Source organism: Ruditapes philippinarum, unplaced genomic scaffold (assembly GCF_026571515.1).
Source record: "Ruditapes philippinarum isolate M1 unplaced genomic scaffold, ASM2657151v2 ctg227_1_1_1_1, whole genome shotgun sequence".
Classification (NCBI taxonomy): Eukaryota; Metazoa; Mollusca; class Bivalvia; order Venerida; family Veneridae; genus Ruditapes; species Ruditapes philippinarum.
In genome coordinates, this window is record NW_026863206.1 from 16,883 (window position 1) to 68,397 (window position 51,515).

Here is a 51,515-nt window from a genome sequence, read left to right on the forward strand (position 1 = left end):
TAATGTTTCCGAGGGATCACTTTGTTTCCAGATTTGAATACATTTTATACTTGCTTATACAGTTGGTACAAGACGTTCCGATAGTTATAATTTTTCTTTTAGTTTTCTCGAAAAAAGAAAAAAAATCAATAAAACACAAAAAGCAAAATTGAAGACTCGAATTTTTCGCCATGCTTCTAGAAAAGGTAAAAAAAAATAATTAACGAAAATAAGAGAAAGACTTTTCATAAACTTAAAATCAAAAGTTTAACTAACTTGTGCGGTGAAATGTATACAAAATGTATGAAAGGTCTGTAATCAATCGTATGATAACCAGTGGTAAACCAAGACATAAAACTGTTTGATTAACTTCTTGTGCATCAATAAACAGATGAGTCAAAGACATATACCATACCAAATATCACCACAAAAATACATAAACCCCCAAATAGACCACCCATAAAGTGATGTAAATAAAACATTGTTTATATATAGATAAGAAAAGCAAAAAGGAGAACACATGTTTAAGACAATAAGAAAACACACACAATTAGTCTGTTACAAAGAAGAAATAGGATCACGGCTTTAAATAAATGTTTTTAAATAATAAAAAAAAATCTAATAGTGATAATTCTAACATCTGTTATATTAGTCAGCAAACGATATATCATTAATAGAAGTGGTATTTATTCAACCCGGACTTATCACTTTATCAATTGACTTGATCCGTAGGTCTCCGATCATTACTGTTTTTTATACATTTGTATATACATACATGTATAATATATGCAAGATTTTTCCTTAAAAATGACCGAGATGATAGTCGGGCTCACCTTGCTTCAACTTCTTAACTTTGCATCTTCTTGAAATGTTCTTGTAATGATTCCAATGTTCTTAATCTCCTTGTGACCAATTTCTTTTTGAAATATGGGACAATCTATCATTTAATGTATGCAAGCTTTTGTTTGAAAAATGATCTTTCATCATCTTTTCAACCTAGCGTTTTCTTGAAATGTTCCGATATGAACTCTGTCTTATTCAACACCACTATAAATCATTAAACAGTTAATACCGGTAATGACTAAATTGGGCAACTGTCTTTGTTTTATAGGGCAGTTTAGCCTTTGATATGAACTGTATTGACCGGTGACTTAACAGTTTTACCTGCAAAGGACACAGAATTTGTGTCAATATCCTATATATGTGTACATTTGTCTACGTCAGAATGATAATGCTATAATATCAAGATATGAAAACGTCGAGACAATATGAAATATAGCACAAGAAACGTGATAAAATACCTTTCGAAAAATGCTAGATGACCCTTAAGCCTGTGAGTGTACAACACTTTATTCGTTTTAATTCTTACTGAACAATTTGGCAATGCATTAGGTCATGCCAGATAACCCTAAAGCCAGTGAGTGTAATAGAACTTTGTTCACTTAAATTTGTAACTGAACAGTTGGGCAATGCATTTGACAATGCTGCATGTCCTTAAAGCCGGTGATTGTAAACGAACATTGTTCACATTGCCGCAGAACTATTGGGCAATGCATTTGGTAATGCTAGATGTCTCTAAAGCCAGTGAGTGTGTAAACACTTTGTACCCTTTTCTGTTAAACAATTGGACATTACATTTCATAATCGATAACAAAATTATATGAGATACTTTGTTATTGATAAATTGATGATGCTATTTAGCACTAAAAAAGACATTCCCAATATATATCGGAGTAGTTATTGATACAATTATTAATTATTTTCTTTATTTTTACAAAGTTTATCAACCTCAACTGGATGTTTAACACACTGTACCAAACATCATCACAAAAATATATAACCTTGAACAGACCACCAATAATGTGATGTTAATAAAACAGTGTTTATATATAGGAAGGAAATAAGTAAAGGAAAACAGGACAAAACATATTCAGTCGATTTCCACCGGAGGCTGTTAAACTTTGCGAAATAGATAGTGGAGGTTGATAAACTTTGTAAAATAGATAGTTTTTCATTAATTGTTTCCAAAGTGGTTGATAAAATAATCACACTTAGCATTGATTAACCACTGCACACTGAGCACATAAACGCACTTATGTAACCAAAGTCGGACGAACTGTAGTCTTTAGAACATTAACTTGCATATGAATGAAAAGTTAAATGAAAATTTACTCAGGTGAATGAACATATTATTGTAAATAACCACACAGACACGAATAGCGCAGGCGCAAACTATCTTTAAACGACAGAGAAAAGATATAAAAAGATCTAAAGCGTGACAACAGGATGAATAGAAGACCAAACGGTCTCATGTTTGTCACATTATTGTTAAATCTGTACACTTTTGGTGTTGGCAAATGATCCATAAAATCGATGAAAGTCGTGTTTTTATGACCTGCTGCACAAGAAGACCAGTCCAGAGACTCGGAAAACGGTGAATATTCTAAAGCTTTCCATTACATAAAAGACGTATTGTTACTTACTTGCATGTAGCAGTTGGGTCACCGGGACATTTCATTCCTAGTTTACATCTGTCTATCAGGCAACTTATCATATTTTTTGCTGGAAGGCATGGTTTCTTTGCATCAGCTGAAAGAAAAAAACAAACAAACGGTAAAGGTAGACATAACAACAAATTAAGATTTGTTCACCTGTTTAAAATCAAATTCTCCCAACAAATAATAACATAGTAACTGAACGCTTCAGCATATGATTACAGAACAATTAGAAATGTTAAAAGGCAGCATTGCCAGAAAGATATACTATGGTCTAATTTGATATTAGAAACTATTGAAAATTTCTTCACAATCTCTTTGTAGATATAAAATAAACATGTTTTGACTTTACACAAAGTAGATATGTTATTTTTAGAACTCTACACACTATAGGTAGTCACAATATTAATATATAGTGTCATTAAAAAACTGGCATTTTTTAAGAAAAGACTAACTTTACTTCACCTAATATAGGAAACACAGCTTCCAATACATAGTTTATTCATTTCTTTATTCAAATTATAAATATTCAGTAAGAATTTCATAGATTTCTATAAATTTGTTTGATAAAAATATTTTACTCAAGAATGATCATAGTATATCTTTGAAATAAAAGTTTTCATACAAAAACGTGTGGGTAAATAACTTCTATAAATGAAGTCTTCTCAAATATTTTCAAACCTACCGCCTAGCTTAGCGTGTCGGCATGGCCGAGCTATTAACGAGTCTGACTAGTAATCTAAGGATTGCTATCCTCGTGGGTTCAAACCCCGTCAGGGACAAGTCGTTGTTTTCGTGAGCGAGGAACTTTACACTCATTACATTGTACTGACTGGTTCTAGGAACAGTTTCAAGAGTGTTTTAATAAGCTTATAACTTCACACTAAATTAAACCAAGAGTTTGATTATTTCTGAATAAAATTGGGCAATGCTCGTGAAAATTGTTTTTTTTCTTCCTTGGTTTGAATGTTTGCGTTTTTTTGTTAAATTAAATATCGCGCATTTTAAGAATTGAGATTTGCAGCTTTACTTTAAAATGCATGTTTGGTATTTGAAAATGTCAAACATAATATTGCGCTTGGTTCTGTGTATTTTGAATGTGCATGATTGCCCGTACATTTTATTGCCACCAACCGAAATTGGACGGAAAAACATACGCTCTACAAACAAATAGACTTAGGATCATTTCTTTTGTTTATTAGTATTGGAGTTTTTATGGGGTTTTTATCTGTTGTTGAACCTGAGGTGCATTTAATTATATTGTTGCAGAATGAGTATTTTTGTCATTCTACCCTAATCTCTAATCTCGTTGCTAGGACAGACGATGGAACAACGCAAAAAGAAAATACCCCTATCCGAATATTTTGCCAGGGATAACATAAAGCATGAAACATTACTATATGCTTGTCTTTACCCTATGGACTTTATTTAGTCTTTCTTGCTTTCATTTTCACACTAGTTTATTGTTGTTTGATATGGATACAAATACACCAAATATGCAATATAGCAAAGAATCAATTCCTCACCCAATTTTATAATTATGTCATGACATTTTGTATTCTCCCCATACAGATTTTTTTAATTTCACAGTGTGACGCACTTAGGTCTGTGTCACTTTCTTATTATTGTTTTATGACCGCATTTTATCAATTGACGTACATGTAAAAATGATAAATTAGCCTGGGTTTTACTAGTACCTCTTATGCGTTCATTGATTGTTTCAATGTATTTGTTAAATGTCATTCTTAATGATAAAAAAAACGCATTTCGTGGATTGACGTCAATGTAGGAAAACCGAAACAATGCATCAGAGCTGGGTAACTGATACGCAGATCAGATATATTATATAAACACAGAATCCCTTAAGAAAGCCCAACACGACAACACTGAAAATCTTGCAGGCTCGGTTTGATTTGAGCCTGTTCATGGACATTACCGGAATGTTCAAGTTACCGTCCACGCCCCCTAGCACCGGCGTAAACAGAATTCAACATTTAATAAAATTTGTAGATGTGTTCTTACGACGGTTAACATGGAACCTTCAATGTGACAAAGTGTCATGAAAAGTGGCGTATGGTCCCGAAGTAAAAGAATGCATGTGCCCTAAACGAGAAAACAATGGGCTGAACTTGTAAACCTAAAGGATAAGTCATGCGTTTGTCTAAAAAGGATGATAAAAACAAGTTATCACCAAAAATGCAAAAATGTACCAAATATTGCGGCCATGTATGTTAAAAAGCAAACCTGTATTCGCTAAATAAAAACAGTTGTTTCATAAAAAGTGATAACGTTTCATCTAATTTGTTAAAGCCAACAACATCCTTGAATCTGAGACGAACAAAATGTTTAACATGCCATTCGATCATTTTTTTATTGCTCAATGTTGTAAAAGTCTGTCAAAAAGCTGTTAAAACAAATTAGATTATCACGATAGGATACGAAGGAACAATAACTTTTGATAGTAAAGGAAATGTTAAAATGTTAACATAATTTATATGAAACGCATAAAACTATGATAATATAAATAAACCAATGAAGAACAGTCATTTTGTGGTCGATTTTTTTTCCTTTGATGTTTATTTATTTATTTGTTTGTTACGTAATCAAATACGCACTTTTATGTTAGTAAATTGTATTTTGTCATTAATAGGAAGGTTATGCTTCTAACAATAAAAATGTCAGTGATCCCCACCTTCACACCGCCTGTACATTTTTTTTATTTCTAACCTATGCCCTGAATAAGATTAAAGGCATCTTATTAAGTTTGTTTTATCGTTTCCATTTCACAAGTTTATATTTTTACATTTTCGAGCTCAACAAAGTATTCTAGAGGAAATTTGATAAAGTAATAAAATGTAGTAAAAATGAACCAAATTTTCTTAAAATATTGTATCTATAACCCGATTGTTCGAATGATGTTTTCAATTTCTTTAACCATCATTACACCGTCTGAAAGTATAACGATTGCTATTACATGTACTTAGCACGATATTAACCGATATATTTAAAAGCCAGGCTAATATAAAAGTTTATAATACTACAATCATGAAGTTATAAGAAATCAATGGAATATTAAAACATTATTACTTTACTTTGTTATTGAGATTTAAAAATTATTTTAAAGGAAGCTAAGGGATACCGTGTTAATACCTTATCGTCGCATAATTTATTTCTAGAATCTCTTAGAGATGGGCGTTATCGAAAACCAAGAAATGAAAGATTATATTATTTCTGCGGTAATGACATAGAAGATGAATTTCATTTTATAATCACATACAAAAAATATTCTGACCTGAGAAACAAATTCATACCAAAATATTATGTGAAAAATCCAAGCATGTACAAATTTGTTGATTTATTAAGTTCTAAAAAGAAAAAGGTCTTGTTAAATTTGGTAAATTTTATAGCACAAACATTTAAACGCAGGGAATTAAATCAACCGAATCTTCAGGCATAATTATACAAATGTTATCTTGTTAGTAATATTACTTTTTTTCATTCTCCATGTTTTGTTTATACAGTCCAAAGATGTATTTGTATCATTGTATGACACTTTGCTACTAAATAATGTTAACTTTGATGATTACGTGATGTTTAATATATATTTGAATGTATATTTTTTCTGACCATGTGCATTCTGTACACGTCTTATATGAATCAACTATCTATCTCTCTATCCTTATCTCAGATTATGATTCAAGTATGCGGAATGATGAAACAAATAATGTGTTTTCATTTAATATATCAGGACACTTATACAAGCAAAACGAACAAAAATAATCTTCATTACAAAAATAGAACAGTTTTATTGTATGAAAAAAGTATTTCGGTATCGCATTCGCATAAATGACAAACAGCTTTATGTATTTTTATGTTTGTCTAACACTTTTGGCTATGGAAAAACAAGTTTTGTTTGTTTGTTTGTTTGTTTCATTTTACGCCTTTTCCCAACAGTATTTCAGTCATATAGGCGGGTAGTTTCCTAACCAGCGTTCCTGGAGGGAAAAACAAGTAAGGTATGAATTTGTTCATACACATTTTAATTGTAAACGCCAGAGGCAAACGTTGTTTTGTAAACAACGTATTTCAGACGCCGGTATTTCAAGAAAAACCTTGCAGCTCAACAAAAAATGTTCAATCTAAAACACTAAATTTTTTGTTTTGTTTGTTTTGGGTTTAACGTCACATCGACACAGTGACCTTACAACTTTACTGGTGGAGGAAGACCTCAGGTGCCCTTCCGTGCATTCTTTCAGGCACGAACGGGCACCTGAGTAGAACCACCGACGTTCCGTAAGCTAGCTGGATAGCTTCCTCACATGAAAGAATCCAAAGTCCCTGTCGGCATTCGAACCCAAAGCGGTGAGGGGCAAGTGATTTGAAGTCAACGACCTTAACCACTCGGCCACGGACGCCCCTCGATTATTTGAGAAGGTACGAAAGTTAAACAAAAATGAGATATGAAGTAAGGAGAAATATTGTTGCTACATTTACAGTTGCCGACACACGTCATATGACTAATACACTCGTTGTTGCAGATGCACAAATAATGCGTTGGCTGACCTACGAATGATCCCCATAGTATTCGGCGTCTGTGGTCAAAAGTTTAAGGGTCGATGTCATCAAATAATTTGCCCCTCACTACTGTGGGCTCGAATAGGGCCAGATAATGTGCATTCTTACATGTGAGGAAACTATCCAGCTAGCTTACGGAACGTCAGTGCTTCTACTCTGGTGTCCGCTTGTATCTCAAATAATGCACGGAGGGGCATCTATGATTTTCCACCAACAGTAATACTAGAACGTCGTTATATGACCATTACCGTTTCGGAGTGACTTTAAACCATAACAAACATTATTCAGTTTACCACTTTCGCAGATGGCTGGGACCTCACAAATTCTAGCAGTCTTAAGCAAAGCTTGAACGTAACAATTCGTTTAGAATATAACAAATTTGAAAAACTAAGATTTCACGTACCTGTTCGAGATATCCACAAAACAGCAATAGTTAATAAGATTATCACTTTACCAAATGTATTGTGAATCATGATTATAGATCCTTATGGTAAATTTGTGTGTAAAATAAAAGTCACACAATATAGTTTTATGAAATGTAAAATAAATAAACAACCACACTTAAAATAAATAACAAATTTCCGAAGTAACTCTAGAACACTGTAAATCTTTTTTAACTGTATTAGTGCATATATAAATTCTAAAATCCTTTCCTTTCTGTTTTCATTAAAACTATCTGAATAACCTTGATGATTGGTTTAATCTATTATCCGTTTACAAAATTGTGTTTTCATGCACATTTATCAAAGTTCCGTCCAACTATCTCGTTTATTATCTTATTAATTGTGGTTCAGTTCCCTTATATAAAACCCATTCAAATCTATACCCCCCAAAACCTCAAAACGAAAAAGAGCACTTTAACTGACTTTATTTTAAGAAATCTTGTCACAATGTCAGGTTAATGTAAAATAAAGAACGCTTGTGCTAACATTCGACCTAAATAGTTTAAGAATTTGCCCGGTTGCAAAATGTGATTAATTGTTTTGTATTCGAACGAGCAAGTTTTTGGCAATTTGCGTTAGCGTTACGTATTAACGTCTGTAAACCGACGTAAAGGATACGAAGGCCGTTTAACGTTGTAAATTGTGATGTACATTCACCGTTATGTATCTTTTGTTTATGATTAATGAACAACATGAGGTGTTAAACAAGGAGCGAACATCTCACGTGTTATGTTCAATACGCACAATTCTTTCATGTGTTTTTGTTTTAATTTTTTTGTTAACAAGACTTGTATACGTTTAAGCAAGTACATGTACCTACAAGACTGTCTAGCGTCCCCCTACTCTAAGTGTAACTGATCGATTAAACTGTTATAGTTTGAGTAAATAATTCGGTAAGGAAAACTTTCCCTATATGATTATGAAAATGCAACATTTAATTGTGTTTTTCATATCATTCTTTTTCATATCTTTCTTTTATAGCATTTTCAAATTTTAAAATTTTCTAGTTTTTATTAATCTAATAAATTGTTTTCTCATATTTCATGAGCCATTTAACGGATATGTATATATGAAAAGTACGCTTAATTAATAGAATATATAGAATAACACATGATGTTTTCGTAAATTCTATTTACGATGATAAGAATGATGATAATGATGAATATGAGGACAATGATAATGGGTGTGAATATCATGATAACGACGATGATGATGATTATGACAATGATCATAATGAGGATGATAATGATGATGATGATGATTATCATGATAATGATTATATTGTTGTTAATGATTATGATAATGTTGACGATTATATGGCGTTGTTATTGATGATAATAATGATGATGATGATGATGATAGTGATGATGATGATGATGATGATGATGATGATGATGATGATGATGATTATGATGATGATGATGACGATAATGATGATGATGATGACGCCGGCGATGGTTTCGCTGCTGCTGATGATGAAACAGACGACAGCGATGATGATGATGATGATAACGATGATGATATTTGAATTTTTATAGAAAACATGTTTAAAAGTTATGTTTCTTTACAAAAATCAAGTCGTAAATAATAGGTGATTATTTACATTGCACTATCTATTTTTGTGAATCGTTTTCAATGCATGAGTGTAATTTACCTGTTGTGCTAAATATAGATATTGTAAGTACATGCTATGATTGTAATAAAGTTTGCTCATGCATAAAAAGAGTCGCTTTATTTATCACCAATTAATGTTCACTAATTTATTATTCGACCAAAGTGTGGGCGATCTTAAAAGTCCACCAAAATACAAAATTTTAATACTATTTGCATACATGTAGGAGTTAAAATAATATATACAGTTTTATATCGGTTGAAGTATGAAGGTTTAAATGATCAAGGCCAAGCAAAGAACCAATTATGTGAGGCAAGATACAGGAAGTCGAAATAAAGATGGTAAATAAATCCTCAATATTTTTTCTGGGTATTGAATGGCCCTATAAGAAAGCGAAAACATGTGTCGTATAATATGAAAATATCTACCTTTTGAGTTTGACCATTTAAGGTAGAAACCCATTTATTTAATAACACTATATTTGTGTTTCCATTACTATCTATCATACCTAAAACAGAAAGAAATTGAGATTCCGTTTATCAACTTTATTGCTTAATTTTTGCTTTTTCAGCATAGCCCTTCATCATATCAGAGCGTCACTGATTGTTTTACAATTTATGATATGGCAGCTGAAATATGTAAACCTTACAAAACTGTAGAAAAAGAAGTCGAGATTACTTTTTTTACTAGATGTAGGCCACTTGCCGGAAAAAGTGACTATCGCGAAAGTATTTATTGTGTGTGTTTTATATTATATGATAATGAAATACTCATAAAAATCAATCACTAACAAATACTTGTCTTCCGGCCGACCCGTAACCTTGTGACTTTAACGTGTTTACAGGTAAAGGCGTATATAAGACTGACAAATATTAATGTTTTATCTAAATAGTGGTGTTAGTCAGAGAAGACCATTCTATCCATTCTTGTTTTGTAGTTTTGTTAAAAGACAGTGCCATTTTTAGATCTTATGCCATACACTTTTTATTTATAATTTTTATCCAAAATTTAAACTTGGATTAAAGATATTACCATAGAATTAAAGTGATTTACATGATTATTGAACACTGCTTTATAGAATAAAAAGCATCATAACACAAATATATGATGAAGGCGCTCTCAGGATATATAACGTTGTTACTGATTGGTAAGTATTGTTTGATTTGGATAAGAACGCCGGCATGGTAGGTAAAAAAGTTTATAAAGCTGCACGCATCAAGATGAGCCACTATATTTTAAAAAAAATCAAATTTCAGAAAAATTTACTGAGACATTAAAACAAGAACGATTCAAGTAACATTTTGCACGGTGTATGCGAATAATGACCGCAGTATTTATCACAATATTTCTGTTGCCCGACTTATGATCTTGTTGATCTTGTTAATCATATTTTATGCATATTGGGTTATTTTTGAGACAAAAGAAATATCGTATTAATTGGCACCAACCTAGTATATAGTTTATATTTATGTTTCATTTATCCAATAAAAAGTGTCTTAACAAACTTGCAATATTATAAAACAAATTATAATAGAGGATCTACTGCACTTTTGTTACGTTGCTTTTTATTGATTAATCATAATTGTTATACAATCTTTATACACAACTGTTGTCAGTTTATGAAATAAATTTCGTTTTCCTCAAATAAAGTAATTCTGCTGCATAATTAATTTGTTAAAAAGATGTCTGATTGATTAAGTCTTTTATCTGTGCAAATAAGGTCCATTGATAATTATTGCAGAACATGTAGGAGGAACATATGATTTGTACGAGTTATATGGGCGTGTATGAACGGTTGTTTGCAATAAGTATAACCGCTTCGCGACTAAGGTTATATAATTTTACAACCGTCTTTTTCTCAGCCATATAATCTTATATATAAAACAAGCATAAAAATACATGTTCTCTATGGCATAATTTTAAATTATTCCCTGAAACAGTTAAACGTAACACTGCAATGCTGCCTATACACTTAGATTACTAATCGCAGCGTTCGCGTTATCTTTGTCACGCTAGACTGTTTCTAGCGCTTTTATCATTCGTGCACTTTAACAAGGCTCTTTTTGTTGTAAACTTACATGTTTTGTATTTATATATTGAAATCCTATAACGTGTATCTTTTACAAATATGTTAATTTGGATTTAATTCAATTTCAGTTACAGTTGTACAGTCCAGACAGTGTTCTATACTTATATTGGCAATAAGTGTTCTAATACAATCAGAATGAATCAACATAGAAATAATATATTAATACAATCTTATACATTATATCGAATATTAGATTAATTCATTTTATATGACAAAAGCAATAAATGTAGCTATCATGACAGTATTTCTATATTAGGTACATATACAATAGAAAGAAACATCAATAAAGTATACTTTATAAATTGATTTATGAAAATTTTGTTTGCCTTAAATGTTAATGTTTTATAAGAACCATCTGATAAATCATACTGGAAAAGAAATGTTGGAATTATTCTTGGACGCAGGTAAAAGTTAATTTAGCGGCCCGAGAACATAGGGATTTGCGTAGGACATAAACAGCTGATTTTTTCACACGTCATATCCGGATATTTTTATGCAAATATGGTCATGACTAAGAAACCTCGTTAAAACAATCAGACAGGGATATGCTTTGTGTCCTTACTCATTCATTAATTACATTGATTTATAAATAGCTTATTGTTCCTGTTAAATTTGCCAGCCCATATTATAGTCCCTTAGAAGTGTCACACAATTTTATAGTACACGTTTAAGGCAAAAGGTGTCCCGCGTTAGATTCGAGATATGACTTCGGCCAAACTCGACACAAGTCGGAAATTCAGCATTTATGAGATGAAAGACTAACGATTTATCATTTTGGCGGTAAAAAATATATTTGTCTCTGCCGTATCGCCAACAAAAAGGTTAATTATGAAGTGCCTAAGGTAACAATTTTGTCATTATTGATCGAGATAATGTTAAGGTAAATATGTCACGTGATTGTGATGGATTGTTGGTAATTTGCAATTAACGTTAAATAACGACTCGTATAAATAATATGCGTTCCGCTGTATAAGTAAACGGAAATTTAATATAGATATTCTACGAAGTTAAACATCGTTTCGTTAAATACGTTTAGTACGTTTCACCAGATTTATTAATTGTTATTGAAGTTTTAAATGAAAAAGTAAAATTTTCTACATGTAGTTACATAGGATACAAATTATTCATATGCCTTCATTTGATTGTAAGATTTTGTTTTAATATGACTCCCTTCAACAACCTTTATGACTCATTAATCAGTCTTGCGTAATAACAACTTTTAAGCAAATCAGTTGTTTGAGCCGAACGTCGAATTCAAAAACCGTTTATTTAACTCATTACAGGTTAAAACTTAGCATTATAATGTACAATAGTTCATAATGTAATGTACCATATATATAGTGAAACAGAGAACTGGCAGAATGTGAAAATAAGAACGCACCAATACTTATGAATGATTTCCCCCACAGTTCTCTTAATCAGCAAACTTTCCATATTTTAAGTCTTTATGTCAAAACAATAACAAAGAAAAAAAAATTTTATCATTTGATTTTTGATTTTATATTAACGAGACATTCATATCTTCCAATAAATCTACATGTTTAAACAAAGGATATTTTATCATACAGATTGATAAATGTCATTTGATCCCGTTTGTTTCATAATTATATTTTATTTTGTTTTGTTATAATAAATAATTTCTTACACTTTTATTGGTTTTATTGGTTTTTACAATTCTTTTATTGGTTTTTACAATTAAAATTGATAACACGATCAAATATGTTTTTATTCACATTTAATGTCATTATAAACTTTGAAATGAATTTTAAATAATGTGTGGGAGGGTAGAATATGAAAGGCTTAATTAATTCTGAAACGTTTGACTTTTTGACATCTTTGACAACGTCCGCTAAGCATTATGTTTGGATATGACATTTGCCCGAGTTAAATCATGAATAATTACTTTCTATTCGGCATTTTTTTACATTGACTCGACATGACCTGAAAACTGGATGCATATGTTTATGAATATATGGCAATTATCGACACGCCTACGAAGTTGTCCCTCTTTAGCTTCGCTACATCAAAAGTTTTTTTATCAATTTTTGTCATAATAAAATGTCAAACATTGTAGTACAGAATATCATTTCGATTTTCGTATATTTTTCTTTCTGTCGGATAGTAAATCTTGAAGGTCACCTTTTGGCATTGTCACCTTATCGCATTTAAAAAATTGGTGTAACTTTAAAAATCAACACAAAAAGAACATAATTAGACCACTTATTAGTAAGCCATTCGTTATTAAAACATAGAATTTATTTTCAATTATATACGTTGTGCGTGTTTAACCATTATCACATACCATGTAACTATACATTTGTAGCAATGAATGTCATTCAGAAATAAACACATTGTCGGCTCTTGTATTTTCGGGTTCTAAAACTTATAAAACAATGTCACCAACTTACCAATAAAAAGCAAATTAATATTTTGATTTGCTTGACCACAACTGTCATTACAACATTACTATTCGTGGTTTGTTGTTGTTTTGTTTTGTTTTTTTTAATAAGGGGGTCTTTTTGTTTTGTTTTGTTTGGATTTTTGTTGTAGTTTTGTATTTTTTCATGGTTTTTTTCCTGTCTTATTGTTAAAACATTAAAAGGCCTGTGTGTCATAGTATTGTGGCTGATTTACGTCATATATTTTCCCTCCTTTGTCACGAAACTTTGTCCCTCCATCGACACGAGTCGTATCTTTGTGTTCCGTTTTTTTATGTTTTTTTTTTCAGGAAATAATGCGAAAACATGTAGATATATATGACAAAAGCAAAATATTTTCCTGATTTTGCTTTTTCGACTTTGAATGCAAATAAAGTTATAATCATTTGTTTTATTCTTATTTCAGGTTTAGTGACGTCACAAGGCGGTATTTCAGACAGTCGTAAGTTTCTTTGTTTTGTTTTTTTTCTTTTACCGGTAAAATTTAATAAAAGTATGCCATTTAAGTGACATGGTCTACAATAGTCATGTTTTATATAAGTACTTCAAATATTGATGAAAACTATACAAATGTATCATTTGGATATTTGTATGAAATATTTCTGGAAAGCAAAACGTTGATATGGTCCTTAAGTGATTTTGTATGAACAAATTTATGAATACTAATGATAGATAAATAATAATAATAATAGTAATAATAGTAATTTTTTGTTCTAGAACGCTTATTCATTTACCATATATTGATATTCCATATCGGATCATAACCGAGTATCAAACATTTACCAACAACATCCATATAATATTTATATTATTTCTTATTTTGATTTTCACATATGATACTAAATGCAATCAACATAATTATTTACGGAATAACAGATCTTCTATGTTTAAAATATAATTTATTTACCTTACTAAAAACGTTAGCAGGAACGCCAATAAGTTAAATCTAAAAAAAGCAAGTCATAAGCAAATGCTGTTTGTTATTCTTTCTATCATTATAAATGATTATAAATGTATCGCTGTTCTTCATTTGAACCCTAAAGATATGAAACTTGAAGCATCTATTTTTAGATTACCATTACCATACCATCATTTACATGTCATTGTGAGATTTAACAACGCTGTGGAACAAAATGTAATTTGTGACAATGGTACAAGCTTGCACTTTTAAACCTGAGGCACTGAATTTATCATGGAACGAGACGCTGAATTAATCTGATTGTTAGCGGAATAAACTTGTAAAATGAATTTGGAAATATTTGTTTCAGACTTACTATCTGTTGTTTCAATGTTATTTCTTATTGGTTCTTTAGGAATGGTTTTATTTTCTATTTGGCCGAGTGGTTAAGGTCGTTGACTTCAAACCACTTGCCCCTCAACGCTGTGCGTCCGAATCCCGACAGGGACTTTGGATTCTTTCATGTGAGGAAGCTATCCAGCTAACTTACGGAACGTCGTTGGTTCTACTCAGGTGCCCGTTCGTGCCTGAAAAAATGCACGGAAGGGCACATGAGGTCTTCCTTCACCAGTAAAGCTGGAACGTTGCCAAATGACCTATACTGTGTCGGTGTGATGTAATACGCAAAACAAACAAACAAAATTTTCTATTTGTAGTGTTGCAGCAACTTATGCATGGTACACCAACACGAAGACTCCAACTTCGACGAAGCCGTATGTTTTTCTTTTCCATTTTGTTTATCAATCTTTTCTTTTATCATTTGTTTTTATTCATTATGTTTGTCTTATAATGAAGCGAACTTTAGGGGGATGTATTGTAAGAAAGCCTCAGAATTGTGACAAAATCATGCTATGTCTTTCTATTTTCCAAAGAATTCGTGATGATTTTACTTATGTTTTACGTATAAACTACCGCCGCTTTTTGTTCTATTATTTATTATGGTTTTTATTTTTTCATTTGAAGGCGTGTTCGACTCCCCAAGAATTAGCCAGCGATATAATTTAGGTGCGTACATCATGTTTGATTTTTATATTCAAATTATTCTTGACCATTAGCGTTTAGAATGTATATTCAAAAATAGTTTCAATGAATGTTAAACTAGTGTTCCTAAGTTCTAATCCACTTACACATATAATGTAGTATTGTTTTAAATGTAGTAATGTATTACATTTATTCGTCTTGTCTTACTTGTGTGACAAGAGCCTAAGGTTATAGTGCTAATAAATGTTAAAACATCTAAATGAACTAACGATTTAATATCTTTAAATCATTTAATGACCAAGCTCAATTGATAATTCATAAGTTTATTATCAAGAGCTCCAGTTTTAATATTTGCGATAATTTCTTTGTTTGTGCTGCTTCACGTCGGCGCTAATTTGCATGCCTTTATATATTCACTTGCAGTTAAACCTAAAATCATTTATTTATCATTTTGTTTTTATTTAATTAAACAGACTTTCGTGATGCGGATCACATCAACATAGGTCAGTTTAGGAATGCAGTTTTATTTTTTAATTTTATTTTTATTTAGCCTTTGCAAATAGTTAGCTGCGTTTGCTATTTAGCACTTTGATGAATCCAATTTTATATGAGGGTTTGGTGGTTTGTTAAGCCTAGATTAAATATCAATTGTTCCCCTTTCGCTTTCCAACAAGAATAACTGCTTCACTCTTTGGATAAAGTATGGAAGCAGAATCTGACACATTGTGTCACATTTTTATATTTGGGTCATGTCATTGCATTGTAAAAATATAATCTGGGACTTATATTAAATAAATCTTTAACACTTTGGTTCTAAACTCTAAACAAATGCCTGGCAACCAGAAGTTCTTTTCTGTATTGAAATCCATTTAATTCAGATATGTTTTATAATATGTTCAATGACAAAAATAGATATTGACTTACTTGTCTATCAAAGCCAAATTGACACTGATCGCGGGAGGGGGAACAAAGATATCTTAGGGCTTGCTTTACTGAATACACTTTGTTATTTGCTTACTACATGCTATGGCAGAAAATAGGCAATTAGGCTAGCCTTACTTAATTTTTTTTTACTGCAAATATTGCTAAGCCTTGCATATTTTATCCTTACTAGTAAATAAAATGCAAAATGCCTATGACGATAAAAAACCCATTTTTTATATAAATGTTCAATTGATATATATTAAATTAAAGATCATGAAACACAAATTTTAATGGTTTTATATCATGAATATGATGCTCAAATTAAGATATATCAATATTGTATGTTCCAAAAAACATTATTTATAAAGATACCAAATTTAACATTTCATGTAAATAAAGGGAGGTGAAATGTATTTTCTATAAAGTCTAAGTCAAATTTTTCAATAAGAAATGAATGCATATATTTTAATGATTACATATAATGTGCAAAAATATTTGCAAAACATATTTGACATATACTTCGATGTTTGAAAATTGTTCTATAAGAATTATTAAATACACATATAAAATTTCACTTAAGTGTGGTAATAACCTCAATTATAACACACGAGATCTTTAAGAGCCATTGATATATAAAATGTTCCTAAGTAGTTTACATTACACCATTATCTCCTAAACGATTGTGCATCTAATCAAAGAACATCCGTGAGTTCATCTTTTATAGTTATACATCGATAATGTTTTTATGCCCTGTGCATTTCTTTTATTTGGGTTTTAAAACATGTTTTGACGCATTCCATCGCTTCTTCTTAAAAAAAAAGATATGGACGTTATCATAAAACGCAGTCCTAGAATTTTAAATTTTACACCTGCTTTAACATTAAACAACTTGTATACACTTGTTCATTTTCAATTTGTTTCATTCTCTTGTATTTATTCTCCCTGTTTTCTATCCTTCAATGCATTATCTTTTCTCACTTTCCCTTGCAATACATATATGTATAACAACTATGATAACGGTTCATTCGTTACCTGCTTGTTTTTATATTCTTACTACCCTTTTTCTTTGTAATAGTATGTTTCTTACAATGCTTTTATTAGCATGTTTGATTATTCAGGGCGGCGGTGTGACCGAGTGGTTTGTAATCAAAAGATTGCTGGTTTTTGGATTCAAACATCGTCAGGAACAAGTTGTTTGTTGTTTGCAAACATTGTTTTTTCCTTGAACAAGAATATTTTCATTCATTGTTCAGTACTGGTTAGTTCCAGGAACGGATTCGAAAGTTTTTCGAATAGCTTAAAGCATCCTACACAATCGATCAAAAATAAATTGGTATAAACAAAACTAAACTAACGTGTCTGACCTTCTGGCAACATATTTTCTTTCACTTGCTTGTTGTATAATAATCGCTATTTAAGCAGCTAGTTGTCTTGAAGTTATGCTTTGTTATGTTTTAAATGGGAGTAAGGTTGAACACATGCATGCGCTTGTAACGTTTACATGTCTTCCTGACGTTGTGCAGCTTGTAGCAGTTTCTCGTTTCACAGACCAGGGAAAGTTAAATGTTAAGAAAGCTACAATGTCTTCAATTTCCGTTACTGTTAATCTTATTCGCTAAATATTACCGTTTTCCTTTTGTATTATATAAAATAAATGAATCGGGAAAGAAAAAAACGTATGGACATCATCAAATAGATATAATAACATGTTTATGACAATAATCATAGTTTTAATATATCAATAAAAACAATAGTTATATAGGTACTTAAAGGAGTTTGTTACAAAGGAAATAACCATAGAGTGTAAAAAAGAAAGAGATACAAACATTTGTTATTGATTATCGACTGTGTTTAATTTTGATTGATATCATGATATATCCCCAAAGTATAATACTATGTTTAAAGAAATTTACGGAATTTCTACTGAAAGCTTAAAGTGACAAACTTGAAAATGTTGCTGGCTCGATTTGAGATTGTTCAAGACGTTAATGGTATGTGCTTGCTTCGGGCCGCGTCACTAGCACCGGCTTAAGAAAACTCCATATATATGATTAATTAAGATTGTGATTTAAATGGCAAAGACAATAATACTCATGAGTCATTTCTGTAACACAAAAATACGTGATACATGTGGGCATTAAGGACTATTATATAAGTTCTGAAGGCGAACATTTTATTCCTTGCATTATTTACGTACGGAATAATAACACTACATAGTCTATGATAGATGGCATTTTTTCTATTTGGAAAGTTTAAAGCATAAACATATTAAAAGAAACATTCATTCTATAACAAAGAGCAAGTCAAGAAGATGCCCCAATGTAATATCAAAAAGACTATTTTACGGGGAAAAAATTAAGTGTCGGTTAATTTCTTTGTTGTCACTTGCGCTTTAGTTTTCAAAACATCTTTTTCAAATTTGTCATTTTCATTATTAGTTCAACCTCCAAGTGCATCTGCACATGCGAGTGCGAGTGCAAGCTCCTCCGTTGGAATAGGAAGAGGTTTGGGTGGTCTTGCAGGAATAAATCTAAACGACCTCCTAGGTAATGGTATATTTGCTGGACACGTTGGAGTGCAGCCACAGATAGCCGTTAGACGAGCCCCTACTATTGCCAGGTAAATATTTAATCCAAACATAATCCATACTAGTGTGTTTTTTTACATAAATAGGGTAATGCCATTTATTGCTTGAAACAATGTTAAATCAAAACATAACATAAATTTTCAATATATCAATATCATAACTATCTTTATTCATATAGCTCTTTTTTCCTGGATTACCGATGCCCAAACGGGTGACTAAGGATGGGTTGTATGCGCGTTACTCTTCCTTGATTATCTAAAGTCACATATTATAACTAAAATTTGAACTAAAGCGTTTTCAATATACATATACGTTTACATAAATTTCTTGCTTTTTTGTAGCTGTATCACTCCTTCATTATTACTTTCATGGTGGTTCTTTGTTATTTAAAAAAAATACTTGTGATGGAACAATAAGTCAAGTAACATTTAAAAAAAAAGTTTTCTATGTGATTTCAATCATATCATAAATGATTCGTATCATTATATATCTTTCCTCATTAATTTAACAATTGCTGTATATTTAAGACCAAGGCGGACCTTTATTTTGGGACAAGGTCTACCCAGGGGTCATTTTGCACAACAGGCTCCGGTATCTGTACCGGGTCTACCTGCTGGTCTTCCAGCTGGATCATCAACAATGATGTTTGATACGCCAGGTAATGGTCATGTTAATTTCATATCTAACAAACTCTTAATTGCTAATTAATAGGTAAACCCCTTCTATATTCTTACTTTTGGTGACATGATATCGCACGATTAAATGATATATTGCTTAACTCATTTGTTAATGATAATTTCATGCAATTGTTACAGTAACTGTTCTTTAGAATATTTAACGCTTCATTTAAAACAGAATTATGTATAAAATTAACAAAAATAATTTAAACAGGTTTTCAATATTCTAAATTTCATGAATCCTTTATCTTGTTTAGATAACGTTTATGGAAATGACTTTCAGTTTAATTACTTTGAATAATTTGCATAGCATTTTCGATAGCACTAACCACATAAATTATGGTTTGTTTAAGAAAACACGTTTGTTGCCATAGTTAGGCTTGAACCAATTATCATTGAACGTACTTGTGTCTATTATTTTGTTGTTTCCTTTTTTCAGACCCACAAACACCCGATACGCCAGATCTTGGTAAGATATGTTTATCGTAATCTCCCTAAGACTAAATATGAATTAAAGATTACAAAAACTTGCATGCGTATTGGTACAAACGTTGATAATATAGTAATTATTATAATTATATAACCTCGTCTTATCTTAGTTCTTGAAACCAAGTCGTAAAGACAACGTGCCCACAAAGAATAAATCAAAGACAAGCGTGAACTTTCTTAGATCTATTAATCAAGCAGAAAATATTATCCCTATTTATCAAGCTGAAAATGACTGATTGATAGACAAATTAGTTGACACTTGCAGAATGCAGTGGTTTCTTTTTTAATATTTTCCTATCAGAATTTCTTTGTCTTTTATAAATATGATGATCACAAAATCTAATTAAAATTTTATATTGACGTCAGATGTTGCAATTAATTGTTGAATACCTTTCACTTTATTTTCGTGTAAAACAGAATATCACGATTCAAAAGTTTATATCGAAACTATTGAACATTGTGTCAAATGAAGTCATGGTGGTGCTAAAATCACCTGAACTTAATACTGAAGGAAAACGCCTCAAAGTACATATATCCGATTCATTTCATACTCAAATGTCAATATTTTTGTGGTTTGCCTTCATAGGTCCGTCTTAAATGTCAAATGGTTTGTGTCAGTTTTGGTAATTCCGTTGAAACATAACATATGACTGTAGATGGATCATTTGTCATATTCAGTGACATTAATAGAGGAAAACTTTGTATAACAAACACAATATACACATAATAACACTTTTATGATTTCAGTTTACGCACCACGAAGTATTATGGGCGATATGAATCAAAGTAAGTTTTTATTGGATGTTTCTGTCACGTGATACTAAATGAAAGACAACTCTTACAAAGAAAAGAGAAAAGAGAAAATATGAGTAGTGAATGACTTCCATTTCCTCTTTTAGAGCCGATTATATCTTTAATTGGTTTATAATAAATACAGTCATTACTTTCCAATAACTGACATTAAATACCAACTTTTTTCTGTATAAACTAAAATATACTCATTTGTTCAATTAAACAAAGAAATATTATATTTAGTTGAAAGAACAACGAAAACATCTATGATTGTTTTGCAACAGATAGCATTGGAAAAGAAAATGGAAAAAATGAGTCCTGTTAAATTGGAAACACTATGCCTCTATTTCGGGAATGTTAGAGAGACTTTTTCTGATCACCGCCGTATGAACACATTTTGGATGATTCTCAGTCGCAAATTTGTATGCCTATTTTTCAAACTGTGCATTTGCCACAGCTTAAAGACATAGCTTGCACTAACCACTATAATAAACAATTTACTGTTCCAAACGATCAAGGATTCATTATAAATTTTGCCCTGTTTTGCCGTTTTTTGATGGTCTCATATATTATATTCGATTTTACTCGCTTTACCGTAGCGTAGATATATACTTTATTAAAGGAAATCATAAATGTTTCTTTTGATGATTATGATCATAATAGAGTAACATAAAAAATGTCCATGTCTATTTTATAGTTGAAGCTTTACGGAACAGGCACGAAGCTGACGGTGGTATGTATAAGTTATTATAATGTTTTGTGGGTCCTTAAAGGATCTTTGAATTCCAATTCTTAAATAATTTTATTTAGCGTTGAAAATTTAATAGAACTTAAGCCGGTGTAGTGAGGCATAAAATATAACGCACCTTTTAGTATCCCTCGTGAACATTCCTAAGTAATTAGAGTCTGAAATTTTCATCTTCCAAGTATTGTTTTATTTTTGTAATTTACAATTGTCGCTGCCTGCTTGCTGCTCGAAGGTTCCCCCTTTTCTGTTGAATCTATAAACAAATGAATAATGCAGAGGCAATCATGAGCCTGTATGATCAAAATTAGCAAACCTTGGCTTCCCTACATCTTTCTTTCGAATTTCATTATTTCCGATAAAATCTGTATATGTTTTTGCTAGTTTAGTTAAACGCTTCAAAATGTTATTAATTTTGCAATGGACAAATGAGTAAAATTACATTATCTTGTGAATTATATAAAGTAACTGAGAAATTAAAATTAGATTATATAGATCTTTAGTTCTTAATATACCAGGTCCAAACGTCCTCATGTGAGACACTATGTGACCTTTCCCGTGTATGCAGTTTTATGCATATTGACTGACTGGCTATTCATATTGTATTAATACGTGGCCACTAATTTAGTTAGATAACACAAAGGGACACATTGTTATTACTTTTTGTAATTAGAATATTTGAATTGCTCTCTGTATATTGTAAATTGTAACATGTATATATTATTCTGAGAAATAAAATAAGTTTAAACTAAACATTCAAAGTCTGCCAAAACCACCACATCTAATTTTCTCTTTACATAACAAAAGCCGCCCTTAAACAACACTTCAATGCTTAGCAGAACAGAAGATCCTCTTGATAAGGAACTCTTGTCTATAAAGAACATGTTTTTTTCTTCTTTGAAGGGAGACATAAATTGTGATGCTATTTGTAAATAATTGACCCAGCATTTATGAGGACAAGTGTAGCTAATTTTTGTACTGCTAAAAGCTCGAAAAGTATATTCTATTTAATCTTGAAAGCGACTTAACTCCAAAGAAATGTGAAAAGGATTCACTGTATTTATTACTGTATTCATCGCATGTTCAAACATCGCTCTATTCAAATAAAGAATTACGTTTTCTTTTTTTTATTTCAGTTGTCTTTATATAAGAAGCGGAAGTGGCGTATAGCAAGAGGTTTTATTCAGTTGACGTTATGTTTCAAATTGACTGATACAACGTTACCCGTTTTACTCTTTTTGTTCTTATCAATTCTCTTCAAATTGACTTTATGGATGGGTTGAGTTCCTGGATCTAACCTCCAACTTAACTCCTCAACGTAGATATATTTATATATAATACATATATTATTTTTAGAATTCATTTTATTTTTATATGATGTACGCTTATTACCAAAACAACTTAACCATGTCACAACCATTGCAAATGACAAAGGTGCAAAAAAACAACTAAATTTTTCTGATGGAAGTAATTGTTATAGTAAAAGAACATGCTATGTCAGCGACGTAAAAGACATTTTATGTGAAGTTACGGACACTGATAAATGTGTTTCTGCAAAGGTAAAAGCTTTGTTAGTGAATATCAGCTAATTTCCTTTGTTATGAACGATAGTGTCACACAGATTGCCTTAAAGAATTCCGTATTGCGTAAATAACATCTTATTGTTAAGTACAAGGAACTTTAGTAGGGTATTAGCATCTGGAAACAGGATACACATGTTGTAGTTTTCATATAAATACTGTCGCTCAAGATACATTTGTAACGAATGGACCAAGAATGAATCAACACTCTAACAAATTAAGGACTTGCAATGAGGCATCGCTCGAGAACTTGCTGAACCATATTATTATTTGTAAGGAATGAACCAGAAAGGAAACATGACATTTTAAGAAGCTTGAAATGAGACACTATACCGATATCGTTCGGAAACTCACTGATACAATACATCAAGTTTAAACGTGCTTGTACAATATCAAATCTTAATACACAAACAACGGTGGAGCTTTTCCTGTTTCGTCGAGTTCTTTAGGTAAATTGTTTGGCGTTGAGGCAATGTGGAGGACCATAAGGTGTTTGACATAACAGATCTTTCTCGTGGACGTTGTTTCAATGAAACCTTTTTTTTGCTCATAAACACTTGCATACAATCTTCAATTCGACAAAGAAACGAGAGAATGTTGAAATATTTCTATGTATTTGCTTGTCTTGTCTTTATCTTTCGTTCGCACATAATCTGCTTTAACCCTTTTCGGAAATTCTATAAAAACACTAGAATTATTATATATATTTTTTTATCTTGTTTAAATTAAATACAAAAAGAAGCTGTCTTGTTGTTTAAAATTTGTTTTCATATGCACAAAAAAGAATGAGAGTATGAGGAGGTGTAGAGGACAAAAATAATTTTTTTTTAATTATTAGATTCGTTAATTTTGTATTATACCTATAAATACATTCCCCATAATTAGGAGAGTTTAAATTGTGCAATCGTCTGAAGCGGCTTTTTGTTCCGAAATAAGTTCACTTTACATCACCTGAGAAAGCAATTATAATGTATATGAAAAGACATTATAAGCGATGTTATCTCAGCATTGTGTTGCTCGAAGATATTGATCCAAATAATTATACATAAAGCAATCCTGGATGGCTAAAACAGTTTGGGTAAGATATAAAGCTACCAGCATATTGAGGGAAATTATCATTTAGTTTGGAGAATCATATAAATTTTATTTATGGATATGAGAAACTATATTTTGTAATGTTTAGAGTGTACAATTTAACTTGTTTCACGTGTGTATATATGCAGCACGGTCTCCTTTTCAAATACATGTAAAGTAAAGAAATAAATTATTCTCATATATGTGTTCCGTGTTTAAATATGCTCAAATGTAGAAGTTCGTAAAGCAAATCAGTCGTTAAGAAGTTGTCGAAATGCACGACAGTGTTGTATTAACGTCGGGTATCAAATCACGTTGACAGTATTATGATCATATGGCGATTTGCCAGTTTTTACTGTTACAGAAAGCCTTCAATGGCAAACAAGCGGGCATCCGAGTAGAACCATGGACCGTCCATGACTTAGATTGATAGCTTCTTCACATAAAAATCGAAACGCCAACACACAGTGATGAGAAACAAGTGGTATAAAATCAGTGATATTAACACCTAGAGCACAGACGTCCCTCAATATTCCCTGCAACGCCTTTTAAAAATATCCAACTAGCGGAAATGTCATTTTTGGTTTATCTTTCATAAAAGTAACAAGGTCATCGATCGCCACCTCAATCTGCGATGTTGCGAGTTTCTATGTGTCCAATTTCACAATAAGTATTTATTTAAATATTTATATAAGTTTAAACAATTCACAAACTAGAAAAACAACTTGCAAATGTGCTGATACCGCGATAGATTGCCATTGACCCCATATTTTAACAATATCCTATGCGTGCAGTTCGTTTCAAATATCAATTAATTCCTATAAAGGGAATGTGAGTTTACTAGACAACTGAATAAGCAGTCTTATTTCCATGCTATTGAATTTTTAAATTAATAAAGTTTGTATGTTTATTTCTCTTTTTAGGAAAGAGATATCTCATTTAAGTGCCTTTGAGTGCGCTATTTATTATCAATGTAATTATAATAATGTTATGATTATATACGGCTCAATTTTAAATAGGCAGGAATATTATCAAGGGAGCATGAAGTCCTGAGGGTCAATTACAAAGAATTTGAACGATGAACCGAGCACGATTATACTACTAAATTACTATATTTTTCAATGCTTAAATGCTTGTCAGAGTAAGCTATTGTTTTCTATTATTGTTAAATGTTTCGCAATTAAGTTATTTCAAAATTGCATTTGATGTGTGTTTAATTAAGGTAATTGGCGCATTTTGTTTCAATATTCATATACGATATATTTGCCAACCTAAGATTCTTTCTTATCCATCCAAAACGTGATTAAGTTATGTATTTTGTGTGTGTGAAGAAATTTGGAATGGCATTTATTCTGAAAATAAAACGAAAACATCTTTTCTAGTGCATAATATTATATGGTGATGTTTGTCGCATTCTTGTATGTGGGTCCATTCATAAATCATCCTCCGTGGTCTCTCTTTAACAGAATAAATTGGTTACAGCAAGATTGAATATTGTGTGGCGGAAGTAAACAATCGCCTTCCGTTGTAAAGTTTTTTTGTTTAAATGTTTATAACTTGTGGATTGAATAAAGTTTAAACCAGTGCTGCTACTGCATGTATGGGTTATAATGATACAACGGTAATTCGTAACTTGCCTTTACAGATTGTTGAGATTCAACACTAGAATGCTTTACGATTCGTCCGGAAATACTTTAAAATTGTAAAAGTGTTCACCTGTTTTCTTGTGCGATATGAAGTATTTGTATTGTTAAAATGAACACTGGTGGAATTTATGAAGGCTACTTATTAGTGAAACAATGTTTGCATTATTTGCACAAAATGAAAATTAGTTTGCAAAGTAAAAACCCAAAATATATTTATTAATTATAGTTGACTACAAAACAGAGTAAGGGTTTCGCATGTAACTTACACGGTGGCATGAACAGCAAATCAAAGGAATGGGATTCAGAAATACAAAAATATAACAACAACAGTTCAACAGTTTATTTAAGAATACAAGAAATGTCTTACTACCACAACAGGTTAGCTCAATGGGGTGGTCAGAGTTGCTTTAAATTACGGTATATTATTACTTTGACAAAAAAATTAATCTTCTGAGGACGGATTTCATATTAAAATGCAAATGTAAATTTTGAATTTGTTTCAATAAATGTTATTTTAGAATCATTCAGTAATCAGTCATTGTTTCTATCAGGAAGAATTCCTCAAGCGACATTTTACTGATGTCATTTATTTCATTAACGAATGTTTTGTCCCTTATTGTATTCCATATTTCTGTGTGTCCCTTATTGTATTCCATAATTTATACGTCTGTCTTGTCTTGTTTATCACACCTCAAGAGTCTGTTGTCAATAATGACAAAATAATTTATGCTGATCTTTGCAAAAATCAAAGTCCTCTGATAATTTTACACATGGCCTGAAAATTAGAAAGGCACAGATGATAAAGAATACATATAAGATATCCACCGAATTTACAGTAAAGTCTTGTAGCAATCTACCAAAACTGCGAACCAAAATTCCTTTTAATTTTATATTTCAATTCATATAAACAATAAATAAACCATATAACACAAAATTTCTCAAATGATAGGAATCTCTGTCAATTTATAAAAAGAAGATTAATTTTAAATAACATATTTATATATAAACAATTCCTAAATATAACTGTTGGTCAATCACCATTATGATAGCTAATGTTTTGAAATATACAGTCAAATCAAATCAACTTTACAAAGAAAAAATGAGTGAGCATTATGTCACTTTATTGTAAAAGAAAAATGCAAGGGACCAAAAATAATGAGAATATCTTATAGTTTATTTTCTCTTTTCAATGGAATTAAATGTTATTGATTTAAAAACTAAATATAAGGAGTAAGATTTAAGTTTCTCTTTTTTTATAAATGGTATGCAATTGCTTATATTTAAAACAATGCTATAAACAATTAATATGTGATAATTTGTACCTCCATGACCACCAATTACGTTTGTACTGTGGCCGCCCATTGAGGCTTTGCCATGACCGCCCGAAGAACCGCCGTGACCCCCTATTGAACCGCCGTGACCTCCAATTGAACCCCCGTGACCACCTATTGAACCACCGTGACCTCCCATTTTCCCTCCGTGACCGCCAACAGAGCCATGGTCAAAGCCAGCCTGACCCCCTCCGTGACCACCACCTGTGGCCCCTCCGTGTCCACCGCTAGAATGTCCACCACCAAATTGATCCCCCATTGTTACAAGTGCCACTGTAAGAGAAAATGTAGATAATTGTTTATTTGTTTATTTTATATTGATACATTTTCATGTAGATAATTTTTTCTACGAGTATTTTAGATAGAAGTATACATTTTACTTATATTTCCGAACTACAAATCTCATGATTTTGTTCCGCCATACCTCTGGACTTGTTTTCTTTCTTCGTAGGTGACTTTGATCATCATGAACATAATGTAGTCGTACACAAAGATCAAATCATTACTGACATTACCAAAAGGGACATATACAAAATCTTGAAAGGAGAGTACAACATCGGCCCGTAATCAACACCACCAACCAAATGCTCTATACATTTGCCTAAAGTATTTCTTATATATGAAAATGACTCAGAAACTATGACGACAATTCCAAATATGGGAAGGATAGGCAACATTCATTGAAAGCAGTATCCAACATATTTATAGACACAGCGCAACAGGCAACGAAGCCAGTAAGGAACCCGACAAAATTAGAAGCACTGAGTAAGGGCAGGGCTTATAAATTTAGCACTATACAGAGGCGTGGCTTATAAATATTAGCATACCTGGTTCGCCAATCATAACGCCTTGTTGGCCTTGATGGGTTGCCGCGGTGGCCACATGATCGGTGCCGCCGCCTGATCCGAGCCCGGCAAGTATACTTGCTAGCTGATTATCAGTAGGATTAGATACTCCTCCGTGACCTTTACGATATAAACGTATCAAACAAATCTTTGTCAGTTATATATCAATAAAAGGCTTAGACAGGATAACTGTTTAAAATAAACTTTTGACATTAATAGGTTTGTTAAAGTTAAAGAAAATACTTAAAAGATAATAAACTAGATAATAAACAAATAAGCTGAGTCACAAAACAACGCTTAATTTAAAAAAAATTTCTGTGTAATTTTTGTTGAATGAAAGACGTTATGAAATAAATGTCAAAATAATGGTAATACACAAACTTTGAAAACACAGCTTTCAAGAATTTATAATATTTTCTTCAATATTGAAAGAAAAACAGTTTTAAATGAACACAATCTTAACTATATAAATATTGTGTTACTAAACACCAATGAGTGAAATACGACAATATGACATGCAAAATGTTCTGCATGATAATGTTATACTGTTATACAAGTAAGATACTAATAATGGGGGAACTTTCTTTAATTATAATTTCTCTTTTTTATTTTCTATTCATTTATTACTTCTTTTTTTTTCTTTTTTATTCAGTATTTACCTCCACTTCCTGCTCCACCTAACGCGTCAACACCACCAAATCCTGATGCCCCACCTACTCCTCCTGTGCCTACTCCACCCATAGCTCCGCCTCCAAATCCAAGATCGTGCCCTCCTCCTAATGACAAACCAGCGTCCATTCCCAAACCGACACCACCTCCTGAAGCCCCGCCTCCTGCTCCTCCAGCGACGAATGGATCGATACCTCCAGCAGAATGTCCAGCCCCTGCGCCTCCCACTAAACCACCTGCTGCGGAATCCATGATAGAACTTCCTAACAAACTAGCCAAATCCAAAGCTGAGGCGGCGTTAGCGCCAAGAGCTCCTGCGTCAAGTCCAAATGCTAATTCGCCTGTATTTATATATTTAAAAAATCAATTATAAAATATTTCCATAATAATATGAATAATTTATCTGTGTTATAATTATATACTTCTTATCGTCAATTATGCCATTAACGATCAGCCAGTCTTGGAAATAGGACACTCAGTTGTTTTTCTGACAAAATTATGGGATATTAAATGCCGTTGTATTTGCTGCTAGGGATACTCGGTTTGTGATTTATGATTCGCCAAAAATTAACATAAAATGTAGAAAAAGGGATTCAAAATGTGACATTTTTTTTGTAATTTTTAATATATATATAGAGAGTGTATCGAAAGCTTACCGCCACCGGCTCCAAGGCCGTGTCCGATCCCGGCTCCATGACCAATACCCACTTCATGACCAATTCCAGGACCTCCACTGTTTACAGTAACTATATAAATATATCACATTGTTAAGTCTCACCAATTAAAAGAACCCTCATATCCGAAATAATACATTATCCGAATCTCATTAATATTGATGAATGTATATATACATTACAATATAAATTGAAATATGAATGGTAACATTCTATTTTAACTAGTCAGTTATATTGATACTTTTCACAGATAGTACAATTTTGGCCTATATCATCGATGTGCTAAAATCAACGTTAAAACACGGAAATGAGAAAAAAAACGTCAAAACACGAAAATGATCAAATTTACGCCAAAAATATGGAAATGAAAAATAGCATCTATGTCAAACGCATGTATTGAAGAAATAAACTCTATATGTATGATAAGTAAAGAAAACTAAAACATAATTACTGGAGTCGGCATCGTGTACACCAATGTTATTGTGTATAGATGCGCTGGCACTATTGCTGTGGCTGCTGGCAGAGTTGGTATTGGTGTTTGTGACGACTGGAGGACAACAAAAGAGGTCATTGGTGAAACAGATAGACTAAAAGGTATAAATATATATATTGACTTATATCAAAATGTAACAAATCCTTTGCCGATGGTTAAGTTTATGTTTAACCAAGTTGTAACAATGGAATTTCAGTTTTTTGTGATGACTGGAGGACAACAAAAGAGGTAATTGGTAAAACAGATAGACCAAAGGCATATATAAATATACTGACTTATATCAAAATGCAACAATTCCTTAGCCAACGATAAATTTTATGTTTAACCAAGTTGCAACTATGAAATTTCAGTTTGGTAAACAGATAGACCAAAACGGATATAAAAATAATGACTTATATCCTAAGCCAAAGATTACGTTTATGTTAAACCAAATTGTAACTATGGAGTTTCAGATATGTAACCTCAATTTTAGCATGACCATGGCTGAATAAAGAAATCAGCTTGGTTGAATATCAAGATGCAAATATGATAATTTTATAGATGAAATAATAATAAATGTATAAGTTCAATTTGTTTATGAATTTTTGTTACATTATGATATGAAGGTGCTGGGTTATATATCACCGAAGTACTTTGATGACCAGGTTAGGATTAGGATCATTGATTGAATCATCGTTCAAATTCTTTTCTATTTTTTCAAGTATGTCTTCATTTCAATTTCCTTTCATATTCAATTTCTTAAATTTTACATAAGTATGCAATACGTTAAAGAAACAGAGTTTCTATTATGGGTATTAATTATCTATTTAACACGCATTTCTGACATTTTAGTTAAGACTTCGTGACTTTTATTTAAAAAAAAAAAGAAAACAAAACAAAACGTCTTTACCGTGGTCTGTATCCGCTGAAAAAAGATACAAAGCTCATATTAAGGATTTATTTGAATGTGCCATTTTTATAGAAACAAAAGGTGGTATTTGTCTTACAATGTTTTGTAAATCGAAGCATAACAATTCTAAAAAAAAATCAAAAGGAATTCCATATATATTGTACTTATATATTGTATATGCTTTAAGACAACACAGATCTTTAATATGAAATTGAAAAAAAAAATGATATAAGAAAAATTCATAATCATTCTTACGTGTTAATATCGAAAAGCAAACATTATGATATCGAAACAGGTTCGGGTCAATTTTATATTTATACATTTTTCTTTGAATTCAATCAGTTGGGGAAAAATAAGCTAAATGAAATAAAACATAAACTAAACAAAAAAACAGAATGACGTATATTTTTTAAAGATATAAACAATACTCACTTATATGGATTTGGTTAGCTGAAAGTGACAAAAATAATATAGTTTAAGCACCATGATAGGTAAAATAGTTGTGAATTGTATATAATTGAAAAAAATTTAATCATAACTGTTTTACAGCTGTATAAAAGACAGCGAATCCATGCTTTAAAAACGCTTAAAGTAACGAAATTTAAAATCAAACAAAAGCACAGAACCTAACGCTACGAAGATTTTTTGCCAAAAAATGATCTTTGCTATAATTGAAAGTTGACAATTTTTTCTTCTCTTGCATAGTACGGTATAATTTAAGAATAAATGACAGAGACAACTAAGTTAAACATGGTATGTGTGTGGTACATATACAAAAAATATTCTACCCTTTCGATATCATTTAATTCGATTTTAATATTTTTTAGAAGATTCCTCCAATAAGAGGAGTAGGCAAACTTGTATTTAAATTCCTGGCCTATCAAATTCTTTTTATCAGATAAATGGATACAATTACAAGTTCATCACAACATATTTGTTAACAAAAAAGCGCATGTCAATGTTTGTGGTTAAATATATTTTTATTCAAATAAAAGTTCAGAGTAGGGATCCATCAATTACTGTTTCAGTTTCACTAATTGGCAATCAGCAATATAACATTGTTTGGTTTTTTCCCAGTTTATCCGGGGAACAAACAAACTTTAACAGTTACAACTTCAAGAATAAGCTCGCCACGCTTACAAATCTATTGCGTACGGCAGGGCACCGTAAAGCCAAAAATCTATTGCGTACGGCAGGGCACCGTAAAACCAAAATTCTATTGCGTACGGCAGGCACCGTAAAGCCAAAAATCTATTGCGTACGGCAGGGCACCGTAAAGCCAAAAATCTATTGCGTACGACAGGGCACCGTAAAGCCAAAACTCTATTGAGTACTGCAGGGGCCCCAAGGCACCGTAAAACCAAAATTCTATTGCGTACGGCAGGCACCGTAAAGCCAAAAATCTATTGCGTACGGCAGGGCACCGTAAAGCCAAAAATCTATTGCGTACGACAGGGCACCGTAAAGCCAAAACTCTATTGAGTACTGCAGGGGCCCAAGGCACCGTAAAGCCAAAAATCTATTGCGTACGACTTGGCACTGTAAAGCCATAACGGTAATACACTTTAGTTTGTTTGTACCGAGGAATAAGCTTGGAAATCCCTTTTTTGTTGAGTTTCAGATAGCAATTATAGACCATTAACCCGGTCTGCTTATCCAAAATTTGTGATTTGATGAGACAAATATATGTAATTTTACTTACTGACTATTGTTTCGGAAGGCGCCTGTTGGAAACTGGCAAGTCCTGGAGCACTGAACTCTACAATAGATATACCAATAAGATATTTGTTTTTTATGTCTCTCTATTTTCCATTCATTATTAAAAAAAAGATTTTGGGTATCAGAAAACTCTCAAATGTATGTTAAAAACAAGGATGAATATCAACCCCGAAATTATGAACGCGTGTTTTTTACATTGTATATTTGTTAATGTATATAATACAAGGAATACCGAGATTTATTTCAGTGCTGATATATTTTTCTGGCTCTTTGGGATCATTGATTCCAACACTCTGAAGTGTTGAACACTGAGTACGCTCAAGCCCGGTGCTAAGGAGCGTTGGGCAAGTTGCATTTCTTTCATTACACCTCATGTAAAAACACATTCAAACCGAGTCTGCAAGTTCCTTGTTACTTTGTTGTAATTAATGCTTCCGATGATTCACACTTTGCCCAGATTTTGATTTATGATTGTATGTGTAAATGATTTATTAAATACATGCATTATTGTGTAGTTTTAATTTCATCAATGTGGCAACCGAAATGACCAATTTCATGTAGTATCATATGTAAAGTTATCTTTCAAAACTCATAGCCATTAATACTTTTCATTTTGATCTATGTAATTATGGTATTATTAACATACCCCTAAGACCAGGCACTCCTGCCATTCCAAGTCCAGCCCCATCACCAAATCCGAGACCGGCACCGCCACCAAGATCGAGACCTCCACCGCCACCAAATCCAAGATCTCCTCCGACGCCAAGGTCGAGCCCTCCTCCACCTCCTCCCAGACCAAGATCACCAAACCCGCCACCACCAAGGTCCATACCGAGTCCAAGGTCACCCATACCTGGGAGACCACCATCTAATCCGCCACCAATACCGCCTCCAATGTCTAAACCCAAGTCTATTCCTCCACCCCCTGAAATATTTGCATATTTCGTGAATTTCCAGAAAACTTCGTTACTTTCCGTAACAGTATATGATATAAACTTTGAAATCACATTGAATATCATCAATCGTTAAAAATCGACAAAGTTTATTACTTTTCGTTTTTCGATGGTATCGTAAAAAGAAACAAACGTCAATTTCAAGAAATATCATTAATAAGACTACATTTGTCGGGAAATAACGGCATATGTCGTTTTTTTTTCCGTAACGTATGATCATTAAATAAGCTTGGAGATATCCAGGTTATATCAATGATAAGTGTTGATATATCGTGAAATTACGCGTACAATTTATGAAAAATCAAATTTACGTCATGATTTTGTCTTGCTGAGTGGAACAAACTACTTGTAAAAATATGCTTAACCTATTTGCTTTTTTTATTTTTGAATCAAATGCATAAACACATAGCATTTTTTGCAGCTCATTGTACTAATTAACTTTTTTGTTCAAATTATGTTTTAATTAAAGCCTCTGCAATGCACACACAATCAAATTATTTCTAAAACAATTTGAAAAAATGAGTAAATTATTTACTCAAAATGCGATAGGTTAGTGGTAATCAGTTACAAACCTATGTCCGGTAGTCCTAAATTCAGATCAAAGTTTCCCCCTGCTCCACCGCCTGCTCCTGCTCCTAGGTCAAATCCTCCAGGACCCGTAACATCAATATTAAGGTCAATTCCACCTCCTCCGGCCCCTCCAGGACCTCCAAATCCTCCAGCTCCTCCGAAAGCATTGACGTCAAAGTTTATGTCTGGCCCTGCAGCACCGCCTGATCCTGGTCCACGTGATACCTGAACTATAAATAGACGAAGTCATGCAGGAAATGAGTGAAAGTGGATACATTTCACGTGATACCTGACCTATAAATAGACGAAGTCATGCAGGAAATGAGTGAAAGTGGATACTTTTCACGTGATACCCGGAGTCAGACTGGCTGCCGGTACAGACCGGAATATATAGCTCGAGGGTAACTGTCCACGGCGATAACGAGGATGTGCCAAGTTTCCACTAAACAGTTACCCGAGAGCTAGATAGTCCCGCGATATGTCTTATATAGGGTGTAATACAGGATTTTCTAGCATCGTTGTAAACGGTAGATAATTCTGTCTGATATGCAAGAAATATATTATCAACGATTATCAAAATAAATTTATTTACAGATTCAACGCATGCGCAAGATTAGATTACACTTACCACTTCCGCCACGTGCTTGTGGGCCTACGGGACCCGGTCCTGATTTTGGGAACCATGCGCCTGGATTGAGACGGTTTGGTCTTGGGCCTACTGGTACTTTGACTAGGAAACATAAAAATGTTATTCTTATATTAACAATAACATAATTATTAAAAATATAACTCCGTGGGTACCAAATTGGGAAACTGTACGTGAGTAATCGCAATATTTACTTAAAAAATCATTAATTGCATGCCTTTTTAAGTAAATAAAATAAGTGCTACATGGTGAATTCGTTATTTTAAATAAGTTTTTATATACAAGTTGTTGTTGTTGTTGTTTTTTTGTTTGTTTTTTTTTGTTTGTTTTTTTTTTAATGTGAAAGAGTCAAAATTCTACAAAAAAAAAGGGTATTGAGTAATGCATACCGTCTCTGTATATTTTTCTGTACACTGTAATAGAAAGAATGAAATAAATAATTACTTTTAAAATACTATTATTTATTATCTATTTATTCAACCATATATTATTATAAATAAATACACAAAAAATCCGTTAATATGAATCATGCCAGTTATGAATGGTATAATTTGCAATTAACTAATAAACCTTTGTAATAAAACTGATCACGTGACACATGAAAAGCTTTGATGATTTATAACTGTGCATGATAAATATATTCTTTGATACGTATAATTCTCATGAGTTATTGTGGTCTAAACTTTAACTGCGTTTGATTTTTTTCCGCATAGCTCGTGATAATTATCAGTCATAAAATATTGATAATGGCATACTAATTATTTTTATTTTGTACTTTTGTTCGCTTAGATCTAAATATAACAAAAACCTCAAATATTCTCCATTATATATCCTCAAATATTAAAGGGACTCCACTGAAGTTTTTTGAATTGGCGGGACTGGAAAATGTTTCTTGTTTTCGAGATTAATGTTCCATTTGATGAAGATATAGACCAATTACTCGTGTTGGAACGCTTTTCACTTAAATTGTGCTGAGAATAACAAAAGATACGATTTTCAATTAATTACCGAGTATGTTTATGAATCATGTTAAGAATATAATAATTTCTGTTTTAAGTGTCCCAGATGATCTTTGTAAGAAATTCAATGTGCGTTTTCTAGGCTTTTGAACCTCGGTGGAGTTCCTTTAAATCTTTAAATATTCAATATCAATAACGGAAAAATGGTATGTTTATGAAATTTCTTCTTAATATAATTGTTACTCGTACTTTATTAGATATGGGCATTTTATAATTGATCAAAATATTGATATATTGATTTTGATTCTAAAATTGATCTTTTTTATTCAATTATTGGTGTATTTGCATTGTTATTCGCTCACTTTATACAAAACATAGGGTTTTTTCCCTTCCATGTCATTGAATAAAATAAAAATATACTTACCAGGTTTGTCAATGTATATTTTTCTGTAAACTGGAACTGTGGAGATAAAAAAAAAACAGACGTTAGATGAAAAATTAATAAAACAGTAGAATATTAAATCATTGACGAATAAACTCTTTGAAAAATACCATATCAAAAAGACTTTCTGTTTCGTGTAAAATGTTGACTACAGTACTGTATCTGAAAATATTCTGTAATTACTTTTTGTTTGTTTGTTTGTTTGTTTGTTTGTTTGTTTCTGTTTTTATCACTTTTTAGCTGTTTTAAAAGGCTAAATCTCATGAAATACCATCATCATCTTCGAAAGTCATTTTATTTAATATCTGTTTTTTATATTCTTTCATATGTGACTAAATAAAATAAAGAAAGTTCGGTATGAAAATCCGTCTTACCTTTCTTGTTGACATATACTGGAATACAAAAAAAATGTCAGTGCGTATTATTGAATATGGAAAAAAAGGAAAGTAAATGCAATGCAAAATAGGTTGTCTTTTTGTATTGAAATGAATATAGTACACGAAAAGTGTATAATTTTTAATCTTTGTAGAGTTTTATAAAAAAGATATATATATAAAGTAGTTTTATCAGACACCCGCCTCATGCTTGAAATTACTCGAGCTCTTTGTCCGCACCAAACCGAGCGGAAAAAAATAAAACACCATTATTATTTACATTTTGTATATTTCTTCTAAAAAAAATTGTACATCAGTATCATTAATGTTTTTGTTGTTGTTGTTATTATTGTTGTTGTTGCTGTTAATGTTGATGATGTTGTTGTTGGAATCGATGTTGATGCTACTGTTGTTGTTGTTGCTCCAGCTGCTATTATTGTTGCTGTTGCTTCTGCGGTTGTTGCAATTGTTTTTTCTTTTTTGTTTTTTTTTGTTGTTGTTGCTGGTGGTGGTGGTAGTGGTGTTGGTGTTGTTGTTGGTAGAAGTGATGTTGTTGTTGGTAGTGGTGATGTTTGAATGTTAAACTAAATATATGTAGAACAATAAAACATACCTGTTTTATAAACTGGCACTGGTTTGATCATCGTATGTTTATTGTAGCCCTGGTCTAAAAAGGAATTATCAAAAAATATATAATTATTATTAATTCAAAGATTTTATAGGACTAGGCCCACAGAAGGAAAAAATTAAATTTTGTTAACCAATGCATTTCAAGATTTTAATTTTTAGACCTTTGCGACACCGTAAACACAAAAGAATACAGCAGGAATTAATAATATGTCTTGTATATAAGAAATGATAGTGAATTAATATTTTGTTACAAATAGAAACATATAAAATTAAAACGTAAAGGAAAATATTGTCATTAAATCAATAAACAAAAAAGAGATATTTAATTAAAAGATTTATCGATGCTTTAAATTAGATATCTAGGATATGTTTTAGATTCCTATATTATATAAAATTTAATTTAGCAATAATAAGGGGTACTTACGCCCTTTGTGGAACCCTGAAAAAAGAGAGGGAAAAATCAATTTTCATTTTATATGTTTTATATCATCGTCATAGGCTTCATGATACATAACAGCTACTGGATTGATAAACTTGTTAATGTTTGTGATTTCTGTGAAATATTTTGATATCTTTTGTTTACAGACTGCTTTTACAAGCAAAGTTATTCTTATGTCTTAGTATATAAACAAAAATCCACTCAGTCACGAAATTACTAAACATCCCTCTTGTTTAATGATAAATAAACATTTCGACAGGTTCTTTTTACTAAATTGAAATAGCTCAATTAAAGAATACATAGATAAATGTTGCGTTTTCAAGAACGTGTTTGTATAACATTTTGCAGAATGCAGTTCAAATGTATGTATTCTAACTTCCCGGCAAGTGCGTTCTTCGAAGTTTTAATTTACTGCGCACCGGAAATCCGATTCTTACGCACGTGAAAAGCCGAATATATTTTCATCATGTAGACAGTAGGGTTTATATTTTGTGGCGCAAGAAAATCGTGCTATTTTTTAAGTTATTTCGTACATTTGTCTAAGCTAAACAGCTTTGTTTTTCGTTGTTTTTTTCTTCACAGAAATGACACATATACATGTATAATTACCTGGTTTGTAGTAATGTCCACTTCCTATGTTAAATCCCCCATGTCCTCCTCCAGCTTAAAAAAGAATCATACACATACCCATACATATGAAAATTGTTAACAAATTTAAAACTATCTTAACAAAGTTTTACAAAAGCTCAAAGGCTTTGCTTGTTAGTTTAGTACAACAATTTGTTCATTTCTAAAGTTATGCCAAATCTTAAAGGACTGATTACAATGATATTCATATCCAGATATCCAGAATAAGTAACAAATTAACACTTTTTTGTATACCTACCCGGCGATGTTGCCCAATGTGAAAAAAACAAGATCACAACATATTGCTACTTTTATGACTATTTTAAAATGGAAAATCCTTATGATCATATAAATCAATCGGAAAACCATAGAATTAAGATAACCAGTTTTGAAACAGGAAAGTTAAAGTTAACATTGCCGAGTGGTAACGCGTCGGACTGATAATCTATGGATTGCTGAACGCATGGGTACAAACCCCGTCAGGGGCAAGCCTTTCTTTCCTTGAGCAAGAATTTTTGCACTATTTGCTTAGTACTGCTTAGTTCCAGGAATGGATTCGAGAGTGTTACAATAAACTTATACCTTTCAACACAATAGAACTAAAATTCGTATTTACTAAAGATGTTCAAGATCACTTTACAAAAATGAAAATTCCAAAAAGCATAGCTATAGAGACTGGTCAAATTGCACAGAGATGCAGGCTATCCGGCCTCTATACTAGCGGCAAAAGGGAATCACATTTTGGTTCAAGCCGGTTATGGGTTAAAGTACTATGAATAATTAGAAGCTATCGATAAAGAGTTACTCACATCCTTTGTGAAATCCTGAAAAAAGCAAAAATGAAATATTTTCAATTTAATTAACGAAACAGTCAAATCCATTTTTACTAGAAGCACAATTAAAAACTGTTATACATTTGTTCGGTTGTATTATGTATACAAATATAAAACATATAAACTATATTTTAAAGAATTTATCTGTATGCATGTATCCAAACTGCAATATGTGTATCAAGTATTTAAAATATGTTAAATATTTGATATGCATTTTAAAAAATTGGAATTTGTGTCATATATTCAATATTTTTATCACAAAAATAATGTTTATCACACACCCGTGCCGATTTTGCGACTCCGTAAATATGGTATTGCACGGCCGTGTATATATTTTGACGTGACGTCACTAGCGTTATAAAAACAAAGTGTAATGTTAGCGTTATACTATAGGCGCGTCAATGAAAAATGACTCTTTATTTCACTCTAAACGGTCTTTATTTTGGGTATGTGATAAATAGAATATTTAATTCGTATAAGTTCATTACTGAACTTATTGCACTCGCCAGAGGCTCGCATAATATAATTTTATTCAACTCTTGCAATTAATTCAGTATTCTCAGTTGTTGTTTTTTTAGTTTTTTATTGATATATTTACATATGATAAGAGGTGTACAATAATATATAAACAAAATTACTAAATGTGTAATCGGTTTGTGTATACAAATTAAATGAACTACTGTAGTTTAAAAAAAGTATTTATGACTACAATATTGAACTGACACACATTCAATATCCTCTATGTATATTACAAATTCAATATGTGTATCAAAATTTATATGTATGGTATCAACAAAACGCTCTAGGGGTGTGCACAAGGGTCATAATAATCTCACCCTCCCCATACCCCCACACACAACATACATGTATAAGATTTGATGTTTGTTTCATTTTATTTTTCTAATGTAACTTATTATTACAAAAGGTGTAGTGACATACCTAGGTTATATTTTCCATATCCTCCTTTAAATCCACCGGCTACAAAATAAAGTTAAAAAATAAGTCGGTCAATCAATCAATCAATCAATCATTCAATTTATTTGTTGCCATTTCCATAATCTTTTCTGACCATACTCATTAAAAACAGTTTTCATTTAACCCCACCCCCGTCTATAATTTTACAGAAAGAAAAACACTGCAAGTATGGTTTATGTGTTATACGCGGCTAATTAATACTCGTACATGTACTCCCGCCACTGTTGAGCAATATTCAATTTTATCTAAATGTGATTTTTCTTTGTGAATTTAGTTACTCAGGTTTTGATTTCATTGTTAAATAAGATAGATAATTTATAAGTTTGTCATAGTAACCTTGGCTGTATTTTCCAAATCCTCCTTTAAAACCACCGGCTGCAAAATAAAGTCCATAAATACAAGCTTTAAAAACACAAATAAATAAATATAAAGCACATATGGTTCAAATTGCTCTGTACGCAAAAAGCAGTTAGTTTTAATATATATTCTAAAATATATACCTTCCGATATTACACAAATATTTCTACCACATAAACATGATTTGATATTAAGGATGCCATTGCCTTTCCAAACGTCACACTTTAATGGCTGAGTGATGAAGGTCGTTGAACACAGACCACTTGATCATCGCCACTATGGGTTCAAATTCCGCCAAGGGCTTTGAACTCTTTTATGTAAAAAAGCTATCCGACGAGCTTATGGAAGGCCAGTGGTTCTACTGAATTGATGCACCGAGTGGACACCTGTGGTCTTCCTCCATAAAAAAATACTATTTTAGTGCAAAAATGTTGGAATTCTAGCTGGAGCTACAATCAGCACGCTTTAACACGACTATTTAAGAACAGTCTTATATCAACCTTCATACTCTATAGGACACTAGTAATTTATATGTTGATTGGTTTACTTTATCAGAAGACTAAAAACAAAAAAAGCCAAGTGGCAGCTGTAGTTATGTACTAATACGGTTTACTCACAAAAATGTCCTCCCTTTGAAAATTTAGATGGATAATAATGTTTCTTATGTTGTACTGAAAGATACAGAAAAAAGATCAAAAGAACGCAAAAGAAAAGTGTAACATGTTGGCAATTATTATCGAATGACTGAACAAATTTACACCAAATTTCGGAACAGATACTGTTGTGTTTAAAAGTAGACAGGTAACACAATTAAAGTTTAAGGTAATAAAATTCTAAGTAAATAAAGTCATGCAGAACTCAACTATATCATTACTGATATATTAAGTAATGAAAATAAGGAATAAAAAAATGGAGAAATTTGAGAATATCAAAATTTTAAAGAAAAAATGTACTATTGAAATATTTGATGCACGAAAGCAAGCATTTTAAAGGTAGATTTTAAAAGAGTAGAAATAATTGTGAAGTTATTTGTTATGAATGTAAAATGTAAACAAATATTAAAGTATTTTGACTTCAATGCCAAATACTTAAGCACTTTGACTGTACTTATTGCCAAATAGTAATTGAAGCAAAAGATGGTTCATGTAAATGACCAATGAGAAACTTTTCAAACCAAAAAATAGAGAAATAAATCCAATTTTGAGACATTATGGGCCTATTGTAATATGTTAAAAATAGCTGAAGTTTTTATTTCAAAGAAATCAAATCGGCGATCAATTTATTAAGTGTAAAATATTATTTAAAATAAAGTTTGTCCAATTTAAGAAGAATATCAGCTATAGAATATACTTACAAATTGTTGATTCTGTGTATAAAACTGAAACATAAAATATATTTTTTATTAAAACAACGAGCATTTATAATGGTTTAGGAACGAACAATCAGTACTGGTTGGTTCCAAGAAACGGGCTCGAAACTGATTAATATAAGTTGAAAGAACTTATTTCGCAATCGAGCGTAAATAAATATGTTTTAAACTGATGTCATATGTGGGAACATGGTCGTGGCCCCAGTAGAGCTCGAACATTTGCTCCCTGGGTTGAGATGTCAATGGGTCAACGATTTAGTTTTGTTATATTTTTGTGTTTTGGTCCCGTGTTGACTAACAAAAGATCAGGATCAAGTGAGCCTGATTTTATTTTCATTATTTTATGTTACTATAATTAATCGTGTTTTGCTAGAACTAAATGGTAGATATTCAAAATGTAACAAATTGCTGAGTTGCAAAGAAACCAAACTATTTTGGGATAAAATCAACAAATAGCAAAACAAATATTCGGATCAAAAAAAAGAGATCAATTTTAGGATCAGGATCAATATTTTGATCAACTGTTAAATGCCCGTATCTTGATAAAAATCAATAAATGTATTCTAAAATACCATAAACTTGCTATTCAAGTCCAGTTTTATCAAACTAATATCGATATTTAATCTACTAGTATTAGAATAAACAATGAAGAATATTAGAGCTTTTAAATCTGATCTTGATCCTTAAATCTTTGTGAACACGGGCCTGTTTTTCAACTTTGCAGTACATTTTGTTGTTGTTGAGACTTTCACAAATTTCTGCTTTAACTTCATTAATTGACTCCACCCTAGAACAACTTTCAAACAATATTAAAACGTTTCAAATTCAATCAAAATGAAATGTGCCAACACCTTGAAAACGGACGAATTATTTACGCTTCTTTTAAAACAAGAACTTCATTTGTTACAGTCTTATCGTTTCACGGGATTTTGTTTATTATGTATTTATATTGATATAATTTCTGACATTTTTATTTGTTCCTAGGTCAATAATTTAATCAATTATGACATTTTTATATATAAACAATGATATATCATCAGGACTTATAATAAGTACCTTATGTCTAAATAAACAGCCGCTATTTGTTTGTTAATTAAAGAAAATGATAACAGTCCGCCATTTACGTGTGTATATTTATCAATAAATGACATAGTTTAAATACTAAGTGACTTATGAACTAATTTTTATTGATAAAATTTACATTTTTTCAAGGAAATACTCTAAAAAGAGCACAAAGACTTTAATTATACTAGTAATTACTTAATATTGAAAACAAATTAACATTTTTATCAACGTTATTATTGTTTCATTACAATATAATTGTGAAACATTTGTTATTCAACGACTCAAAATTTGATGTATATGTTTCGTAGATAAACAAGGCACTTTACCTTTTGATGAAACATAAGGTAAACTCCAGAAAAATGATTTGCTTTCAATGTCTGCGGTAGTTATTATTTATGTCATGCATTAATTTTTTCGTTGTATATAGGTTTGTTTTCTTAACAATAATTGCTTTTACTGCATATCACTTTTAAAAACGATAGAAATGTCGTGTTTATATTTTTGCCTATGATACAGAAGAGAAAGAGCATCAAAACACTCGGCAATCTGATTACTCGGGGGCTATGCTCCTCATACAAATCAGATAGCCCCTTGTTTTCACTTAGTCGATTTTCTTTATTGATAATATCTAAGGTATGTACGTGTACATTTATGACCTCATATATAGAAATAAGCAAGAAAACATATCATTCTGAACAACAAGTTAAATTTTGGACAATATTTTTTCCATATCCATATACAGTCAACTATGGTTATATCGATATCGCTTTTCTCGATATTTCGTTATCTCGATGAAATTTTGAAAGTCCCGAATTTTCTCCTTCTTTATCTATATTGGATATATTTCTTTTTCTAGTTCGAAGTTGACGTATATAGCATCGCTTGACTTTCGTAGATGTGTTTCTAAACAAATCTTTTTTAAAATACAAAATATTTTATCTTGACCAATTCCTGGTCCTGACTGTAATTTAGCTCAATTGATGTAGCACAGGGAAACATGGTGGTGGCCCAAGTTTGGCTCAAACCCATGGTGTCGGAGTTGAAGCAGACACATTGACTTTTTGACCACCACTCTCGATCTTTGTAATCTGAGTTCCCTCATGTACAGACTCAATCAAACCGAGTCTGCAATTCTTATGTTATTTTGTTGTGATTAATACTTCCGAGGGATCACTTTGTTTCCAGATATCTTTTTTTTCATCAATATTTCATATACTAGTACTTTAATACATTTGCATGAGACACACGGTGAAAGAATGGTTCAACATGATTAAGACTCGAATTCGGAACCCTCTGAATATCGTGCCATAGCCCAACTGAAGACTGATTGAGCTATCCGGTCGCTTATAAATGCTTTCCAATGATAACTGAATAATTTTTGACCCAGTAATAATGAAATTCGTCTTCAACTTTGTTATTGGAGCAGATTGATCGGGATCCTTTTACAACACGGCCAACCTTTGGGTGTCAAATGTCACAGGGCTAGAGAAAAGCAAACAATTGAAACTTCGACAGTGTTGTTACATTTTTCCGGTATCGTTGTTAGTATCGTAGAATGATTACAAATTACAGTTCACAATGACATCATGGTGGTTTGTAATTGGAAATAGATAGCATTCATACGACGTAGTGTCCTTTTAAGATAATTGTGTTCGATATTTGGTGTCCATGAGTGTCGCGAATTAACTGGTCACGTTCTTATGTCAGGTAATAGCAATAAAGATATCATTTTATTGATGACTTTACGTATCGTATATATCATGACAAAAACATTTGTGTGTATATATACTAATATATAAGTGTACGTAATTATGTTACTTATCACTAACCGAATGTTTCGTGTTCTCCGGGCAATCGATATAAATTATGTATACGTTTGTGTGAAGAAGGCAAATATTACTATAAACAAATGTCCAAACTTGCGCAAATACTCGTAAAATGTAATGAGAAATATTGTGAGCAATAACTATAATTGAAGCGTGACCTCATTATGTGTAATGCATCACAAGTATGACGTTTAAAATATATGTATAAGTAATCAATTTAGATATATTTAAAAAAAATAGTTTTGTGATAAAAGTAGAAAAAATACACAATTATAAGATAATTAATAGGTTTAGTTTGTTATAATTTTGTCATAATTATTTGCCCTATCCTATTTCAGTCATATACCAAAACTACAACTTATTCGGGGTGTTTTTGATCATAAAAGTTTCATTCAACAAGATTTGAACAGTAAACATGTTGGTTTTTATCTAATTTAATAAAATGAATTCTCCCAATGTTTTATTTCTTACTACTTAAATCTTCAAAATAGATTACAAAATATAATGAAATTCATGCTCAATATCGATTTGTCCGCATAGTGTACAATTTGTTTCATCAATAAATAATGAACTTAAAGGGACTCCACTGAGGTTTAAAAGCCCAAAAACATAACATTTGAATTTCTTACATGAATGAGCTGGGGCACTTTAAACAGAAATATATGCAAAGATAGTTAAGGAATATACTTCAAAATAAAATGAAAAATCGTATTTTTATGCCTTTCTTTGCCCGGTTTGAGTGAAAAGCGTTTAAACGCTTTTCATTTTGGGTCATTTTTTACAATTTGAATAAGTATTCTGGAAAAACGAAGTGCGCGAATGATATGATATTTTGCACAAAGATTCTTGGTCTAAACCTACATGGTACATTTATCTGGAAAAAATATTTTCAGTCCCATCATGTCAAAAAACCTCAGTGGAGTCCCTTTAAGGCAGCAAATGATTTTTGCCTACAATGTAGCCTCGAGTTGAACGAATTATTATAATGTACAAAAATTGGCACAAATGTGTAACATTAAACAGTGTATATTTTATCAAATATATAATCCAAACTGAACTTGATTGTTGTTAAAACCTGCACTAGATGTTATATCCTAATTCATATTGTTTATTTGAATTATTAGAATAAGGACAAAAGACAGGGACAAAAAAGAGAATAAAGTTCAAATATCTTTAAAAACCTATTAAAGTATTGGTTTAAATAGCTTGAAATGACGTCAGGAATCACGTGGCATGGTGGCATCGAACGTTACATTTCAAAATATGTCAAAATGCCCCCGGCTCAGTTGATTAATACATTTTATCCTAATAATTCATAGTTAATTGAAAAAAGTATAATAAATATCATTAACAAAATAAAAGGTCTTGCTTATTATAGTGTCACCCCTACTTAAATGACCAGCCATTTCTGACTTCACACCTTTTGCTTGCATGTACCTCCCAACTCCTACCACTATGCCAGGCGGATAGAAATCGGTAACCATTCATTTAACTACCTCGCGGCTCACGAAGCGGTCGATCATTTCGGAACGAATCCCAAGAGAAACATTCATCCCCCGTGGACGAGATATCAAAAAGCGGACGCCTTAACCACTAGGCCAACTGTACCGGTTAAATAATAATACGTTGTTGTAAAAGCTTTTTCACTAACATTGTAAGATAAAAGAATATACATTTGATGAGAGAGAACTATTAATTAGAACCCTGTATGTCATAGAACATGTTCAATGCTTCTGATTTAATCATCGTATTTCAATAATGATAATTGTATCATAGTTTGGAGAACTTTCTGTTGAAATTGTGTCACGATTAAATCGTATACCCATAAAAGCACAGTACGTTAACTGGAGTGTAAATATTAGTTACCCGCACTCCATTTACAGCACTGTTTCTCGGGGATAAATATAGGGCCTGCTCTTTGATTGGTTACATTTTCATGGAGTTACATAAAAAATATTGTGACGATTTTCTGGGGTTTCATATTATGACGACAGGGAACGTGTTTTTAATTTTTGTCTTTGATACGAAAGAGAAAGAACATTAAAACAGTTGGCTACGCCTGTCTCGAACTAAACAGATAGCCTCGTGTTTCGATGTTCTTTCTATTAAAAGTTTATAATAATAGAAAAAAAGGTTTTATATCATTATTTTTAGGAATACAGTACAACTTCTAAAGAGCGACCCTCTATAGCCACACCCTTAAACTACAGTAACACTTTTTTCCAAGAGAAAGGTTAAACGTCTCTACAGCAATACCTTTCAGCAACAATCACAGTCTTTGCCTCCCAAAGGGTGGTTGCTATGCAGAGGTTAAAATGTATACGTATTCATTTATATTCTTTATATAAAGAATACTTTAACAGTAAGTTATATAAATCGATTGTTTAGCCAAAATGATGCTCTCAGCTACAACAGAAGTATTTGCCTACCAAATGGGGTTGCTATGTACAGGTAGTAATGTATACGTATATTTATGTATACATTGTATATAAAAAAGATGTTTACATTTAGTTGTATAAGATTGTTAAGCCAAAAGTATGACCCATAAAGTCTTACAACATTAGCAGTGAGGTCTAACTTTGATGAAATAAATGAATTATAAATGATTACAGTATGCAAAAACAAATCATCATACATGAAAATTTTCGTTTATATTGTTTTAATTCCCAATACAAGTATTTCAATGTTGTGAATGTCCGAGGGTCAGCAGATGTGTTTAACAGGTCTAGGATTTCATGATATTTATGGACTGTCAGTGAGTTTATGGATAGTCTATAAATTCAAAGATTTTTCAGTCCATAAATTTACAGATCCTCAATGTTAAATTTGCAGTTTTTAGTTTTATACTAAAATTCGCAGCTTAAAACAAGTTGTTATATTGATTGTTTCTATTAAGAAAGGTAATGAGATAAGTTTCATCTTTGTATGATGACTTTGAAATTTTTGTTAAAAGTGAAAATTGAAAGTCATCAAATTGTTCTGAATCTTATCATACTGTTACATTTAATCATATAATCAGTAAATTTATTCTTATTAACTTGCGGTTTTTAATTTTAATACAACTTATACTATTTTCGCATTTATTGTCTATAAATTTACAGATAGAAAAACCTGTAAAATTATAGATGGTCCATAAATTTACAGACTGTCTGTAAATATCATGAAAACCTAGACCTGTTTAAAGAAAAAAATCTATATTCAAAACCTTTAAAGTGATTCTTACAAGGGCCTGACAGTCTAAGTTAAATGAATGTACCCATTCTCTTATGAACAGTGACTTTTGAGTCCCGTTATCCTCGACGCTCCGAAAGGTATCAAAATAGAGATGTGAAGAAAAGAAAAAAAAATGTATATAAAACTTGCAATCAATAGCAGCTAAAGAATGAGCAAACATTAGAACCATTTATCTGTTAATAAGTAATCCCCATATTTTTGTCATATTTGATAACAAAATGGAAAATTAACACGGAAATTTGAAAAATTTCTTTAGATATACTAACTACAATAAAAACGTGTCATTACGTAACATCGGAGTTTGAATAATAAAATGTTTTCTGGCGTGCCTTTGAACTCATAAAATATATTTGTATCTTCTTAGTAAATGCAATATTTAAATATCGATATGTTGCGTGAGAAGCGTGTGTGTAAATTATGTAATACGAATACAGTTGAAACAGAATTCCACTTCCAAGATATTTTTTTTCATGTTCATTATTTCCCTCGTCAATAGGTATATACAGGTCGAGGGCATCCAACTCTATACCGTACATTATATTTGTGCATATAAAACATATGAATTTATATAACAGTAACAAACATATAATGTATTGAAGGTGTTATGACCAATATACAATAACTACCATATTTACCAATGCTACATATAATCATGTTATATATTATTCAGTTTACAAAGAACTTCATTTCCAAGATATGATTAGAATCGTAGAAGTTTTTATTACAGCAGATGTCTGACTTGGTGTAAAATTCAAATCTTTATTTTTGCAGTATAGTTATTTGTATTTCATTGTATTATTTTAATGCTGATACACGTTCTCTGCAACGTTCTACTAATTTCTAAAAAGCTTCGAAAAGCGATGAACGCTTCAGGAAGAATCAGAAATAGAAAAAGAGACTTAACTATTGCGTAGTACTTAACGGTTGTAATTCTCTTACGTATACCTCAAATCAATTCCTTTTTACTTTGAACTTAAAAAAAAAGTTAAATAATCCAAATAAGCACTTCAAAACTTTAAAAACAAATTAACAAAATCCAAATTGCCTTGTTTAGAATAACAATCCGATATACTTAACGCACTGTTTAGCTTTTATTTCACTAACTTTATATTCTTATATATAATGATGTTTCGAAAGACCTACCAAAAGAACTTAGGAGAGCTATGATTATTCCAAAAGGTGCCATCTTGAATATTATTTTTTATTTGAGACTAGGCCCTATCTCACACACTCTCTCCTAACATGGGCGAAAAGACAAAGAATCCAGCGGTCACTTTATGGCTATTGTTGCGAAAAAAATATGTTGGATGATTTACGTCACGTGTTTCCTTTCTTCCGTTAATCATGTGACCGAGTCGACCAATCATAAATGATAATTATACCTGACACAGTTCGCGTGAAATTACCTCGCTGACAAATCCTATGACAGTTTTGTGGTCATTGCCAGATGAAAGAAATGAACGGCTTAGTATATTGTATAAATATAATTTACGGTGATTGACATTAATGACCGATATTTTTTTGCATTCTGTCCATTTTTGCCTTACCAAATGACTGTTTTATTTTAATATACTTTTTAAGGAAGTAATCGTTATCATACAATAATATGAATGTGAATTCGTGTACACGTTATTCTCGCTCCTATCACGTGGTCATCAATTACATGGTTAATATGAAATAATATTGCCCATTCTTCTTTGTGCTAATGTGATACGTCTTATTTTATTACAATAAATGCATTATTATACATGTATATATTGTAATAATTGAATATTAAAGGCGCATTATGCCTCATTGTGCTAAGGTGATACACTTATTTTATTACAAAACAACTTTATTATACATGTACATTTTTTCATAATTAAATATTAAAGGCAAATTATGCCTCCGAAATGCTTATATTTTTATTTCCCGAAAGTTTTTTTTATTTTAAATGCCCCTGTTATAGTTCCCTAAAAAATAACTCATTGGCCAAATACCTGAACACTCCTTTGCTTCTGCTTCTTTTTGGCCATTTTTACACTTGAAGTTATATAGTAAGTAAAAAATATTTTTTGTTTACATTTTGCTACCTTAATAACAAATAATTTAATATTCTGCGCTGCTTTCTTCAGGTGATAGGTTTCTAAACATGCTCTTATACCATTACTTTATGATCGCTATAAAACTCATGTTTGCCCTTCTTGAAAAAGAAGACATATATTCTTTTCTGAAACATAATGTGCCTTTAAAATGCATTGAAAACTATTTTATCTGTCAATCTTAGCTTTAATGATTTTCTGTCGTGGGCTTTTTCTGAAATGTAATAATAAATGTACTTATGGCAAGAGTATACCATTAAAATCATGCCTTGATCGGTTTAAATTACACATAGATTATCAACAATGTACTGTACATAGCGTATATTTTGTCTTGAACTAGAAAAAAAAACATATGTATATGTATAGAAAAATGAAAATATGTAGAAAAAAGACTTTGAGCAATCTTAAAGTTTTCAAGAAAATGTTTGTTTTATGGGGTTTATATGTTGTTGTTTGTTTGTTTGTTTGCTTGTTTTTTTTTCGGGGGTGGATTTTTTTATTGGGGGGGGGGGTATTTTTGCTGATTTTGCTTTTATGTGTGTGTGTTTTTACAACAATGTGTAGAGCTCCCAAAAACGTTTGACCAGACGCTTTGTCTGAGGCTATCGAAATGTGTTTTTTGTATATGATTTTTTTATAAATACTATAAATAATACTATTGGGCTGTTTATTACAAGTCAGTCAGCAATAGAAATGATAGAAATGGTGCAGTGGGAATTGGGATAATACTTAAATAATAAGTACTTTACATTAATTCAGTCATTTTTCACATATTTTGTACGCGACAGACAAATTTTTTGCCTGACAAGGTCCTAAGAGCGGATCGTCGCAAATATGCCTTTTGCACTCGTTCCTTCAAATCGTGTACATGTATTTAAAGTTGCATGCCACCACATGAGTCAAAACATTTCAAGAAAATCAAACTTGAGAAAAAAGTAGTAAGATTTTCAGAACAGTTACCAAAAAAAGCAAGATTCAAGTAAAAATGTACTTGTTATTTGCTATTAAATGACTGATTTCTGCAATATTTATCATCATATTTCTATTGAGTGAATGACGTAGTAAGGGCTAATTTTGTACATTTTGACCTTTTATATTTATTCTTGCAACTCCAATTCCCTTTAAAAAAAATTTTCTTTGTCCAATTTGGTAAGTGATTAACTAACGAAGGTATAATATCATACGTATACTGTACAGTCAACAAACGTTAATTATATGTTGCGGACGTTTTAATTATCGGGAGCAATAAATTAAAGCGCTCGGACGTTACTGGGCCACGTTTAATTTCACGCCTGTCGTACACTAGCGGACATCTTTATTTAGTATATAATTGCTTCGTGGAAGCCATAAAACCGTCATTTTTACGAGAAACAGTTTCTCTTGAACACGTAAGCTTACCTTTCATGTATATAGTATATGATTTAATTACTG

At 31.5% G+C, this 51,515-nt stretch overlaps 3 protein-coding genes and 2 long non-coding RNA genes across 5 annotated transcripts in view; 2 read left to right on the forward strand and 3 right to left on the reverse strand.

Moving 5' to 3' along the window:
- Window positions 1-8,141, reverse strand: part of LOC132721468 (uncharacterized) — a 21,553-nt gene extending 13,412 nt beyond the window's left edge. The window contains exons 1-2 of the mRNA XM_060705773.1: window positions 7,453-8,141; window positions 2,463-2,568 (exon numbers count right to left, since the gene is read on the reverse strand). Coding sequence (XP_060561756.1) covers window positions 2,463-2,568; window positions 7,453-7,522 — 176 coding nt within the window. The 5' untranslated portion in view covers window positions 7,523-8,141. The remainder of the gene's footprint in view (window positions 1-2,462; window positions 2,569-7,452) is intronic.
- Window positions 8,142-10,015: 1,874 nt separating this feature from the next.
- Window positions 10,016-15,594, forward strand: LOC132721467 (uncharacterized). Its single transcript, XR_009624463.1, has 4 exons — window positions 10,016-10,251; window positions 14,038-14,073; window positions 15,246-15,302; window positions 15,553-15,594. It is a non-coding gene; the product is annotated as an uncharacterized LOC132721467 (long non-coding RNA).
- Window positions 15,595-18,445: 2,851 nt separating this feature from the next.
- On the forward strand, window positions 18,446-24,562 carry LOC132721483 (uncharacterized). The gene is made up of 7 exons (XM_060705795.1): window positions 18,446-18,485; window positions 18,933-19,113; window positions 19,609-19,739; window positions 20,198-20,227; window positions 20,995-21,033; window positions 21,737-21,772; window positions 22,921-24,562. The coding sequence occupies exons 1-7, from the start codon at window positions 18,446-18,448 to the stop codon at window positions 22,932-22,934; spliced, it is 471 nt and encodes a 156-aa protein (XP_060561778.1). The 3' UTR covers window positions 22,935-24,562.
- A 1,884-nt stretch (window positions 24,563-26,446) lies between these two features.
- LOC132721469 (uncharacterized) lies at window positions 26,447-39,196 on the reverse strand. Its single transcript, XM_060705776.1, has 19 exons — window positions 39,154-39,196; window positions 38,327-38,380; window positions 37,703-37,717; window positions 37,262-37,315; window positions 36,649-36,666; window positions 36,257-36,292; window positions 35,263-35,286; window positions 34,856-34,957; window positions 34,230-34,457; window positions 33,351-33,629; window positions 32,688-32,744; window positions 31,418-31,435; window positions 30,986-31,000; window positions 30,055-30,150; window positions 29,586-29,675; window positions 28,920-29,270; window positions 28,243-28,380; window positions 27,407-27,688; window positions 26,447-26,859 (listed from the first exon to the last, which is right to left on the reverse strand). Exons 4-19 carry the CDS (start codon window positions 37,290-37,292, stop codon window positions 26,849-26,851), a joined length of 1,776 nt encoding a protein of 591 aa, XP_060561759.1. The 5' UTR covers window positions 37,293-37,315; window positions 37,703-37,717; window positions 38,327-38,380; window positions 39,154-39,196; the 3' UTR covers window positions 26,447-26,848.
- A 919-nt stretch (window positions 39,197-40,115) lies between these two features.
- Window positions 40,116-49,291, reverse strand: LOC132721470 (uncharacterized). Its single transcript, XR_009624464.1, has 5 exons — window positions 49,147-49,291; window positions 41,864-41,887; window positions 41,127-41,180; window positions 40,489-40,527; window positions 40,116-40,155 (listed from the first exon to the last, which is right to left on the reverse strand). It is a non-coding gene; the product is annotated as an uncharacterized LOC132721470 (long non-coding RNA).
- Window positions 49,292-51,515: the final 2,224 nt, after the last annotated feature.

Excerpts from the sequence above, each read along its gene's own strand:
- LOC132721469 (XM_060705776.1), bottom strand. The coding sequence starts at position 37,292 with ATGATCAAACCAGTGCCAGTTTATAAAACAG. Across the intron at positions 33,630-34,229 it reads TTTAGGACTACCGGACATAG|GGGGTGGAGGAATAGACTTG; the intron begins GTTTGTAACTGA and ends CAAATATTTCAG. Across the intron at positions 28,381-28,919 it reads AGGTGGAGCAGGAAGTGGAG|GTCACGGAGGAGTATCTAAT; the intron begins GTAAATACTGAA and ends TATATCGTAAAG.
- LOC132721483 (XM_060705795.1), top strand. The coding sequence starts at position 18,446 with ATGTTGCTGGCTCGATTTGAGATTGTTCAAGACGTTAATG. Across the intron at positions 19,740-20,197 it reads AATGATGTTTGATACGCCAG|ACCCACAAACACCCGATACG; the intron begins GTAATGGTCATG and ends TCCTTTTTTCAG. Across the intron at positions 20,228-20,994 it reads ACCCGATACGCCAGATCTTG|TTTACGCACCACGAAGTATT; the intron begins GTAAGATATGTT and ends TTATGATTTCAG.